This window comes from Zingiber officinale, chromosome 6B, assembly GCF_018446385.1.
Source record: "Zingiber officinale cultivar Zhangliang chromosome 6B, Zo_v1.1, whole genome shotgun sequence".
NCBI lineage: Eukaryota > Viridiplantae > Streptophyta > Magnoliopsida > Zingiberales > Zingiberaceae > Zingiber > Zingiber officinale.
The window spans coordinates 41,394,012-41,466,100 of NC_055996.1; the positions used below are offsets into that span (position 1 = coordinate 41,394,012).

Below are 72,089 nucleotides of genomic sequence, written 5' to 3' on the forward strand. Positions count from 1 at the left end.
TAAAAGAAGACCTCCGGTCGGAGGGGAATGTTGTGAATCTTGAACAAAACGACAACGCCGCAGAGGAGACGGAAGGTGTTTGGTACTAAACTTCCGAGCGGCACGCCAAAATAATTGCAGACGTCTGCTATAAAAGGATGGACGGGGAACCGCAGACCGGCGGTAAATTGGTCGCGAAAGACACAGAAACCACCGCGCGGCGGTCCGGCGGGACCAGCTAGGCGAACTTCGATATCCTCGGGGATTTCGAAATTGTCAGCCAAAATATCAAAATCCCGTTGTTCGAAACGAGATCGCATGGTAGTATACCATGGGCCTAAGGATTGTTCTTCGGGATGAGAAGAACTGGCCATGATCGGGGCAGAAGAAATCAAAAAGGAAGTTCCAAAGACGAAGGAATGGAATTTCAAAGACTCGAGCTAGGGGAAGAAATACGGATTAGATACCGGAAAGGAAGGAGGAGAGATCTAAAACCTTACTGAGGGGAGATGAATCGAGGAAAGGCGCCGGAGAGCGTCAGAAGGCAGCAACAAGATCGCCGGAGCTCCACAGCGCAGAGAGCAACAGTAGAGGTAACGGAGGCGTGTGAAGGCGAGAAGGAAACGAAGAATTTATAGGGTGAGGGCCGGTCGGCCTCCACCGTCGGATCCAGGTCACGGGAATCAATGCATACATCTAGCCGTTTATTTCGAATTGCTTCGGTCACATCAAAATATCATGCAACCGCCTCCGTACTCTGATGGCATTGCTCCACGTGGTAGTCAATCATTCGGAGCATTTAATGAAGGTATGATCGACATTGATGTCGAAGATTGGCGCAGAACGCAAGGAGATCCGGCGAAAGCCATCATTGATTCATTCAAGGATACCTCTGCCGCTGACCGGGCGGAGAAGATTAGCATGGAAGAGCCGTTCGGCTAGACTCACAGTCCAGTCAGTCGGACTATGCGCCTCCTTCGACTAGACTTGAAGGGAAGGCAAGTGATCCGGTAGTAAGAGCGGGCCCCCCCTTTTCTTGCAAAGTCAACGCCAAGTGGAAGTCACCGGAACAGCCGCCCACCCAGAGGAGAGTGTGGTCCGACCGGACGGACGGCCATAGAGGGCCGGTCCGACTGGACTGCCGGCCGGCCGATGGAATCGAGTACCCGGAAAGGTCCGGCCGGTTTGCACTCATAGTTGGTAGGCACCCTGTCAAATCGGGGTTCCGACGCTCAGTTAAAAAGGTCATGGACCGAGCTGACCTTTTGACCGATCACAGTCATGAAGCACCCCTGTTTGTTAGTCTCCACAAAGCACAAGTAAACCACTGCGGATGTCCGGTCGGATGTTTAGGTATCTTTCCGCTCGGACTACAAGTTTGGAGCAAAGGAAATGGCCAGAGGATTTCTTTCTCTGACAACCTGTAGGTTTCACGTGTGTGTCACGCTCCAAATCTTGTGACAGAGGATTCTGCTGTCCCATCGAGGGCATGCTTTGACTGTAGCGATATGGGCCAGGTAAACTTTCTGACAGCCGCGTACCTAGGAAAGGACAGGTAAACTTTCTGACAGCCGCGTACCTAGGAAAGGACAGGTAAGCTTTCTGACAGCCGCATACCTAGGATAGGACAGGGGACACTTATGCACCCTGGTACGCGTGCCCAAACCTTTCACAGCTCTATATAAAGAACCTCAGGTTTCATCGCCAGGAAAAAGGGTATGTACTCTGAGACTTCTGGAGCCACCTTGTTCATCGTGATTTACCTGACTTGAGCGTCGGAGGGTCGTCGCTGGGAATCCCCTTCCCGGCTCGACTTCTGTGCAGGATAGCCGGAGCATCTCGACACTAGTTGGAGACCTACATCAGCGAGCCTTGGAGCGTCACGTGCCCAGCGTCTGCTGACTTCTGGTTCGGACAGGATCAAAACTTTTTAAAAAAAAATTGTTTACTGTTGAGTTATTTTTTCATACTTTTAAATTTAAATTTTTTTTATAAACTTAAATTTTAAATATCTTATTTTTTTGTTATAAAACATATTATTCTCTATCCTTACAAATATTTTTAATTTTTTTTAATAATGTCTAATTTATTACAAACTATTTTCTAAAAAGATAATTGTTAATATTAAAAATTCAAGAAAATAGATTGTTTAAAAATTATTTCTAAAAAATATTAGCCTACTAGTAATATTTGTAATGTACCCCTAGAAATTTTTTCAAAATTTTTTAATTGTTTATTGTATTTTTCTCCATTTTTTTTTTTTTTGATGTGATCAAAGGGGGAGGAATAGGTACAAGTTAAGGGGGAGTTAGGATATTTTTTTTAGATTTAGATTTTTTTTTTACTTATTTTTCAAGTAATTTGTTATCTACTTTAATTATGTTATTACATTTTTAACCCTAACTTGAACTTGGGTTGATGCACATCAAAAAGGGGGAGATTGTAAGTACCCCGGGGTAGTTTTGATGTGGTCAACCAAGTTCAGTTAGGTCTTATTGTGTTTAATCTTTATGTCTAAGTGTGCAAGAGCTTAAAAATACAAGAAGTAGAGCAGAAGACGCAGCTAACAAGAAAGGTGGCACGGGAAAGGAGCTGATGGGCTCCGTGCATCCAAGGGATGAGATGTTGCGGAAGAGTACACCGATAGATGAAAAGAGTGTTAGGACCGATGATCGCGGCTAGAGAGGGGGGGTGTGAATAGTCGACCCCAAATCTTCATTTCTTTCTACAAGTCGAGTTAGCGCAGCGGAAAATAAAACAAAGAAACAAAGACAAGAAGATCAAACCTCAACACGCAGCGATGTAACGAGGTTCGGAGATAAACTCCTACTCCTCGACGTGTCCGTAAGGTGGACGAAGCCTATCAATCCGTCGGTGGATGAGTCCCCGGAAAATCGGCTAATAAGAACTCCTTATGGGTGGAGAAACCTCGCCACAATAACTCTTGCAACAGCAAGATAGAAGTACACAAAATACAAAGAAGCTCACGCGAAGCTTCAGCAAAGAGGAGCTCAGCAAAAGCTCAAATCGCAGTAGTGAGGAAGAAGAAGTAGTTCATCGCACAACAGCACACTTCTTATATGAACCTGCGAAGAAGAAGACACAGAAAGAAATCTAGCCGTTGTGACTCAACGGCTAGGCCTGGACCGATCAGGCTATGGCCTGATCGGTCTAGGGAGGATCTGATCGGTCTGGGGACCGATCAGTCCTTAGGCTGATCGGTCCCCAGACCGATCAGCCAACTCTCACAGAGAGTTGGCCTCGTCTCTGATCGGTCTGTGGACCGATCAGGACTCTGGTGGATCGGTCCACAGACCGATCCTCCCTCTTTCTTCTCCCGATCTTCTTCGCTTCTGATCGTTTCCTGATCGGTCTGTAGACCGATCAGATAACACTCAGTAGGCTACTGTTTGGTTACTGATCGGTCACCAGACCGATCCAAATACCCAGTGTATCACTGGATCGATCCACTGATCGATCCAGAGCTTGGTTTTTGCCCAAACCAAGTCCCAAGCCTTCCAAACCAACATCCGGTCAACCTTAACCTGTTGGTACATCATGCTTAGCATCCGGTCACTCCCTTGACCTGCTAAGACTCCCCAACAAGTGTCTGGTCAATCCCTTTGACCCACTTGGTCTTTCCAACACCAGATGTCCGATCACCCTTGATCCATCTGGATTTTTCCCTGCCCGGCTTCACTCACCAGGACTTCCCAACTGCCTGGCTTCACTCACCAGGACTTTCCATTGCCTGGCTTCACTCACCAGGACTTTCACCAACTGCCTGGCTTTACTCACCAGGACTTTCACTTTCACCTAGCTTCACTCACTAGGGTTTTCACCTGGCTTCACTCACCAGGATTTCCAATCTGCCTGGCTTCACTCACCAGGACTTTTCCGTCTGCCTGGCTTCACTCACCAGGACTTTACATCTGCCTGGCTTCACTCACCAGGACTTTCACCTGGCTTCACTCACAAGGATTTTCCATCTGCCTTCCTGATCTAGAGAACGAGCTACCGAGCCCTCTCTGACCTAGTCCGAAGAACGAGCTACCGAGCCCTCTCCGTCTTTCACTTCCGGTCCAGAGAACGAGCTACCGAGCCCTCTCTGACCTAGTCCAGAGAACGAGCTACTGATCCCTCTCCGACTTCCACTTGCCAAGTTCCCATACTTGGACTTCTCCGTGTCAAGTCTCCATACTTGGACTTTCTCCCGTGCCAAGCTCCCTTCTTGGACTTTTCCCGTGCCAAGCTCCCTGCTTGGACTTTTCCTTGCCAAGTCAACTCACCTCGGGTCAACCAGGTCAACCTTGACCAAGGGTTGCACCCACAACCTCCCAAGTTTCTGTTCTTGTCAAACATCAAGATACAACTTGAGTCAGGTCAACTCGAGTCAGGTCAACCAGGTCAACCTTGACCTAAGGTTGCACCAACAATCTCCCATCAAAATACAACTCTTTTGTTCTCGTCAAACATCAAAATACAACTCGAGTCAGGTCAACTCGAGTCGGGTCAACCAGGTCAACCTTGACCTAAGGTTGCACCAACAATCTCCCCCTTTTTGATGTTTGACAAAACCATAACCTAACTTAGGTTTCCTAATGTTCTTCCTTGAACATTCTCCCCAAACCTACACTCTCTCCCTTTTTGACACACATCAAAAAGAGTGAATCAAGGTCAAGAGTTTCTTTCTAATGAAGGTCCCATACCTTTCATTGAAACCCTTAATTTCCCCCTTGATACTAAAGTCAACAATCAACTTAGTGATAATCCCATATCACTCAAGTCTTTAGAGTAAAAACTCCCCCTAAAAGTCAACTCCCCCTTGACTAATAGGTAAAACTCCCCCTAAAGGTCAACTCCCCCTTGACCATTGCACCAACAATGTCTTGGAGAGTTTCAAGCCTTTAGAAATCCAAAACACCAACTCCCAACTGAAATTTCAGACAAAACAGTCGAAAATCAGCAAGTTGGCATGCGCTGATCGGTCACCTGATCGATCAGAAACTCCCTGGATCGGTCCAGTGACCGATCCAGCATCCCCTGGACCGATCAGGCAACCTCCTGATCGGTCACACATGCTGATTTCTGAATTTCTTCCTCCCGAAATTTAGAAACCCCTACAAAATTACAGAAAATTCCAAAAATTATAAAATTTTATGGATACATTCCTCATAACATATACTATCATGGAAAAATAGTTTTCTATGAAAATAACTTCCATTTTCAAATCTTGATACAAAGTTCAAAAACTTTGAAATAGCTCAAGCTTAATTCAACTTTGTATCAAATTACTCAATGATGAATGCTATCACTAGAAAAGCTTCATCAAGGTTTTTCAAATCAATTTTGAAATGATTTTAAACCATTCAATTTAGGACCACAATCTTAGGGCTAAATGTACATGACTTGTACACAAGCTTTCCCTATGATCCTCAATTTTGAATTAGGCTCATTTAGGTACAAGAACCATGCACCTTGATCCTAACTCATCATCCTAATATCTCACACACATCTAAGGTGTATTAAACACATTCAAGTCAATTTTGATGTGAGATATGGGTTTAGGTTATCTTAAGCTAAGGTCTCATGCATTTTCTAAACATCAATTTGATCTCCATATCAAATTGTGTTTTTAACCTTAAATCAATTTCATTGATCCTAAATGCAAGAGAAGAGATGATGACATGGCATATAATGATATCATAAATGAAAACATGTGCCAATGTCATGATGTCATGGCATAAAGTATGAAACTTAAATAGAGCATGACATTTGACTAACCTAAGCATTATCATGACATTTCAAATGATCATAAAATAAATATGATGTCATGACATGGCATATGGCAAACAATATATGGCAAATATCACATAAAGGTATAGAAAATACCTAATTCTAGCCTTAGTTGCCATTTTTGATAATTTTGATCATTTTACCATAAATTCTATATTCCTAAGTGTAATAGACCTAAAATCATATCCTCAAGACTTTTAGATCATTATGTGCCAATTAGATTGACCTAAGAGAACTCCTCAAATGTAGTTGGCACATTCTAATCACCTTAGTAATAATTCTTAATTTCATTTTCAAGGCTTGATCACACCTTGAAAATTCCTAAAGTGCAACCTTTTGCCATGATTAGGTTAACTACCTATTCAAGTAAGGTTGGCACACCCTAACTCATCTAGCGTGATGAAATCACGCTCCTAGGAACCCAATACCTATTTGAGCTCATTGGGTTCACTAAGTATTCACTAGGGATGACTTCCCTAGCAACCCTTCTAATGACCCTCCTAGGCTTTGAAGACTTGGTCATTTGGGACTCATCAAGATCAACTCTAGGGGTGACTCCCCTTGTGACCTTGGTGATGGTCTTCCTAGCCCTAGATTTTGTTCCATAATCGAATGGAACATTGTGATAAGTGGGCTTGACCACTTGGGACTTAGGTTTGTGACCCAAACCTTTCTTGTCCTTGGACATTGGTTTTTGACCCTTAAACCCTAGAGATGACTTCTCCAAGTTCTTAAGAGCCTTTTCCAAAGTATCAAATCTTGACCTCAAGACTTGATTCTCCTTCTCTAATACCTCAATTTTTAATTTTTCATTTTTCTTTGAGGTATTCCTAGGCATGTGTCTAGTTGATTTGGGATTTCTACCTAGGTTCTCCTTATCCTTAGATGAGTTAGTCCTAGGGTTGGCTTTCCTAGTGTTATCCTTATCTAGGCTCACATGTTTGGCACCTAAGCATGTGTATTGATTTCTAATGTTATCATGCTTACCATTATTAACAATAGCAATAAGGCTACTAGCATGTGTTCTATTTGAATTGCAAAAATGAGCCTTAGAGATTACCTTAGGGTTTGCCTTAGCTCCCCCTATCGATGTGCTCGTCTTCTTGTCCTTGTGAGGTTGCCTCCCCCTCGGACATTGGCTCCGATAATGTCCCCTTTGCTTGCATTGGAAGCACACCACGTGCTCCTTGCTCTTGCGTATCGGGACTCCGGCTTCCTTGACCTTTGGCGCCGGTGGAGTCTTCCTAATCCTCTTTGGACATTTACTCTTGTAATGCCCAAATTCCCTACACTCAAAGCACATTATATGTAATTTATTTGAAATTAAATGGCTTGAGTTACCTAGGGTTGAGGATGGATGAAGACTTTCTTCTTCATCCCTTCCGGAGGTAGAAGCTTCTTCCTCTTGCTCCATTCTTGAAGAAGAACTCTCCTCCTCTTCTCCCTTAGATGTTGAGTAGCCCTCAACTTCTAATTCCTCTCCTCCATGATGTGAGCTACTTGGCTCACTTGACTCCTCTTCATGGCTTGAAGTGGAGTTCCCCTCATGGAACTTTGCCAAGTTGTTCCACAACTCCTTGGCATCGTTATATCCACCTATCCTACACAAAACATCATTAGGTAAAGAAAATTCAATGATTTTCATTACCTCATCATTGATGGTTGATTGGTGGATTTGTTCTTTCGTCCACTTCTTCTTCTCTAGGTTTTCTCCTTTCTTATCCATTGGAGGCTTGAAACCTAATTGAACACAACTCCAATTTTCAAGGTTAGTCATAAGAAAATACCTCATTCTTACCTTCCAATACGCAAAGTCGTCGCGGTCATAGAAAGGTGGAATGGTGATGTCTTCTCCGAGTTGATCCATCTCTAGCTTGTGCTCCCTCGGGTGTTAATCCGGCGAAGAGCGACCTCGCTCTGATACCACTTGTTAGGATCGATGGTCGCGGCTAGAGAGGGGGGGTGTGAATAGCCGACCCCAAATCTTAAGTTTCTTTCTACAAGTCGAGTTAGCGCAGCGGAAAATAAAACAAAGAAACAAAGACAAGAAGATCAAACCTCAACACGCAGCGATGTAACGAGGTTCGGAGATAAACTCCTACTCCTCGGCGTGTCCGTAAGGTGGACGAAGTCTATCAATCCGTCGGTGGATGAGTCCCCGGAAAACCGGCTAATAAGAACTCCTTATGGGTGGAGAAACCTCGCCACAATAACTCTTGCAACGGCAAGATAGAAGTACACAAAATACAAAGAAGCACAAGACAATATGAATGTAAAACAAACAAGCTTGCCTTCTCGTCTGGAGTCCGTTGATGAAGCAGCAGCTTCACGGATGCCAGCAGTTAGAAAACCAGCACGAAGCTCACGCGAAGCTTCAGCAAAGAGGAGCTCAGCAAAAGCTCAAATCGCAGTAGTGAGGAAGAAGAAGTAGTTCATCGCACAACAACACACTTCTTATATGAACCTGCGAAGAAGAAGACACAGAAAGAAATCTAGCCGTTGTGACTCAACGGCTAGGCCTGGACCGATCAGGCTATGGCCTGATCGATCCAGGGAGGATCTGATCGGTCTGGGGACCGATCAGTCCTTAGGTTGATCGGTCCCCAGACCGATCAGCCAACTCTCACAGAGAGTTGGCCTCGTCTCTGATCGGTCTGTGGACCGATCAGGACTCTGGTGGATCGGTCCACAGACCGATCCTCCCTCTTTCTTCTCCCGATCTTCTTCGCTTCTGATCGTTTCCTGATCGGTCTGCAGACCGATCAGATAACACTCAGTAGGCTACTGTTTGGTTACTGATCGGTCACCAGACCGATCCAGATACCCAGTGTATCACTGGATCGATCCACTGATCGATCCAGAGCTTGGTTTTTGCCCAAACCAAGTCCCAAGTCTTCCAAACCAACATCCGGTCAACCTTGACCTGTTGGTACATCATGCTTAGCATTCGGCCACTCCCTTGACCTGCTAAGACTCCCCAACAAGTGTCCAGTCAATCCCTTTGACCCACTTGGTCTTTCCAACACCAGATGTCCGATCACCCTTGATCCATCTGGATTTTTCCCTGCCCGGCTTCACTCACCAGGACTTCCCAACTGCCTGGCTTCACTCACCAGGACTTTCCCTTGCCTGGCTTCACTCACCAGGACTTTCACCAACTGCCTGGATTTACTCACCAGGACTTTCACTTTCACCTAGCTTCACTCACTAGGGTTTTCACCTGGCTTCACTCACCAGGATTTCCAATCTGCTTGGCTTCACTCACCAGGACTTTTCCGTCTGCCTGGCTTCACTCACCAGGACTTTCACCTGGCTTCACTCACCAGGATTTTCCATCTGCCTTCCTGATCTAGAGAACGAGCTACCGAGCCCTCTCTGACCTAGTCCGAAGAACGAGCTACCGAGCCCTCTCCGTCTTTCACTTCCGGTCCAGAGAACGAGCTACCGAGCCCTCTCTGACCTAGTCCGGAGAACGAGCTACCGAGCCCTCTCCGACTTCCACTTGCCAAGTTCCCATACTTGGACTTCTCCGTGCCAAGTCTCCATACTTGGACTTTCTCCCGTGCCAAGCTCCCTGCTTGGACTTTTCCCGTGCCAAGCTCCCTGCTTGGACTTTTCCGTGCCAAGTCAACTCACCTCGGGTCAACCAGGTCAACCTTGAACAAGGGTTGCACCCACAACCTCCCAAGTTTCTGTTCTTGTCAAACATCAAGATACAACTTGAGTCAGGTCAACTCGAGTCAGGTCAACCTTGACCTAAGGTTGCACCAACAATCTCCCATCAAAATACAACTCTTTTGTTCTCGTCAAACATCAAAATACAACTCGAGTCAGGTCAACTCGAGTCGGGTCAACCAGGTCAACATTGACCTAAGGTTGCACCAACAATCTCCCCCTTTTTGATGTTTGACAAAACCATAACCTAACTTAAGTTTTCTAATGTTCTTCCTTGAACATTCTCCCCAAACCTACACTCTCCCCCTTTTTGACACACATCAAAAAGAGTGAATCAAGGTCAAGAGTTTCTTTCTAATGAAGGTCTCATACCTTTCATTGAAACCCTTAATTTCCCCCTTGATACTAAAGTCAACAATCAACTTAGTGATAATTTCATATCACTCAAGTCTTTAGAGTAAAAACTCCCCCTTGACTAATAGGTAAAACTCCCCCTAAAGGTCAACTCCCCCTTGACCATTGCACCAACAATGTCTTGGAGAGTTTCAAGCCTTTAGAAATCCAAAACACCAACTCCCAGCTGAAATTTCAGACAAAACAGTCGAAAATCAGCAAGTTGGCACACGCTGATCGGTCACCTGACCGATCAGAAACTCCCTGGATCGGTCCAGTGACCGATCCAGCATCCCCTGGACCGATCAGGCAACCTCCTGATCGGTCACACATGCTTATTTCTGAATTTCTTCCCCTCGAAATTCAGAAACCCCTACAAAATTACAGAAAATTCCAAAAATTATAAAATTTTGAGGATACATTCCTCATAATATATACTATCATGGAAAAATAGTTTTCTATGAAAATAACTTCTATTTTCAAATCTTGATACAAAGTTTAAAAACTTTGAAATAGCTCAAGCTTAATTCAACTTTGTATCAAATTGCTCAATGATGAATGCTATCACTAGAAAAGCTTCATCAAGGTTTTTCAAATCAATTTTGAAATGATTTTAAACCATTCAATTTAGGACCACAATCTTAGGGCTAAATGTACATGACTTGTACACAAGCTTTCCCTATGATCCTCAATTTTGAATTAGGCTCATCTAGGTACAAGAACCATGCACCTTGATCCTAACTCATCATCCTAATATCTCACACACATCTAAGGTGTATCAAACACATTCAAGTCAATTTTGATGTGAGATATGGGTTTAGGTTATCTTAAATGAAGAGATCAGGTACTAAGGAGCTAATCTGCCACTTGGAAGTCGTCTTCCATGGTTGGAAGGCGCCTTCGATGAATAGTATAAAGGTGCCTTCCAGCCTTTGAAGGTGCCTTCCTATATCTGTTAGTGAAGATAAAGTTTTATCTTCGCACGGATAAAACTTAACTAATTGAAGACGCCTTGAACCCTCTTGAAGGCGTCTTCCACCCTCGGATAAGATTTTCCAAAAGCTATAAAAGAGCCCCTGGAGCTAGGAAATAAACAACAACTGTAACTACAACTCTTGTACTCTTTTCTAGTCTATTTCTTGAGCTATCAACGTTTGTAAGAGGCTTCTCCATCTGCAATGAAGGAGGTCTACTAATGTTTTTCACTGCCTTGGATTAACAACCATCTATGTTGTAACCAAGTTAATTTCTAACCTTCTTACATTTTTCTTTTAAGTTTTTTAGTTCAATTTTATTATTAGTATTGTGCTACTAATCAAAGGATCGAGAAAGGGGTTTATTTTTTTAGCAATTCACCCCCCTCTTGTCAGCCCCGCTATGCCAATAAACTTTACCTGGTTTAGGGTTTACCTCTTTTACCTTCTTGAGCGAAGAACATCTACTCTTGTAGTATCCTATTTTCCCACACTCGAAGCACTCAATGTGGTTCTTCCCGCTCTTCCCGACAGATGAGGTTAAGGGCTGAACTTTCAAGACTTCTTCTTCACCCATCTTGAACTCTTCTTCTTCACTTGAAGATATGGATGGTTCCACTTCTTCCTCCTCTTCGGATGTTTAGCTCGTCTCCACATTTGATTGATCCTTCTCCTACTTTTAGACTAATGAGCTCTTCTCCTTGGATTCCTCCATGTCTTGTGCTTGTATAGGATCTTTACGAAGAGCAATCACTTTGCTCCATAGCTCATGAGCACACTTGTACTCACCTACAAACGACACAATATTAGAAGGTAATAAATTCAATATAATTCTAGTTGCCTCTTTATCTATCTCAGATTGTTTCCTTTGCTCTTTGATCCAATACCGAGGTCAGAGACACTTCCCTTTCTTCTCCATTGAAGCTTCAAAAGGAACTTCCAGCGTAGTCCAATGGTCCCAATCTATTTGGAACCAAGTCTCCAAATGCTTCCTCCAATACTTGAAGTCTTCTCGATTGTATGGAGGTGGGGATCCAAATATCCCATCCTAACGGTCATTCTGACTCCATCTTCTTCCTCTAGCACTTGCTCCTCTCAGCGATTAGTCTAATGGAGAGTGACCCCACTCTAATATCAATTGTTGGGACCTTGATGCTCAGCTAGTGGGGCTTTCCTATACTCATTAGTGCAACGGAAATACAAACAACAAGTATATATGAAAGCCAACCTATAAATACGAAAGACAATAAAGAAAAAACAAGCAAACCCTAACACGTTCGTTTAACAAGGTTCAAAGATTAGGGCTCCTACTCCATGGCTATCTATAAAGTGGATGATCTCAATCCATCAGTGGATGATTCCCTGGAAAGCTCCGGCTAGCTCAAGCTCCTTGTCGGTGGAGAAACCTCATTACAAAGTACTTGAACACACACTCTTGATCACCAAGAGAGCTTTGGAGACTCTAATAGGGGTTAACCACTCCTATTGTCGTTACCCAAGTTAGTCACCTTAAGCTTCATTATATAGAGCTTGGGGAAATAGCCAAGCTATTGTTGCCATTACCAATCGACTGGTCGCACTACCAATTAACTGGTCCTCTATGGAATTTGATTTTACAACCCCCAACGACTCGATACTAGTCGACTAGTGTCAGGACCAGTCGACTGGTCCACTTCAGTTGAGAAAACAGAAACATTTTGTTCTCTTCCCAGTCGACTGGTGCATACACCAGTTGATAGGTAAACCCTAGGTTTAGGGTTTACCCCTAGTACATTCTCTCAGCACTCGTCCTCGCTCACACAACCTTGACCTTGCCTTCTATCCTCCTCCATCAGTCTTGCGTCCCTCAGATTATTCTCCATCCTTCACACTTTGCCTTCAAGAGCTTCATTCGACCTTATCCTTGTTATCAGGTCTTCCATTGCCAAGACCTCCTTGCTCTAGGACTTGAACGTTGCAAAGTCACACTTGGACTAAAGAGTCATTTCGCAAGTGCTCGAATCAAGGCCCTAGGAAACTCCACTAGCTGCTTAAGTTTGGATCATCCTCTAATAGTTAGTGGTTCTATGGATGACGTGGCAGTTGCAGTGGGTGCTTTTGAAGGAAAAGGATTTGTTGCTTGCTGCTCTTGCACCAATGCTTGTGTTGGCGCATAAGCAAGTAGAGGTTTTCTTGCAACAAAGTGATGGTTATTTTTCCAGTATCATTCATCTTCATTTCTAGATTAGGCTGAAGGGTTCCCACAGACGGTGTCAAGTTTGATCTCATCTGAAAGTGGTGGAGAGAGGACTATCAGTGATGTGACATGAAAGTTGACATGGCTGAAGAATTTCGGGAATCACCTTGCTATAACTTGATGTTTAAATCCAAGTAGAAGATTTAAATTTTAAATGTATTATCACGTTGAGCCACAAAATTTTGTTGGTCTAAAAATTATCATTCTTAGTCTTAGAGATGATAATTTATTCTGAACCTAATAGAGTATCTGATATTCGACCCGAATGGAGGAAGGTATATATGAAGGGATTTTCTGGGCCTAATTAAATAATCAAATAATCGAGTATGGATATTCGGGTAGTAGGGTATAGAGGTGGATCTAGTAGAATCCTACATATACCTAATCAATAAAAATAGATTAATAGATTATATATATATATATATATATATATATATATATATATATATATATAGTATAATCTATTTTTATTGAATATGTTTAAATTAAGAGTAGGATATAAATGTTTAATTTGTTTTTTAAGTATATTTTGAACAACTCCAGGAGAATACCTAGTTAATTAGACAGGAACCGTTTATAACAACTCGAAGGGAATATTGTTGAAACTTTATGCATGTTAAAAGGTTTTTTTTCACCTACTTTTTTTACCATTTCAGTTCATTTGACAATTCATTTAGCCAAAGAAGTTCGCTTGTGTGGACCAGTCCAATTTCATTGGATGTGTCCATTTAAAAGATAATAAAACGAATTAGATTTTGCTATCAGCACTTCTTTCATCTTAATTTTATTTTTTTTATTTATATTTATGAAAATACTTAAAGGTTATTTGAAGAATCAAGCAAGGTAGGGGTTGCATAGCAGAGTGTTTATCTTGCAAAATAACGAATGTGATTTTGTAGTGCTTATAAAAAAATTGCTAGTATTGGTGTGTCTGTTTTAATCAGAATGAGGATTTGGAGAATGTAATAGTAGAAAGTCACCCAATTTCTCAAGGAAAAGAACTGATTTTAGAAGATCATGTGTTGCAAACTGCATATCGATGTGTTGTTCAATATTGCAGAAGTTGATCCTTACTTATAATGAGTATAGTTAATTGCAAACCCTATTAGATATTCTTTGTCTATTACATAATTCGTATATTCTAACAATTACCCTTCAATGATTTTAAATATGATGCACATTGAGGAGCTTAAACAAGCATATCGTCGTTTCATAAGGAATGAAACGTTGTTATAAAAGAGATATATGGAAACATTTGCTCAATGGTTATTAAAGCATGTTCTTGATAACTCTTCAAGCCGAATTTAATTGCTAGCACATGGTCCAAGAAAGCATGTTATATCTTATATAGGCTATATTATAAATGGACATCGATTCGACACAATTGATGTTGGAAGGTCGACACAAGATAATGCATGTCTTTAGGTGTGATTGAGTCAATCATAGAACTAGTATTAAATTAAAAGATGATTTTACACTGATCAACTTACACCAAAGGCTAAGAACTTTTAAAAGTGATTCTTTCATTTTAACATTACAAGCAAAGCAAGTATTCTATTCTAGAAACAATGATTAATCAAATTGGTATGTATTGCTAAAAACGTCGTCTCAAGGGTTATTCATGATATGAATTTAATTGAAGAGGATGTTCATACGTCATCAACACCTCTTAATGTGTCCGGACTTGAGATTAATATTAATGAGTGTGAGGGCATTGATATGACTAATCCATAACTTAATTGAATGTTGAAGTATGTGAGCCATGCATGAGAGATTACAAGGGAATGTAATCTTTGGATTCTCACTTTTGGTATCTTTATTGAAGATGATGTATAATTCTTACCTAGTGTCTTATAAGAAGTCAAATTTGACTAAGGGGCAATAGGTCCTAGGTTGTAGTCAGCACCTCCAAGTAGATTCAATTGAACAGAATAGAATAAAATCTCATTTAAGTCAACTCTTGTGTCAATTAAACTTAAGGATTCAAGGAGAGAGTATTTATATTTAAGAAACACCAAACTAAAGGCTTCTATCTAGCTGATCAAAGGATGGGAAGTCGATTGGACAAGATTTATAGTTGGCTACCCAAAGAGTCATTAGTCTCTCAATGACTACATTTGCTCGAATAGTCAACTTGAGTCATTTTTAGTTTATTGGGGCGACCAAAATAGAATTTAGAGTCTTTCTAGCCAAACTTGAGATTTAGAGGATGTCAAAAGATGATGCTTGTTTGGTGGATAATGCTACTAAAGGAAAGGTACGTGGAAGTCCAAGAAAAAGATTTTAAAAAATCATTTTTTGACCTTCTAGCAACATTTGAAAAAGGTATAAATCAAAGACATAGAAACCAAGGAGAATGAAAGACGTGGAGTCATTAAAATGCAAATTGTAAATGGTTTCTTAGAGAGGCAAAAAGGGAAACTTCAAAAGCTTCAACTTTAGGTATTTATATGATCAGAGTAAATCTTTTGACCTTAAATCATCATCATGGATATGGTTATTGTTGGTTTTGTGTAGGGGATAGAGGTGACAACATGACCATAGAATTGGTTTTCATCAATGTGGCAATCAATTAGAGGTGGACTCTAGTTGATTGATGTTTGAGTTGTGGACTTAGGGTTTTAATCATAGAATAAAAGGGTTTTGTTCGTGGTCCAATTGACTGCTAGACATGGTTAGTTGATCGGTGAAACCTCGAATCCCAAATGAAGAGTTTGTGATTTGAAATAATTCCTGGTATAGTACAGTCGATTGGTTACCCGAAGTGATTAATTAATCATTGGTTGAGTCGACTAGTGAGTTAACTAATTAAGCATCAGTAGAATAATGAAAACTCTAGTCAACTAATACTACAGGACAATCGATTGATGAATGTCACCCGTTGAGATAAATGTTATGACAGCAACGACTCTCAGCAGAGTGACAATGGAAGAAAGTTTGTAAAAGGACTTGACGGAGGATTCAACAATTCTCAATTATATCGCAAGTATTCTATGCTCCATTGTAATCTTTCTTTGCTTTCTTGAGAGTTTCATTGTAATTCCTTAAAGCACTTAAGCACTTTGAAAGAAATTTCTACACCTTTACTTAACTAAATAGGAGAAAACTAATGACTAATTTTAGGGTGATCCGCCTAAAGGATTATAGTCATAGAGGAGAATCCAAGAGAGGGCAACCAAATCATATTATATGTTTGTCTCTTGGTATTTGCATTTTAACTCTTCGGGCTTATTTTGTATTAACCAAGAAACTGTTTAGCAAGAATTTATTTTGCAAAATCTTAGGAATGTTTGTTATTCGGCATTATACAAGATGAGTATAAAGTGTAAGGCCATATTACTAGAATCATCCCTAGTTATATAATTATCTTGAGACAAGGATATTGTCCTCACATTATACTAGTGAACATTATGTTTCCACAGAAGCACCAATCTTACACATATGGACATAAGCACACAAGAATATTGTTGAGAATTAAAGAACCTACATTGGACATGACTGGTAAAAAACTTATTTGATAGATATTACCTAGTTTCTATAGGATCTCTTATTGCCTCAAACGCTTAAATTTGGGATTATTAACATACATTGGTTTTATGGAAATAAAGAAATAATTGATAAAGAACTTAAGGATCCTGGTAAGTAGAAGGCTATATCAGAACCAATTGGATGAGCGACCATAAGTTAAATATATGCATAGTGGAATCATTTTAAAAGTAGTTCTCGAATTGAATCTTTTTAATAGGTCATGATGCGTACTCGAAAAAACATATTCTATCACAATAAGTCATCAAGGTTAATTTGAAACCACAATTTTAATAAACCCTGCACGGCTAAATATGTTAGTTTTCTCAACAATTACATGATGCTCTTGATTACATTATAGCAACATTCACCACTAAGGTGGTTAACTTAGTATAAACTACATATGCTCAAAGAATTACAACACATCAAGTGGTGTATATATCACCACATATGTGATCTCTCTCAACTTGTAAACAAAATACACTTGAAAATTGAGGTGCTTTTGTATAGAAGATTGTGTCATGAAACACAATTTGAAATTTAATTATTAATGTCTTAAATGGTAGGATTGTTTATCATTTCAAGCCTGTCACCATCCTAATCTCCCTTCTATCCAATACAAGTCCAGAATCTTAAATGAAAAAGTAAGATGAAATAAGCAAATAAGATATCAAAGTGTCACAATTATCATGTTGAAAGCAATCTATGCAAAATTTAATCATAACCACGCTCAAACACAGCGGCAGCTCCCATACCAGAACCTACAACATTATCAAGTAACAAATCAGATTGTTTGACACAAAACAGAAGAGAATGAACAATGTGTGAGTATGTCTGTCACCTATGCACATCGAAATGACTCCAAACCGGCTGCCACGTCGCTTCATTTCGTACAAGAGAGTACTTACACTACGGGCACCTTACAAAAGGGTAAAGGAATCAAACATTTTGGATTTCTCATATCCAAAATTTGATAAGGACAACATAAAAGAAAACTTTGAGATCCAATATATCTGAACGTTTAAACTACGCGGGTGGTTTAATCTAAATATACCAATTAATACTGCATACAACATAAACTTGATTTCATCTGAAATTACTCTCAAGACTCAAATAGTATAAGTAGCTCATTGCTGAAGCAACAGCGATCATGAGAAAACAATTGAAAGGGAACATAGGATTGTGTAAATACCTGTAGCACCTAAAGGATGTCCAAGAGCCATAGCTCCCCCATTGACGTTTACTTTCTCAGGGTCTAAGCCTAGTTTTTTGCAGCAATATACATACTGGGAAGCAAAAGCCTGAAGAAAAAAACTAAATTGTATGTGTTTGCATTCTCCTCATGGAGTTTATAACAGAAAGAGTGGGATTTATAGAACTACCTCATTGATTTCGAAGAGATCAATGTCATTGAGCTGAAGACCAGCAGCCTCCACTGCAGCAGGGATTGCAACAGCAGGACCAACTCCCATGACACTAGGGTCTACTCCAACAGCAACAAAACTCCTATTTGCACATTACAAGGAAAGCTCAGACCACGAGGATAACACTTTGTTATCTACAAATATTCACTCCGACTGCCATGTTAGATTTTGCAACAAATGTACTTAAGCATTGACTTTTCACATAATATACTATTTGTAAAATCTACAATCACCAAGCACTAAAAAAAGGACAGCCCGGTGCACGAAGCTCCCGTTATGCGGGGTTCCGGGGAAGGATCCATTGTACGCAACCTTACCTTGCTTTTTTGCAAGAGACTATTTCCAGGAGTCGAACCCGTGACCTTTTGATCACAAAACAACAACTTTATCATTGTGTCAAGGCTCCCCTTCTACAATCACCAAGCATAGTAAAAAAAAAAACAGTTTGATGCACGAAACCCCGTCAATACAGGTCCCCCGAAAGGGTCAGATCACATTGGGTCAATTGTACACAGTCTTACCTTACATTTTGCAAGAGATAATTTCAACGACTCGAACATGGGACCTCAAGATCATATGGCAGCAACTTTATTATTGCACCAAGGTTCCCCTTCTCACCAAACATAGTTAAATATTGAAGAAATAGTTCGATGATCTTTTAATAGCTTGATACTACAGATTTGTTCATATGCTTATTTTAAAAAGATGAAAAAGACCACTGCATCAATTAGAAAAAATCCACTTGACAACATTATGATGACTAAGGAGCCTTACTGTTGTTACCACTTATGTTTAATAATTGATTTCTATACTCATTATCACTGCATCGATCCATTTTACCAGTTCTTAGAATAGAAATGAAAGCATGCTTGGGTAAAATCTGTGTGCATATATAGACTCCTGCAAGGAGAGAAACCAGAAAGGCCATTGACCCGATCCTTCCGTGCATGGTGGTGGTTGTGATATAAAAATAAGCACCATCAATACTTCTTCATAAGTCAAGATAAAATGTTCAAAAATCAGGATTGACTTTACCTTTTATTCTGCTGCGAAATCAGATAATTTACAAAGCCAAACAAATCATACGATGATAAAAGTTGAAAATTTGAACAAAACACATAACAAACCTGAATACACCGACTATTGGGAGCTTCTTTTTCATTGCTATCTCTCTTCTCATGAGGAGGACTGCTCCAGCACCATCACTGATCTGACTAGAATTACCTGGGAAAGTGGAATTTATAAATAAGATTGATACACAAGAAGACAGTCTGTCAAATAAACAAAATCCAAAAGTAAATTCTTCTAATACCAGCTGTTGTGGTTCCATCCTTCGTAAAAGCCGGTTTAAGTTTTGTGAGAACTGACATGGATGTGTCTGGACGTATACCATCATCTGTAGTAATTATGACTTTCTTGGACTCTCCAGAATTTGGATCTACAATCTTTAATAGGTTGAAGCGGGATCAAAGTTTAGAATAGGTGAAAATCAATAATGTAGAGACAGAGTAAAGTTTAGAATAAGATCAAAGTTTACAATATGATCTTCCAGAGTTTGGAGAAAAGGAATTTTATCAGACTTGTCTCTTGGTTAGTTGGTTACAAGTAACATATTTTCTCAAGAATATTTCCAAAAAAGAATATGATAGTTGTCAAGGAATATCAATCTTGATAAAAAAAAATCAACAAATAGTCACTTCCGTTTGAATGTGAATTTCCCCTGATGATTTTCTTTACTCAATCATTATGGTCATTCTTTTAAGGAACAGGCAATTCAAAACTATTACAAATAAGATCATAAAGGACAGAAATTTTTTACTTCTTTTACCTTGGTAACAACAGGAACTATTTCTTCTTTAAATTTTCCAGCAGCATTTGCTGCAGCTGCTTTCCTATGAGATTCAACCTAAAATAGAAATGCATCAAGAATTGAAGAAAATAGCACATGAGGATTGTTGGAAGAACAATATAGACAAAAAAACCTACAGCAGCCTGATCTTGCTCCTCTCTTGTTATGCCATATTGATGAGCCACATTCTCTGATGTAATGCCCATTGGAAGTAGACAGTCTCGTGCTTGAGCAAACATCAATGCCTGTATTATTTAAATATATAATTCTTGTGTTCATAATATCAATTTTTGCTCATCTAATGTGACATACAAATAAAGAAAATTGAAATCAAATGATAGCACAGTGATACTTTGGGGTTGTGAGGCCAATCCCATTTGACTGGATCTGTAGACATTGACTCCAACCCAGCACCAATGCCTATACAATGCAGATCAGATAAAGGATCAAGATTATCCAGGAACATTTAGAACCAAGAAAAGCATAGTTAGACTAACCAATATCATAAAAACCAGCCTTTATATAAGCTGCAACATCAGCAACAGCCTGGAGACCAGAGGAACACTGTCTGTTGACTGTTCTTATAGGAACAGTATCTGTTTTTTCCCCCATTAAACAGAAATGTTAAAGGAAATATTAGGTATGCAAGACCAATAAAGATCTTAGGAAAGTCAAAACAACCTGGAAATCCAGCATAAAACGCTGCCATCCTGCACTCAATTGCCCTTTGAGATCCTGGTGCCAAGACTGTACCAACAACAATATCACGGACCTCATTTGGGTGCAATTGAGTCTTATCCAACAATGCCTGTATATGGCAAATGCCGAAATACCCATCAACATAACACATAACTAATGAAAGACAAAATCGAAGTGTCTAGTGAAATAAAAATGTAATTTGTCTGTATTTACAAAACATTGCATTCCGCAGTTAAAATGGCAATGACAAAAATGTTGAGAAAATATATAACCTTAAGAACAGGTGCTAGAAGATCATCAGGGTATGTATCCTTGAAGCCCCCTTTCCTGGACTTGCAAATGGGAGTTCGGCAAGCACTGTCTTGCATTAAAAAATTAACAAACTGATGAACAAAACAAAAATACCATAAATGAAGAAAAATGAGAACTTCCAAGTTCATTCTGCATCTTTTCTTAGTGAGTTCTATATACAAAGTTATATGGTTGGAAAAAATTTGGTACTCGTTTGCTAAATTAATCGGTCGAATACTTTTAGACATTAATTTCTCATTTAATCAAGAAATTGATTTACAATGTGAATGTCAAACTATAGCTGTGAGTCTTGTGACTATCGTTGCTTGGAGGCAAAGATACTATGGCATGGTGCACTGCAACAAGATACTATTGACGCAACATACAGTCACACAAGATAGGATGAAGATAGGGCCAACACAACACAGACAATGAGCTTTGAGCTATGTTGCATCACAAAAGAGAAACGATGCAAAATGAAAGGAGATGCAATGCCAACACTCCTGGGAAAGGGGATTTTAGTGAGGGAAAGAGAGGTTATAAACTAGAAGAAGAGGTTAAAATTGTGGCACTAACACCAAATTAGAGTTAAGGTAAAATAGTACACTCATAAGAAAGGGGATTTTAGTTAGGGAAAGAGGAATGATAAACAAGAAGAAGAGGTTAAAAGTGTGGCTCTAACACCAAGTTAGAGTTACAGTAAATTGGTTTTCATAAATGCTTTAGGTAGTCCTTTTCTACCTCTCTCTCTTTCTCTCTCTTTCTCTCCCTTCATATATATAATTGATTACCAACGATAGTTCACACATATAATTTTACATATCTATATATAGCACAACGGTAAAGTTGCTACCGTATAACCTGGAGGTCAGAAGTTCGAGTTGGAGAAATAGTTGTTTGCAATGCAGAGTACGGTTGCATACAATAGATCCAATGTATTATAATCCTTCTTCATGACCCACATTGGTTGGAGCTTCATGCATCAAGATGCCCTTTTATCTATATTGATCCATAAAATAGCCTTCTAAATGGCGGCCGAGACGGTTGCCTAGGCACCTCCTAGGCAAATGGCGGACATCAACCATACCGCCTTTGCCTAAGTCAGTGCTTTAGACAGTAACTCACCTCCTTCCGTCACTGCCACACTTGGAGCACCACAGCTGCTGTCATTTGGTCACCGCGACGCGTCCGGACACGTCGCCTATGCCCGATGACTTGTCCGAACCCATAAGCGTCGCTCGAGCCTGCAAGGAGCCAAGACACATCGCCCGGGCCTTGGGACACATCCAAACACATTGCGCGAGCCCAGACGCATCGCCCGAGCCCTGCAACAGGCCCGGACGCGTTGCCCGGGCCTGGCGATAAACCTGAACTCGTCGCGCAGTCCCGACAATGCATCGTACTCGATACGCACCTTATAAGTTAACTAAATAACTTTAAGTTAATAATTTTAATCAACTCATAGATATGATTGGGGTAATTTACATAGACTTAGTCAAAGCGTAATAAAATTATTTCATTAATTTAATATATATATATATATATATATATATATATATTTAAAAAATATTTTTTATTTTTTTATTTTTAAATATTTAGATTAAATTTTAAATTAATATATATTATTAAAAGTAATATTATAAAGAATAATAATTATTTACAATATTATTAAAAAAATAGTAAAAAATATTCAACCGCCTAGACACTGCCTAAGCACCGCTTAGGCGACCGAGGCTAGGGGTGCAAATGAATCGAGCCGGCTTGAAAAATATTCGATTTGTATTCGAATTTATCGAATTTGAGTCAAACTCGAACATGTTCAAACTTTTTTTCGAGCCGAACTCGAGCCCAAATTATATTGTTCGAGACGCTCGCGAGCCTTAATGTAAGTTAAATATATATTAAATAAATTTCGAACCTATTTTCGAGCAATAATTCAAATAGTTCACGAACATGTTCAAATATTTTGAGCCGAACTCGAACTCGAGCCCTAATTCGAACCGAACTCGAACCAAACATTTTGAATTTTTCGAGCTTCGAATCGAGCTCGAACTCGAATATACCTATTTCGAGTCGAATTCGAACCTTAAATTTTTCTGCATATTCGGCTCGATTCGATTCGTTTACACCCCTAGCCGAGGCAGTAAGCGATCACTGAGTGCCCCTGCCACCGCCATTTATAACACTAAAAATAGCCATGATTATTTAAAGGTTAAGAAAACATGAGCGAAAGAAATGCAAGTACAAGCATGAATTCTACACTTAGCAAGTGTTACGACAAAAATCTGCTTCCTCCATATACGTTAATGACGTGGACAAACCTACATAGATTAACACTCATCTGAGGGTATTGATTGTGTCTAGCAAAGCCCGTCCGATGCTTAAGTGAGATTCTGATGGTGGAGTTTTTAAAGGAGAATGAATGAGGGAATTAAAGAGAATGAGAACTTACCATGGTTTTACCTCTTTATATTGTAGTCACGATGTAAGGGTGACTGTATTATGCAGTACGGGCGTCAATGTGGGTATGTGCATGAATGGTCTAGGCGTCGTACTCCATGATGCCTACTACTGATAGGAGGCCTACTCAATTATGGATCATCCTGATAGGTTATATTGGGTAGGGCATAGAGTCATACTTGACAGAACCGACCCTATGATGGATGTGGTTGACAATGAGACAAAAAAAGGCACAAAGCATTCAAGATTAGTACAGAGTTCGATAAAAATCCTAGGGGTAGCATTTGGTGCTGGAGTCTTTGAGCATTCTATAAACTGTAGGAGGTGCTTATAAGGTCGAGCACTCTAGAGGTCTGAGGTTGTGCGAAGCACACCGAGTACTCCAACTAAAGTGCTCGGGGCACCAAGCAACCTAGAAGTTGGAGGAGCGCTCAGGGCATCAAGAACTCTAGAAGCTTGAGGTGGTGTTCGGACGTTGAGTAGTGTATGGTGCTTTGACACCATGTGTCCCGAGTTTACTAGCAGAGAGCCTATCCATGTGCACACCTTGATGAGCTAGAAAGAGGATCATCACTTGGAGGTAGCACGAGCCCCTTCCCCTTCAAATTAGGTTGAGGAGTGTAGTCACACTAAGCCCAAGTTAGGAAGAGCCATACTAGTAGATTTAAATAATTTTAAATTGCCACATTGCCACACATCCCTCTATTCTCATGGAACGATAGCCTTGATCACTACCAATAATGCAAGAATAATGGTCCCTCTCTCATACAAAAATTTGATGTTGTTTCTCTAAGTTTTTGCTTAATCTTCAAATAAGGAAGATAAGGCGCGGGTATCTCTAGATTAACTCATGACTCTAATCTACGATATTTGTCATTCCCGAGGGTCATCATTCGCACAAGTCTACTCTAGTCTGCCAAATCTGCTAGGTCATTTCACGCCCCTTGGATGGAGGACTAGTAGAGCCCAAAGTGACTAATCCTTATTAAATCTAGGATTTTGACCAATCCAAGGCACCGTCCCTTCCACTAGCATTAATGAGGGAAAAGTCTATAAGGCTTTGCACATGCTTCCCTTATTGTGCTATGTTTCTTCTTCAATCCTCCAACCTTCACAAACTTTACCTTCTCCGATCCTTCAACCTTTGTAATCCTTGCCTCCCGCAACTCTTGTAAGTCTTTGCCTTCCTTGCATGTTCCCTTTCACTTAGATGGTTCCAAGGGTAAGCATCCCCTTTTTGTTGACCCATTAGTGGTGGGAAGGTTGTTGATGCTAAAAGGATGCTAAATCCCAAGATTGTGGGTGGGAGAGCGTTGCCGAGTCGACCCCTTAGTAGTGGGTGGACCATTACTACTAAGGGGATACTCTATCCCGCGACCATGAGTGGGGGAGAGTGTTGTCAAGTCGGCCTTTAGGCATGGGAGGATCATTGCTGATAAGGGGATCCTCAATTCCGCGATTGTGGATTGGGGTGAGTGTTGCCGAGTCGACCCCATAGTAGTGGGAGAGAGGTTGCTTCTAAGGGGATGCTCAATTCCACGATTGTGAGTCTGATAAAACATGTCGAAGTCGGCCCCTTAGCAATGAGAGGGTCGCCATTGCTAAGGGGAGTGCTCAATCCCACGACCATGAATCAAGGAAAGCATTGCCAAGTTAGTAGTGGGAGAGTCCTTGCTCCTAAGGGTATATTCGGTCATGCGTGGGTTGAGGAGAGCTTTGTCAAATCAACCCTTTAGTAGTGGGATTGCTGTTGTTGTTAAGAGGGATACTTGATTCTATGACCATGGGTCAAGGAGAGTGTGTCTAAGTCGAACTCTTAGTAGTGGGAAGGTAACGTTGCTTAGGGGATGCTTGATCCCATAACTGAGTCAAGGAGAGAATTTCGAGCCAACTCCTTAGTAGTGGGAGAGCGTTGTCGAGTCGGTTAGGCCACTACTAAGGGGATACTCAATCTCGCAACTAGGTCAGGCATAGCGTTGTGAGTCAACCCTTTAGTAGTGGGAATGCTCAATCCCGTGACCATGAGTTAGGAAGAGCATTACCAAGTATCCAACTCTTTGCAATAAAGTTTGAACTATATATTAGATAATCAATACAATGTTGTCAATGGAACTAACCATTAGGTTACAAAGTTCCTGACTAGCTATAATAGGACCGCAAGTGGAAAGCATTCCAAGGTCATTTGAGAGTTTTTCCCTCTGCATCCTATAGATAATAGGCTCCCGAGCTCAACTTCCAAGACACCTTAAAAGATTCTTCCCATTTAGATCCAGTAGTTTATCAGCTTCCCCCGCAGGTTATGCAAGATTGAATCTCCCAACTAGAAGGAGCATGGGATCACTTTCCCATTATAAGCATAGCAAATTCGACTTCTATAGGCCTCCATGCAAGCAGAAGCCCTCCCCCTTCTTACCTTATCGAGTCAAAGTTTGCAACTCAATTTTTAGCATATCGCAACTACTCGTAAGCTTGGATTCGAGCAGTTTCCATTCCGACCCATACACTAAACTAAAGGGGGTCTCCCCTATAGCAACTCTAGGCATGGTGCAATAGGGCCACAATATACTCAGCAATTCATCTATCCAACTTCTACCCACATGATCCAACTTAGTCACGAGTCTTTGTACAATGTTCCAGTTGGTGACTTCTACTTACTTTAGGGTAAGTGACCAAAATGAAGACCTACTAGATCTTGAGTTCACAGCACCAAGCTTGGATCCTCATACTTTGGAATTGTTACATTTTATCAATTATCAACTTCCATAGGAGTCTAAACCAAGCAAATAATGTTCTTCCACAAGAACTTCATTATGGTCTCCTTGGTGATCCCGTCTAAGGGGTGACCTTGATCAATTTGGAGCAGTAATCAATGGTCACAATGAGAAGTTTCCTCTAAGAACTCGTCGGAAAAGGCCCTATAATGTCTACTCCCTATTGGTCGAAGGGGCAAGCCACCACAACCACCTCCATTAACTTAGTAGGTCATCTCTAAAGTCAATGATGTTTTTGGTAACTCAAGTAAGCTTTGATTAGATGGACAACATCCTCTATCATTGTGAGCCAAAAATACTTACCAAAAATACCTAGCCAACAAGGCCTTCCGAAAATGGCTATGTGATTACCACTGCAACCTTCATGAATTTCTTTGGGAACATAATTGTCCTCTTCCAAACCTAAGTATGTAAGGAGAGGTCGAGAAAATGACCTCTTGTAGAGGACCCTATTGATGATCAAGAAAAGGAGAGTTTTCCTCTTAGCAACTTGGGCTTTAAGCAAATCTTGGAAGCTCAGCCCATCGAAGGTGGGATAACACTACTCTCCAGCCAGGCTCCTCTTGCACAAATAAGCACCCAACCTACGAGATGAGCGCGATCTATGTGATAACCTACTGAATCGACCAACTAGCAAGAGAGTTCGTCGGCTTTATAATTTCCCTCCCTTGGGAATTGCCTAAAGATGACATCAGCAAATTCCTCGGTTCATTCATATGCTTTGGCATATTTCTTGGTTGACTACTAATTGGGTTAACTTCAAAAGATTGTTGACTTGGTTGGTTAACGACGAGGAGCCAAAGCATACCTCTAAGTAACTTGATTGGTTAACTTCGTACTCACCCTCATTATTAAAGGCCCTAATCCAAGTTGGATAGCTAGTTTCACTTCATTGGTGTGAGGTGGGATTAACACGATCCCAATTCAACTCCTCTCACTAGTAAAGGGTCCATCTACAAAGATCTTCCAAGGCTCTTCTTCTATGTGGCAAGTGGTTTTGGCCTAGAAGTCAGCCAAGGCTTGGGCTTTGATTATTGTCCGGAGTTATCCAAAATAAGGCCTAAGTCTCTGAGCAATGAAAGATAAAATCACGGAGAGCTTTTCTAAATTTATATATCGCAACTTAGCCCCCTTGAGGAGATGGTTGACGTAATAGATCAACTCTTGTATTGAGCCCTCATGTCAGAAGAGGATCCAGCACTCTAAATTTCTAGGTTTGTTGAACTTTCAAAGCATTAAGACTCTTTAGAGAAAGAGGGAGATAAAAAAACTCAAGAGAAATTAAAATTTAAAAATTGAGTCAATTGAGTATAGGAATGAAGGGCTTCTTCTCAGGAGAAAAAGACACAATATTTAGGAGTGCATCTTTTCAAGAAACATTTTCTTATTTTAATTAATTAACTTTTTTAATTTAATAAATCAAATGTATAGGTTTTAAATTGATTAATTTGATTAATTGAGTTTAATTAAATCCCATTCATACTAATCTCTTTTATAGCGTACTTTTTGCATTTGTCAATTTCATTTTATCCATCAATTTTACACCCCTTACTAATCCTATGAGAATAAACACTTATGCATACTCAAGTTAGTATTTATAAACTTCGCTCATCTACAAGCCAGTGTCTTTATCTGATTTAATGGGTCCAACCCTTCATAACTCAAATAATCTCATATATTAATTTCTCATTCATGTGAAAGAAAAATTAATTTATGACAGTCTACTCACAAAATTAGAGCTATCAATTTGGATTGTCTCGTTGGGTTAGCCCGCCCCACCAAACAATTTAAACAGGTTGAGTTGCAATGCTATCAACTCATTTAAAAGAGGGCCTAAACGAGCTAGCCCTTGCGGGTTGCAAATCCGAGTGGGCCAACCAGTGGCAAGCTTGGGTTGGCTCGCGGATTGAGAAGAAAAAAAAATCAAAGCTTATAATTAAAGTGGAAAATTCAATGGGGTCGTAGGCTGACCCGCCAAATCCGCAACCCAAACTTAAAAATTTCAACATTTTCTATATTTTTTTTTATTTTTTCCGTGGGCTCGTGGGTCGCCTAACCTACTCCCCACCTTGGGTTGGGTTGGGAATTTCCCAACCCGCCAGGCTGGCGGGTCGACACGCCCCAGCCTGCCATATGATGGGTTTTTGGCAGATTTGTCCACCCTACCACTAGCCAACCCATCTAACACCACTATGTAAAATAGATATTCAATGCCCTATTCAATCAATTGATTATAATAATAATTTCCAACAAGTTATTTCCCTCAAGCTAATATATCATGTAATTAAAATGTATAAGGATACATATTAGATGTAGTGGTTTGGAAATTAGGCAAAGGATTGAACAAGGTTTAATATTTCAAGTTGTGCTAAAGTTCGGACATCGAATTGAATTGTACTATTTGAGTACCATATTGATGTTTCGACATAGGTCCCCTCGAGGCGGTGCGATGGTTAAGGCATGGGATGTTGCCACATAAGGTCTTGGGATCGAAACTCGGCGCGTCTGAGCATGACCTCCCCCATGCCTTGACCACTTGCACTAATGGCTAGTAGTCACCCGTGATTTACCTTCTCCGTGTTGGCCTAGGGACGGGTTAGCCGGGGCGCTGGAGGTGAGCAAATCGCCTTTTGCCACATAATAGAGAATTGAATAGAGAAAAAAGGAGATAAAAAAAACACATAACAAACATTACTTCAACTTAACATAGTTTGTAGCATGTCAAAAGGTGTTGAATGTTGGTAGGACACTATACTCATAGTTTCTAGTAGTTTTGAATTTTAGTAATTTATTGAAACGATATGTTTCAACTATTCCAGGTGACATGGTACAAAATTTTAAATCATAGAGTTGAGATCAAAGGAAACTACAATGGCCTTTAATCAAATGCCTAGACATCAAAGTTGTATTCTTTTCTGAAATATTATAATTTTGTCAATTAGAATGGAGCGATTAGTGTCCTGAATAAAGATTTAGTCTTTTCTGGAAGATAAATATTTCATATTTTTATATCCCTATATTTCAATTCAATCACCAACTTTCCAACCTCTACTTTTGGATTTTTCCTGAAATCCTAAGCACGATCTAATGAACTAGACATGGTCCAACACTAAATTCATGACTGCACGGATGTGCGCAACACGTGAAATTTGGTTCGCTAATGCAAGGGATGGATTCAATAGTTCCCTCACTCGTCCTCCCACACTTGTTGTGCAAATTGGCTCTTTGATATTCTCAGTCCTAGGTGATGTTTCTAATTTATGTAATACAATAATTTTCTATGCTGCGTTGCTCGTTTGTGTTCTCTCTATGGCTTCAATTTGTCATTTTTATGTATTTCATCCAGTAAGCGAGCACCATTATTTGGAACAAATTAACCATTAAGTGCAGTTGGAAAAGAAATACTACTCAAGAAAACCAAACTCTAAAAAAAAGGTTCGACTTACGCCACGATAACCACGTCGTCCCCAGAGGAAGAACCCTGACACGTTGCAGCATTGGCATCGGCCGCACACACCTCAGTCTTATCAATAAAACAAAGACGAAGAACAACGTCAATACTACACAGTTAACTATATCAAAACAGGGGTGGCATTTGGAAGAATAGAACCCTAATCAAAACATGATCCAGGTCAGATAGAATGGTTACCGAGAGGATCGCAGGTTGGACGGCAGGAGAAGGTTGAAGATGACGGAGGAGAACCATTTGTCTGTCGATCGCCTTCTCCATTTCTAGTCTCTCTTTCTCTTTCTCTATCTCTATCTCCGGTCTCTGTCTGGTTTGAGTTGGTGAATCGGTCGGTGGGAGGCCAGACTTTTTAAATCCGACGAGAGGACGACGATTAATCGGAAAGGAGGCTGTGAAATCTAAAATGCGCTTTTCCATAACGAGCTACCGTTCTATTTTGGAAATTACAAATTTTGCATATAATCAATCACTTAACAAAATTAAATAAATAAAAAATAACTTTTTTTTTCCTTGAGGGGCGGAAGACGGTCGTTCAGGTTTAGTTTTACTCATGAAGATAGTTTTATTCAAATATAACGATTCTTTATTAAAAACAGATCTATTGGTCACGATGCAATATACTATATTATATGCTGAAATTAATAAATAATAATAATAATAATTTAAAATTAGAAAAAAAAAAAACAATCAAAAAAGGAAAATTTTAAAAAATAACTAAAAGTATAAGATTTTATTAATTAATATTTATTACATCACCGTTTTAATACTTATAAATAATTTGATATTATATACTAATTATTTAACGCATTACCAAATGTGATTGATTTTTTGCATTTATACTATAAAAGTAGATAGCAAGCATATATTGTTATGGGAAATTATTAATGTTTTTGAATTCAATAAATTCAATTAGACAACTCGTCAATAAATCAACGGCTAAAATCAGTGAAAATTAGTGTAATTCTCAACACATTCTTGTTTATCGAGACATCTCTTTGGTAATAAAAAATAATAATAAATCCAATTAACAATTGACTAATTCTTATGTGATCAATTCGATCGTATAGAATTTTTTCATCTGACATCAAGATAAATCGGAGAGCCCATGCGATGAACAATCAAAGAACCTAGCATTTGACATCTCTTTGGTAATAGATGTACTTCTTGGTATCATTTCCATCCATTTAGTTTATCAGCCATTGACATCATTTGTGGTCGAATTATTCCTGGGTTAGCTTATCCTGTTAGATAAGAATTTTAAAGTTCAGTCGAAGGCTATGCCTTTTTTCTTACTATTATATTATCTCGTCTAAGTGCTTATAATTTATTATCAAATCATCTACGACTATTTATAACTTGAAATAGAAGCACAATGATCTATGATAAATACTTAAAATTATCGGTTAAATTTTAAGCGTAATTATAATTTTTTACTAACCAAATGACATTTGGTTAATAATTTTTAATTTTTTAATTTAACAAATCATTTTTAATTTTGTAATAAATCAAAGTTAAATTTAATCATTTTAAATTTTTTACTAGTTAAAATTAAATTTGATTAATAATTTGAATTTTTTATTGTTAAAGATATATTCGGTTAGTAATTTTTTATTTTTTTATTAAAATGTAATTGGTAATTTTGAATTTTTTATTGATAAAAAATTAATTTAGATTAAGTTTGATTAATAAATTAAAAATATTTATGGGTTTCATTTATTAGTAATTGATATTTTGTTTTAAAAAGTCAAAAATACATTAATATTATATTATTATTTCCCTCTAATTTTTTTATTCTTTTCCTTCATTATCATTTTTATACTGTTATTATTATGTTCGTGCTCATTAAAGTTACTAGCTAAATATTTTTTATTAAATAAATTTGATTAATAATTTATCAAAATTAAAATCGATAAAAAATACCTTAGTGCATGAAATATCAGTCAATGCATGATCCGAAGAAAAATTTATTATACATAATATTATTTTTTTAAAAAAAACATTCCTTCAAAATTAGAATTGATCAATAAAAAAATTAAAAGAGCAATTAAACTAGTATTACATTAATTTATTACTAGTTTCCAAATATTTTATTGATGAATTTAAAAATATTCATTATACAAATATATTATTATAAAACAAATTAAAGTTTGACCTGAATTAATTTAAGATTGTGAGTCTCAGTATATTAAGACAGTGCTAAGGAAATTTAATGTATTTAATTTTTCCTCCGTGAAAATATTGATGGACTTAAGCTTGCATTTGGATAAGAACCATGATGAACTTGTATCCTAATTGGAATATTCAAGAATAATTGCCAGTTTGATATATATCACTAACTGCACACGTTTGGATATTGCATATGCGGTCAACAAATTAAGTAGATTTATAAGTAATCCAAATAATGACCATTGGAAGGCATTAGTAAGGGTTCTTAAATATTTAAGATATACCTTAGAGTATGGATTACATTATACGAGATATCTAGTGGTACTAGAAGGTTATTGTGATGTAAATTGGATATCTAATACAAAAGACTCTAAATCCACCAGTGGATATGTATTTACCATTGGTGGCGAAGCAGTGTCATGGAAATCCATGAAACAAACCTGCATAACTTGATCAACTATGGAATCTGAGTTTATAGCCTTAGATAAAGCCGCAGAGGAAGCTGAATGGCTTCGTAACCTCTTAGAAGATATCCCATGTTGGGAAAAATCAATGTCTGTCGTAATGATATATTGTGATAATCAATCGACAATTGCAAGGGCACAAAATAGCTTGTATAATGGTAAGTCACGACATATTCATCGATGACATAATACCATTAGACAATTGATCTCTAACGAAGTTATCTCTATCGATTATGTCAAATCAAAAGATAACTTAGCGGATCCATTTACAAAAGGTTTGAATAGAGATCAGCACATCAAGAGGAATGAGATTAAAAATCTACAAACAAGAACATTCATAGTGGTAACCCAACCTTATTGATTGAAAATCCCAAGATCTTGGTTCAATGGGGCAACGAAATTATGAAAGTTCACGTAAGCACTTGGACTAGTTCCCCTCTCATTCCTAGAATGGAAAACTGTTACCTACGATATGCAGTGGGGTTAAGTTATAAACTTTTAATGACTCCTATACTTGAAAAAGTAAAGTACGGTAGGATACACTTTATAGGAGGTCACCTATATAAGTATGAAGATAGGTCACTTCAATGAAATACTTATGAATCCAAGATGTTGTCCATGGCCAAAACGGAAAAAACAGTGAGAATTATAAAGAAGTGAGAAAAGTTATTGTGTAGGTATCATTGTCTTGGTTTACACAAACTGTTGAATAGTTCAAGACATCATGTTCACTAAGCAGCCTAGTAAATTCGATGGTATTCTACTACGGAAGGTTCAAAGTCATAAACTGTTAGGATGTATACTAAAAGTCTAGCTTTTGGTATAAACATTTATCTAGAAATAAGAATCACATTGGTCAAATGTCTATATTTACGATAAATATAGTTGCTCAATTAATTTATATTGTAGATAACATGGTGTGTGGTGTCACACACAGAAGATCATGTTATCGGTTCCTTATAAATTATAAACAGTAGCTCACGACCAAGATGAAAAGGAACAAACCATTGGAAGGTTGTAGTGTAATTAGGTAGTAGTTTATCTTAACTATATAATTACACTAGTACACTTAGAATGTATTGAGTAAGACCATTAGAGGTCGTTTCTTTTATACTGACTTTATAAAGAAACAAAGACCTCAGTTATTATGGAAGTGTGTGCTCTTAATCCCAATATAATAACAAACACATATATTTGATATTTATTTCTTTAATTTATCAATGGGTGAGATTTAGTTCGATAAATCAATAAGCCCGGTAAGTTGGGAAATGATATCACTTATAGTGTGTGTTGTTGATTATAGAAGGAAACTGTGTCCTAGTAATCTAGGTTGAGAATGTCCCCAAGAGGAGCTCATAAGGATTGTCATGTTAAACCCTGCAGGTGGACTTAGTCCGACATGACGATGAGGTTGAGTGATACTACTCTTGGACTAAGATATTAATTAAATGAGTTGTCAGTAACTCACTTAATTAGTTGACATTCGACATCTTAAACACAGGGAGACTAACACACTCATAATAAGAAGGAGCCCAAAAATGTAATTTGGGATTGGTGCGGTAGTTCAATAATAGTTCTTTAGTGGAATGAATTATTATTGATGAAATTAAGTTGTGTGTTCGGGGCGAACACGGGATGCTTAATTTCATCGGGAGACCAAAATCAATTCCTCCTCTCGGTCCCTATCGTAGCCTCTTGTATATAGAGATTTATACCCACCACATACCCACCTTCTTACCCATCCAATGGGACCGGCCAAGCTAGCTTGGAACCCAAGCTAGGGTCGGCCAAGACCAAATGGATGAGCCAAGTTGGTGGCCGGCCAAAGCTTGGGTCCCAAGCTTAGGTGGCCGGCCACTAGAATATTAAAAGGATTTTTTATTAAAATTATTTCTTATGTGGATATCATGATTTAAAATAGAGTTTTAAAATTAAAATTTCCTTTTATAGCTTCTACAAAAGATTAAGAGAAGAGATTAATCTCTTTCCTTATTTGTAGATTAAAAGGATAGTTTTAATTTTTAGTAAAAACTTTCCTTATTTGTAAATCATCCACATGTTTAAAAGAAAGTTTAAAAATTTGAAATCTTTCCTTATTTGTTGATTAAAAGGTGAATTTTAAATTTTAAGAAAACTTTCCTTTTTAAACATGTTCATGATTTAAAAGAGAGTTTAAAAATTAAATATTCTCTTTTATAAGTTTCTACAAAAGATTAAGAAAAGATTTGATATCTTTCCTTATTTGTAGATTGAAAGAGATTTTAATTTTTAGAGATAACTTTCTTTCCACATGTTTAAAAGAAAGATTTTAATTTATAAAATTTCCTTTTTATTAACCACCATGAAGGGAAAAATTATTTGAGAAATTTTTATAAATTTCCGGAAGCAAATTAGGAAGTTTTAATTCTTGTGTGAATTAAAATTTCCTTGATTAGGAGTAAAGGTGGCGCCATTATCATGATGAAAAGAAAATTATTTTTAATTAAATAAATTTTCCTTTTCAATGGCAAAAGAATTAAGGAAGTTTTTATTAAATTTTCCTTATTTGCCAAGACCAAGGATTATAAAAGAGGGGGTAGAGGAGGCTTCATGGTAAACAACTCTATTATTTTTCTCCTTCTTTTCTTCCTTGGTGTGGCCGGCCCTTCCCTTTCTCTTCTCTCCATCTTTGTGGCTGAAACCTTCTTTTCTCTTGGAGATCAAGTGGTGGCCGGATCTTAGCTTAGAGAAGAATGAGAGAAAGCTTGCATCCCTTGGAGCTTGGTTGGTGGAAAAGGATCTTCTTCCTTTGAAAGTCTTGCTTGGCCGAAACTTGAAGGAAAGAAGAAGAAGGTGGTTTGGTGGTTCTCGTCTCGGAAGATCGTTGTCCACACAACGTCCGGGATTAGAAGAGGAATACGGTAGAAGATCAAGAGGTCTTTCTAAAAGGTATAACTAGTATTTTTCCTTTCCGCATCATACTAGTTATTTTTGGAAATAATACCAAATACAAGAGGCATGCGATTCTAGTATTTCGAATTTATTTTCGATGTTGTGTTTTTTTTTTCCTTGTGATTTGATTGTTCCTTTCGTTTAACCTAAAGTTATTTTAGGAAATTAAATATTAGCTTTCCTTAAAAGGTTTTGTCTAGTCGGTGGTGGTTGCTCCCATATCCAAGAAGGTCATGTGTCTCGCCACGTCAGTACTAGGAACCAATTATGGAAATTAATATTTAATGGAATTAATAACTTAGGTGATTTGGATCGAACGTGTTAAGTTCCGCAGGAGATCCAAGTCAAAACCTAAAAGAACAAATAGATTAAACTTTGGATCAAATGTGTTAAGTTCCGCAGGCGATCCAAGTTTAATTTAAAAGAACACATGGTAGCTAGGAAAAGGTTCAGACCTTTGTACAAAATTTTTGTACAGTGGAACCATTAGGTTTTCCGAGTAGCAACCAACATAAACTACCTCTCTTGATGTAATAATTTTTTTATTGAACTATCCTTAGGTGATAACATGCATGCATTAATTTTCATTTATGTGGAGGATTGTTGGAAATTTAAATTGAATGAGAAATTAAATCTAGATCGTTGGATCAAGATTGACAAATCTTGTTCATCCAACTTGAAAGGTTTAAGTGCCCTTTGGATGGCTTAATCTCATTCATTGATTCTGAAAGGGGGCATCTAATAAAGAGATATCCTATCTCTTAGGAAAGAATACGATTTACATCATCAAATTAAAATAGATGGATGAGATCTAATTGAACCAAGAGGTTCTTATACCCCTTCATTTAGTATAAATAAGATCCCTCATATCTTCATTTCACTCATTCAATTCCTTCTAAGAAAAGTAAGAATGCATTCCATACTTCCATTGGAGAGTTCAAGAAGCTTCTTTGGTTCGGAGGTCTTGCGATTTGCAGTGCTGTTATCGCTAGAAAAAGTCGTTGTATCTTGGGAGACAATTACCATGTTCCGTGAGCACCGTGTGCGGGGTAAATTCATCTTAAAAAGATAGAGTCTAACTCTAGCATCTACTTCACCAAAACCGTCATTATGCCCGTGCGAGATTGCACCACCACTACAAGATCCCAATAGTAGCTGCTCTACAATCTCAATAGTTAATGATGCATGTAAGGATGATATTATTAAGCTATGCCACTCTTTTATGTGGATCATTATTCTCAGTGACTCTTCTAGTCATTATATTTCGAAAAAAAATTCTTTAAAAAATTTATCTTTGGTAAGATTAACTATTGGAATAAAAAAGAAGAAGTGTTTATAAAAATACTTCTTTTCTTTCATTTGGAAATTATTATAAATATCAATTAACTCAACATTTGAATTATTTGAGTTAATCCACCTTCTTATTTTTACCTCTAAGATCTGAACTCTATTATAAATAATAATAGGAACAGAACATTATAGAAAGGATAGATGTATAGAATCTTTCAATGAGATAGTGCTCTTTTCAATCTCTCAAAATAGAATCTCTTCCAAACATATATGTCATGATTCCTTACTTCGACAGGGTGGAAATATCTAAATTTCACTACTCTTTTAGAGATTTTTCTAGAACCATTGCCAATAATAAGGATACTAAGTAGACGACACAAATTTGTATCCATTTTGAGAGATATTATGCATGTATCAAATATATCATGACCAATGCCTCAGAAGATTCTTCCACAATGAGTTTGAAAAGTAAGATTTCGAGTAAGTATTTCTAGAATCTTCTTCTGTCAAAATATTGAGTAACTTGTTCCATTACTATAGACACATCTGAGATTAACAAATGCTCGGGTGTTCCTTTATTCAATCATTTTCCTTCTTCTTGTTGCTAGATATCTCATTCGCATACATCGTCTTTTTGTTCCTTGAGCCTCTAGTGAGTTACAAACAGAGTTAGAAAAGATTAAATCTTTGATGATTCCATCATACATGATGAAGTTGTAAAAAATTTTGTATAGGTATCGTACATCTGAATCTGAATTGAATTCTTTCTAGTTAAAAAATCTCTTTCTAGTTGCTCTAGAATAATTAGGAGATTTTCTTGAAAAAAATACGGGTTTATGCTTCTGGTGGAAACATGCTATTGGTTAGTGGTTCCGCTTATGGGGTCAAATCAATACATTCTAAGAAGAAATATTTGAATATCAATCTCACCAATCTTAGAAGTATCATACAAAATCCCAACAATTGAATTGTTTTTTTGAGAAATACGAGACATCTAAACCGTACAAGTAAAGAGATATATTCATTGACAAGAAAAAGAAAAGGGGTGAACGATAATTAAATTGATGAGAAAATAGAATCTTTGGCACAAACAATGATTTGGTTGATGATGAAGAAAGAGAATTCTTGTTTTAGTTCTCCACCTTAACGATCGAAAAAGAAAAAAAGATTAATCAAATTCTATTAAGTTTGACTCATAGTGATCATTTATCAAAGAATGACTCTGGTTATCAAATGATTGAATAACCAAGATCAATTTACTTACGATACTTAGTTGACATTCATAAAAAGTACTAATGAATTAAGAGTTAATAATCCTATTTAGCAGAAAGATAAATATTCCTTGCTCATTATCAGATAATCACTTATTTACAAACCCCAGTGAGGCTAATAGTTTTCATTTCTCATATCATGGAAAACCCTTCTCGCTCCATTTAGCCCTATCCACTTCTAGGGGTATTTTAGTGATAGGTTCTATAGGAACTAGACGATCCTATTTGGTTAAATACTTAGCGACAAACTCCCATGTTCCTTTCATTACAATATTTCTGAATAACTTTCCGTATTCGTATTACAAGCCTGAAGGTTTTTTTATTGATGATAGTGATAGTGACGATAGTGATTATCGTGATGATATCGATATCGATATCGATGATGACCTTGATCTTGATACGAAGCTCCTAGATATGATGAATGTGTTAACTATGGATATGCCACCGAGTATATACAGATTTTATATCAATATCACCTTTCAATTCTCATTAGCAAGAGCAACGTCTTCTTGCATAATATGGATTCTAAACATTCATGATTTGTATGTGAATTACAAATTCTTCGATCTATTTCAGAACTATCTCTCTCCAGAGATTGTGAAAGATATTCTACTAGAAAAATTCTTGTTATTGGTTCGACTCATATTTTCCAAAAAATGGATCCCACTCTAATAAATCCGAATAAATTAAATACATGCATTAAGATACGAAGGCTTCTTATTCAACAACAACAAAAGCATTCTTTTCCATTCTTTCATATATTAAAGGGTTTCACTTGGAAAAGAAAATGTTCCATACTAATGGATTTGGGTCCATAACCATAGGTTGCAATGCACGAGATCTTGCAGCACTTATTAATGAGGCCCTATCCATTAGTATTACATAGAAGAAATCAATTATAAAAACTAATACAATTAGATCCGCTCTTCATAGACAGACTTGGGATTTGTGATCCGAGGTAATATCAGTTCAGGATCATGGGATCCTTTTCTATTAGATAGGAAGGGTTGTTTCACAAAATGTACTTCTAAATAATTGCCTCATAGATCCTATATCTATCTATATGAAGAAGAAATCATGTAACGAAGGGAATTCTTATTTGTACAAATGGTACTTTGAACTTGGAACGAGCATGAAGAAATTAACCATACTTCTTTATCTTTTGAATTGTTCTGCCAGATTGGTCACTCAAGATCTTTGGTCTTCACCCGAACCTAATGAAAATAATTGGATCGCTTCTTATAGATTCGCTGAGAATGATTCTGATCTTGTTCATGACCTATTAGAACTAGAAGGTGCTCTGTTGGGATTCTCACGGATAGAAAATGATTGCAATCAGTTTGATAATAATCAAGTGACATTTCTTCTTTAGTCCGAACCAAGTAATCAGTTAGATATGATTCAAAACTATGAAAAATACAAATTGGAGTTAGAAGAATAGGAAGAGGACATTGACCCACAACAAATGGAAGAGAATGTATTTGATCGCATAGTTTGGGCTCGTAGAATATGGCGTCCTTAGACAAATCTATTTGATTGTATTGAAAGACCAATTATATTGGGATTTTCCTATCGGGTCAGATCATTTCGGGGCAAGCGGAGCATTTATCATGAAGAGCATGAGATTCAAGAGCATGAGGAGTTCTTATAGAGGGGAACCATGCAGTACCAGACACCAGATAGAATTTCCAAAGAACAAGACTTTCGTCAAATAAGCCAATTCATTTGGGACCCTGTAAATCTTTTTTTTTCCTATTCAAAGATCAGTTCTTTATCTCTGTGTTTTCACGTCGAGAATTCTTTGCATATGAAGAGATGTATCTATGTATACACACTAGTTCATCGGGAATAAGCAGAAAAATACTACGAATTGTTGAATCATCGCCAGAAATGGCTTAGAAGTAAGAGTTCATTATCTAATGGATCTTTCCGTTCTAATATTATATTCAACAATTATCAGTATTTATCAAATCTCTTCCTATCTAAGGGAATGTTATTGTATCAAATGACAGAGACAGTGTTGAGAAGGGGATGACTTTTCCCGGATGAAATAAAACATTTGATTCATGTAACAGGATAAAGATTTCTCATTCCTTAGCCATAAAGATATGTGGCCATGAAAAAGGGATTAAGTGAAACAGGATTGGCCGGGTGGTAGAGTCGTGGAAATACTTTTTATTTCATATTTTGAACCTTAGCTTCATGGAACAATATGTTACTGCTGAAACATAGAAGAATTGAAATCTTAGATCAAAATACTATGTATGGATGATATAAAATACCTAAACTATAAGACAAGTAAGCCTCTCCAAATCATACCAAGGGCCAGGTATCATATATGTCCCCAAAATAAAGAATCTTAAGTACTAGAAGAAAAGCACCTAAACCTAACAAAATTAAGTGAATACCAAAATGCTACGTAGTCATTTTATTTTGATCTTTCCATACATAACCGAAGAATGAAAAAGATTCTTCAAGAGTCTCGAGTCCAAGAAACGCATGATAAATATCACAAAATCCTAAGACTACAAAGGAAATTAAGTGAAGTACTCCAGATACGAAGTAGGGAAATCAATCCTTGTTCATACATGGATTTCTCTAGTACGAAATGAAAATTTTCAAATAGGTTCATTGCTTCGACCCAAAATACGATTAATCTGGCATGTGCTATGTTAGGGCTGCAAACGAATCGAGCCGGCTCGCGAGCTGTTAGAGTCAGCTCGAAAAATATTTGATTCATATTCGAATTTATCGAATTCGAGCCGAACTTGAACATGTTCGAACTTTTTTCGAGCCGAACTCGAGCCCAAATTATATTGTTCGAGCTGCTTGCAAGCCTTAATATTTATCAATATAAGTTAAATATATATTAAATAAATAAATTTTGAGCCTTTCGAACTTATTTTCCAGTAATAATTCGAATAGTTCGCAAACATATTCGAATATTTGGAGCCGAACTCGAACCCGAGCCCTAATTCGAACCGAACTCGAACTAAACATTTTGAATTTTTCGAGCTTCGAATCGAGTTCGAACTCGAATATACTTATTTCTTGCCGAATTCGAGCCTTAAATTTTTCTGCATATTCAGCTCGATTCGATTCGTTTACACCCCTAGGCTATGTGAGCTCCAAGTAGTTTATTGGACAAATTAACCTGGCCCACCAAGCAAAACCTGTGGTTTCTTGGTCACGACCAGTTAATGTTAAAGTTTCCATTAAAGAGCATTTCCACATGGTAGAACCTCCTAAGGGAATATAAGGGTTTTCATGAGGCTGATCCTGAGCCGCCATCCAAGTATGAATACCTTCGTTTAAGAGATTATTTTTGGTGTAGAAATTTCAAAATTCGAGATCTTCCACTACACGTATTTCTTGGGAAACGAAATCATAGGCACGTAGATTCAGAGCCAGACCAACTACCCCAATAGCACTCATCCATAAACCAGTTACGGGTACAAATAGCATAAAGAAATGTAACCAACGTTTATTAGAAAAAGCAACCCCGAAGATTTGGGACCAAAAACGATTAGCAGTAACCATTGAATAAGTCTCTTCGGCTTGAGTTGGGTTAAAAGCACGAAATGTATTTGCACCGTCACCATCTTCGAATAAAGTATTTTTTACAATAGCACCATGAATAATACATACGCTTAATACTTCGGCACTCCCATCATATGAAATGAGTTTAACGTCTATATATGAAACCCTTGGAAAAAGAGGATAAATCTAAATATCGTTATTACGCCAAAACTTGGTGCAAAGAACCAACCAGATTGACCCAATGGATAAACGATATGGAAACAAAAACAACAATTGAACTAGAAAATACGATTGCATTATAAAGCCGCAATTGAACAGATCGAGCAAGTTCGAATTAACGTAACATGAAACCTATTAGTCCGAAAATACCATGATGAGTAAAATTTCCTTGTGCTTCAGAACCCCATAGTAGCAACAAAGAATGTGCTAAATTATTCAAAGGAGTAGAAACTACAATGGTTAAAAAATTACAACCTTCCAAATAGGAAATGAAATTACAAAAGTTGTACTTGTAAACCAACCTCCTAAAGCAAAATAAGCATAAGGAAAGAGCAATAGGCGAGATCAACCTACAAAAATGAAATAGTCTATGTAACTAATCATCCATAATATCAAATAGATCATTTTCTTCTTTGGTAAATTTATCAATGGCTATAGTCATAGTGATCCTTCTATTTAACTACTTCAACTATTTCCGAACACCTCATAGCATTTCCAAGGCATGGGTTAGTTCTCATTTTTTAGTTTCATGATGACAAAAGACAAATACGCTCGTCCTCAGCGCCCCCCGCCAACCTATCTTAGGTCAACATGAAAAAAAGTAAATTATGAGCGACTATTAATCTTTAGAATAATGACTAGCACATAAGAAAGACATTTACCTCGACTTTGCCGAGATTCGAACCCCAGACATCATGATAACAACATCTCATGTGCTAACCACTAGACCGTCCGAAGAGGACAACTTTTTTTAGTTTCATTGTGGCAAAAGGCGAATACTCTCGTCCCCAGCGCCCCCGCCAACCCGTCCCAAGGCCAACACAGAGGAGGTAAATCACGGACGACTACTAACCTTTGGAATAATGACTAACACATAAGGGAAGTATTTACCTCGACTTTGTTGAGATTCGAACCTTAGATCTCATTGTGACAACACCTCATGCACTAGCCACTAGACCCATCCGAGGGGACTCTTTTTTTAATTTCATGTGGCAAAAGGAGAAATCGCTCGCCCCCAGCGCCTCCGCCGCACCCGACCCAAGGCTATCACGAGGGAGGTAAATCACAGCATCCTAAGTAAGCATGTGGCAGGTAGGGTGAGTTGCACAGGGACCGAGAATTTACGCCCCGACTACCCTGAGTTTCGACCCCGTGACCTAATGTGGGTATCCTACCATTTTTTTAATCGATACAAACCCGGATCTCGCAGATATTTCGATTCCATCCAACGATGATGCTATAGCTTCAATCCGATTGGTTCTTAACAAATTAGTATCCGCAATTTGTGAGGGCCGCTCTAGCTATATAAGAAATCCTTGATTATGATTAAGGGGGGATTTTTGGATTCGGTTACTATTCTTGAATTAAATAAAAAAAGCAAAAAGGTAAGTGCGGGCATATTGATAATATGTTATTATATTACGTGATTTCTTGGTATCCTATGTAAATTCTTGATATCTTAAATATACAATTAATGAATACGATTTTTGATTCATATTGGTGAGTTGAAAAAGAGATAGAGATGATTGAATCAAAATAATTTCTTTTATAATTTATCTTAATACTTACTTTTATAATTTTATTTATATACATTTCTATACTAAAAACTATAGCAAAATTACTATAATCAAATAAAACTTTAATAAAAACAAATAAGTATTTAAACATTGAATTGCCCCATGACTTGTATTCTAGAATATATCCTTCGAATGGGTCAAATAAAAAATAAAATTTACTATCTCTAAAATTATAATGATAGACGGGAAATAAAAAATTCTCTCTTATATTTGGTCTATATTGTATTGTTTGGAAGAACCAAACAAAAAGTACACATTTTTATAATTAGTCCATTTTATTTTTAGTTATTTTGAACCATATAATTTCTTTAGTTTGTAAAATCATTTTTCTCTTACCTAAAGGATATGAAAAAAATTATAGAATAAATTATTAATTATGTAAATTTTATTGATAAGACGTATATAAGAATAAAATATAACTTTTTAAAAACTCAGACAGAATCTTAATAGACCTCACAATCTGAATTTCTTAAAATTTAAAAATGGAAGGATTTTCATTTTTGATCTGAGAAAAAAATAAATTTCAATTTGAGATATAAGAAAAGTAAGAATAGTTATAAAAAGACTAATCGAATCAATAATGATATAACAGAAAATATAATATTTTTATTAACTTAACCAATTGTCAAAAGAAATAAATAGAAAGTACACTAATTAGTAAAACCGATAAAGTCACAATTAACTAATTGAAAAGAATAGTCATGTTTGTAATCTTTAAGTTACCAACAAAATAAACTATACCATTTAATCCCCACTTAATCAAATATATATATATATATATATATATATATATATATATATATATATATATATATAAAATAAATAATACATGATGTAGAACTTAAAATTTATTACTACATAATATTTTTTCTATGCTCTTTTCTCAAAATTTCATGATTTATTAGTTTAATGTCCCTACCATATGTAGACATTGCTTATCTCAAAATTTCATGATTTACTAGTTTAATGTCCCTTTCTCATTTTATAAAAAAAAAAAAAAAAAAAAAAAAAAAGACAAATTGCTTATCTTCAACTGATCAAATTTCTCATCTTTGTTTTCAATATTAGATTAAATAAGGTTAATCATTCAATCCTCAAGATCTTTAGATTCCATGATAACATCTAATCGCCCCTCTCATTTTGTATATCATTTAACATGTGTTTAACTTCTAAGCATATCCCTAGTCGTAAACCTCTTAAAACAATTTATGTTATGCCACATTATTATCACATCAAAAGTTAAAAATATTACTTCATTTAAAAATCACTCTATTATCATAAAACCTCTCTTTTAAAAAAACTCTAATTCTTTTAAAATTCTCTCTCTATCATCTCTCTATTATTTTTTTTTTATAAACTTGATCCCAAAATTTTGCTACAAATTTATAAAAAAATCTATAAATCCCACCTATGTAATTGGAGAAAGAATTTATATTGAGAGATTTATAGCATAAATTTCATGTTATAAACCTCCCACTGCATATGCCCTAAAGTCTATATTCACAAATAAAAATTAAATTTTTTATATTTCATTACACTTAATCAAATGAAAATAATTTTTTCATTACTTCCTCATCATCTTACTAAGTTTGATCAGATGTAAAACCGTATGTTAGAGGTCATCTCAAGTCTTATGCTTCTCTAGATGATACCGTTGTTCTAAAGCTGGTAAGTTAAAATAAAATTTCGCTGAAAGCTCTTCAAAAAAATTCTCTGTATTTGTATCGTTGTCTACTTCAAAATCCTTCCAAGATACAATGTCTTTGGAATATTTGTTCATTTTAATGCCCTTTAGATACAATTTGGTATCTTTTCAAATCATATAACATATAATCGATGTAGATTAAATAGTTCTAACAATTTTTTTCAAAAAAATAACATAAAATCGATCTAAAGTTTCAGGTCGAAATAGAACTATAAAACAATAGACGAAATAAAGAGACAAATTCAATTGGATAACTACGCAAAGACGCCTGCCTGGCTCAGAATAAATGAAATATCTTCTCATTGATACGACCTATCTCTGAAGTCTGACATGCGAAAACTATGTTTCATCATTGATTAAGGCAGGAATTAGGGCAAACGAGAGGGAAAACCGCAATTGAACTAATTTAAAAAGTCCAAATCAATATAAAAAGGGCATCACAGAAAACTCTTTTAATTTGCTTACTTTGGGATCAGAATTGGTATAACAGATTCAGTCACAATACATTCAGAAACACGGACCATAATTTGCATCATATCCCAACTCGCGAAAATCACTAGATACTGAACGATCGAAAAAAGAAAAAAAAAATGTATAATAAATTACACGGTATTCGTTATAAAATATAAGATGGATCATCAGAGGTTTGTGATGAATCATGGGAGTGCAACCCCATCATATTGTTGCAGTTTTTAATTCTCTTCTTGCTCATCAACTGATCCACCCACAATAGTTTTACTGAAACCCCAAAGCAAAGAAGAGAAAGTAGTAGGCGACGAAGAATAGGGAAAAGAATGCAAACCAGCAAAAGAAGCTATGGCCGGCAGGAGGTCTGCTCTGTCTTGTTGAGCTATCGCCGCCCAGATGTGGGAGATTGATATCAGGAGAGGTATTTATAGTGATCAGAAGAAACCCTAAATCTAACTGGTTTGGATCAATACAACTAGACCGGCTCTGTTCGGTTTGTCTCCCCAACTGGCCAACTCGAACCGGCTAACTTATCCACTATTGCGAAGTTTAGTTATTAACACCATCACATCAAGACGTTCGTTTCGATGACAACACTAGATAACTAGATCATGAGATTCTGCGAGTTTGCGTAGATAGACACTTATTATTAAAAATTAATAGTATAATTTATCTTCTTTATATGATACTATGGATAAATTGATGAGACAAACAATTAAATTATCTTTTATCACGTAAATTAAATTATAATAAAAATGAATTAAAATTAATTTGATAAATTTTGAATTTAAAATGTAATTTCTAATAATTTAATAATGAATATTGAAAATGTTATCTCAACTAAATGGTTAGGGATCAACTAGTCTTATTTAGTTGCGAAATGATTTGAGTTATTGGGGAATTATACCTAATCTAATGCAAAGAATGAGATTAGAGATATCTAAACATCTATTCGAGGTGTAAGCGAATATCATGATACAATTAGAGTCACTCTAATTAGTTTAGGGGATTGGATTTAGCTATTTGATGCATATGAAGATAGTCAAATTGTATATGTTGATGCAGAACTTTGATTGAGATGAGTGACACGACGTGAGAGTTATCTGACACATGTTACACATATAGAGGTGGGTACTTCTTGACTTGTTTTTATAGTACTTTGACCTTAGTGCATAAGTTATGTTTAGATAGGTTGTTGTGTTTACCTCAACTCCATTCATATTATTTCATAAGCTTGATACTTGGTTACTTGATCTTTGATATGATCAATTCCATATTTATACACTCTCGTTTGTCATCTATAATATCTAATAGCTACTGAATATCTTGTTTATTTACATTTATTATTCTATATACATGTACTTGACATGCTGGTTATACTGTGGCATAGTTGTTTGCTATATCTATTGTGATGATTATGTTGGTGCAATTTATATTAATGATCTAACTCATATTTTGATGAATGACAAATATATTAAAGTTAGAGTGTTTGTGGTCTAATTGTTTTACCAAGTGTGTAGAAGTTGACGGACCTAAATGACCTGGCACCAGCCTGAAATCTAGCTAGGTCTACGGGATCCGATAGCTGGTGCGAAGTCCAGATATATATGTCTGCGAGACATGATATCTGGCAGGAAATTCAGTTGGATCCGCGGGACCTAACAACTAGCAAGAATACCTAGTGGGTCAAAGATAAGTCAAGCGACTGTAGTTGGTAAGTGGAGGTAAGCAACTGGAGGAGAAATCTAGTGAGAACGTGTTTTCGGTTGAGGGAACTGTATATGTCGGTCTAACTTAGGTCCACTTGAGAAATCTAAGTTGAGACTTTGACTAAATTCTGATCTCGAGAAGGCAAAATCTAATTACAACTATTATTCTACTGTATTGTGCTAACTTTATTTTACAGGATAAACTTATTTTTTTTGCCTGAACTAACCCTTTTTTAGGGAAGAAGTTGATGAAAAAAAAGTGTTCGGGGGCCCGGATCAGCTTTGCCCGAGCGGCCTACCAGGCACCCGGGCGGTCCCGGCGCTCAGGGTTGGTCTAGGCATCCGGACCATAAAAATCATCCATAAGCTGAGTTAGAGCGCGCCAACTGGTTGAACCCACGTCAACAGTCCAGCCACCCAGAGGGGGTCCGGGGGCTTGGAGGTGGATAAACTTGATGGATCAAGTTTCGACGAGAGATTGCCATGTCAGCGACGGTCCAGACGTCTGGAGGGGTTCCAGGAGCTCAAAATTGTCCTATATAAAGTCCTTCAACCAGCAGCTTCACAACAACATCTGCTATAACTTTCGTTCTTGCGCGTTGCTCCAAGAAAGTTTCGACGATCCTGAAAAGCCGCTCCGACATCCGACGATTAAGGAACTTGATTTATTCTTTCTTCTTGTCGATAATTTTTCAGTTTATAATTTGTGTACTAAAGCTTTGTAATTCAAATATTCGAATTGACAGTGACAACCCAACGAAAGTGATCGATGATTCCGGTCTTGAAGTAAGAATCATCATAGGCTCTGAATCAAGTAAAATTTGGCCTTGTTAATATTGTTTTTGTTTTCTTTATTCTGCTGCTTACTCTCGATTTTCTGAAAAAAGCAACGATCTCTATCCCCCCCCCCCCTCCCCACCTCTCTAGCGTCTTTACGATCCAACAAGTAGTATCAAAGTAAGGGCACTCTGAATTGGTAAAATCATCAATCAAGTAGGAGGTACCTTTTTTTTAAATATGTATATATACACACACACATCGTTTTTTCACTATTAGTCAGAATTAGTAAAATATCTCATTTGACAAAATTTATTATAATATTTTTTGTTATGTTTTTATTATTTTTTTCTCAAAATTAGTGTAACACCATTCGAACCGGTCTTTATTCATATTTCCTTCCACACTACTTACCCCAAGACTTAGTCTTGGAATTTCTCTGTAAATTTGTGTTGTGTATGTGAAATGGAGTACAAAGAGACACTCGGGCAGAATGTCAACCAACCACCTCCATACGAGATATACAATAAGGATGAATTCAATTTATGGATATAAATGGAAAGCCTCGTCCTGATGAATGACTTCAATGGTGGTATGACGCTGAAGCAATCTTCTCAAAACTCCGAAGCAAACCAAAAGATAATAAAGTTAATTTCATATTTATTACCTAACAATATTACATGCATGATAGGAAAGATCAAAGATGCCCGTGAGTTTTGGACTCGCCTGACCAAGTTTCATTAGGAGCCATTGAAGCTAGAGAAACAAGACAAATGAATCTAAGCTCGAGCTCAATCCAATGGAGAAGCCTATAGAATCAGAGGTCGAGCTTAAGGTTAGTAATATTTATCAAAATATCTCTATCAATAGTAATTTAAATATTATACATGATAGTTTAGAAAATTCTTTTATAAATTTGCATGATGATTTAGAGATTCATAAAAACACTCCTATAAGCAATTTAAATTTAGTTAAATCAGAAAATTTAAAATTAAATAAATTAATCAATAAAACATTGGTTGCAATTAATTTAGAAAATTTGAATTTAAATATATCTAAAAATTTAAATAATAATTCAAATTTAAATAGGTATAAAAATTTAAGTGATAACAATGATGAATTCAATATAGATAATATTAATAAATTTCTTAATAAAATATTTGATAATCTACATAATGTCAATCTAAAAATTTATATCCAAAACAAAAATAATTTAATAAATTAAAATCTTAAGAATAAATTTATAGATAAAACTAATATAATAAATTCAACTATAAACATGCGGATAACATTAAATACTTTAATAAAATCAAAACCAAATCTAGTAAATTCAAAATTAACCATTAATAAAAAGTTAAACATTAAGGATAAATCTTTAAAAAATGATAATTTAAACAATTTAACTCATTCAAAATTAAAAATTAATAAAAACCTAAATATTAAATATAATCTTTTAAACCAAGATAATTCAAACAATTTAATAAATTAAAAATTAAAAGAAAATTTAAATCAATGACCATTTAACTAACTTAATTAATTCAAAATTAAAAATTTAAATTAAACGTAAATTACAATTAATTAGACCTTGACTAAAACTTAATTAAACTCAAATTCAATAATTCAAGGGACTCCAAATTAGTTGATACCTTCAAAATAATAATTTACCCGGCTGAGTAATTTGGACTAAGTTAAAAAGGAGCTAAAAGTTTAACCTGATTAACAGTATTGAAGAAATTTTGGATGATAGTAGGTTAGAGAAACTATATCTATGCATGTCAAAGAACTTCGATTTGGTGCATTTGGCTTAGTGGAACTAACTAAAGCTACCCCCTACTAATCCTAGCTGATCATTAGACCAAAGTTTTGTACTAAGTTCAATGGGCGGGACTATTTGAAAAATTTTAAAGACATGGTTACTCTAATGATATCCAGGTGACTTGCCACAACTTAGAAGTTTATCCAAAGAATACATGTTTGTTAAACCTAAAGCTAAATTTGAATCTAACATAAGTTAAATCAAATTCTAAAATTTAACTTAACTCATCTTACAAAATCATAGAATTCTCTAATTGAAAATATAGATCGAGTGATGAATAAGGATTGAAATAAAAATAAATTAACATAAATTAAATAAAAATAAATTAACATAAATTAAATTAACATAAAATAAATTAACATAATTAAATTAAATTAAATTAATTAAAATAAATAAATTGATTAAATTAAATTAAATTATAATTATAATTAAAATCAAATTCACACTTAGCTAAAAGTTTGTTTCTCCTAATTTTCTTTAGGAATCTAAATGGATATTAGACAGTGGTTGCTCTCGACATATGACCAGAGATTAAACAATATTCATGAAATTAACATTCAAAAGACTAGGAACAGTTGCCTTTGAAAATAATGATAAACTAAAGGTAATTGGAATATATAACATTGAACTAAAATTAATTTCATTATTAATGAAGTACTCCTTATTGAAAATTTTAAATTTAACTTACTCAGTGTTAGTCAATTATGTGATTCAGAATATAAGATTAGGTTTACATTCACTGAATGCTTAATTAAACATATGAAAGGCCTTACAATAAAATTAAAAGGACTTAGGAATAATAGCATTTATACAATTAACCTATCCAGCTCCCCACTTAAGTGTTACTCGACACAAAAAGAGGAAACCTGACCGTGGTATAGGAGAATGTCCTACACTAACTTTAGAAACTTCATCAAACTAAATGGCCTAGTTAGAGGACTACAAAAACTACTTAACTTAGACTCAACAATTTGTAATGCTTGTCAACAAGGAAAATAGACCAAATCAACCCACAAACCAATTAATCAAATTCAAACCAATTCAACACTTGAATTATTACACTTAGATTTATTTGACTCACATGAGATTAAATCTATTAATAGAAACTTATACTGTCATTAATAACTAATGATTACTCAATATTCACTTGGATAAAATTCTTAAAAAATAAAGACAAAATATTTGAAATATTTAGTAATTTTTGTAAATAAATTAAAAATGAAAAGACTCAAAAATCAAAAGGATTAGAGTGATAATGGTGAGGAATTGAAAAATCATAGATTTACTAAATTTTACTTAGAAATGGGTACCATCAAGAATTCTCATGTCATAATACACCTCAACAAAATAGAGTAGTGGAAAGAAAAAAATAGAACTCTCTAAGAAGCCACTAGAACAATGCTTAATGAATACCAATTATCAAAATATTTTTGGACAAAAGCTGTTAGTACAACTTATACAAAATATAACAATAATAAATAAGAAACGTAATAAAACTCCAATTGAAATTTACTATATATAATAAATTACTTAGTATTAAATACTTTAAGGTATTTGGATGTCATGTTTACATATTAAACACAAGAGAATATCTAGAAAATTTTACCTCAAAAGTAGAAAATAGAATCTTTGTAGGGTACTCCCTAAATAGTAGAGGATATATAGTTTACAATACAACTACTCTAAGAATTGAGGAATCAACCAATGTAAAATTTGATGAAATTACTAACTCTAAAGAATTCAACTCAACACAACCTCAATACCAGCCAATTGATTTCGCTAGAACTAGCATTGATCTAGGGGGAGCAAGTGAAAATCCAATAGACGAAAATGAAGTTGAACAAAATCAACCACAAGAAAATAAACAAACACAAACTGAGCTTAGAATAATAAGAATTAGCTCAACCACCTAATTGAATAAATTATAAGTGACCTAGACTTAAGAGTTCAGACTAGATCATCTTTCAGAAATCTATGTTAAATATCTTTAATTTTTAAAATCAAACCCAAAACAGTAGAAGAATCCCTACTCGACTCAGTCTAGATCATTATCATGCAGGAAGAATTAATCCAGTTTGAAAGAAATGAAGTCTGGGATTTAGTACCATTACCTAATAATAAAAAGTTAATAGAAACAAAATGGGTATTTAGAAATAAATTAAATAAAGATGAAAAATTATTAGAAACAAGGCTAGACTAGTAGCTAAAGGATTTAGTCAAGTAGAGGGACTTGACTATGATGAACATACGCTCCAGTAGCTAGACTTGAGTTTATTAGAATGCTACTTAGCTATGCAACCTATAAAGGATTTAAGCTTTATCAAATGGATATTAAATCTGCCTTCTTATATGGGTTAATAAAAGAAGAAGTTTATGTAGGTCAACCACCTCGGTTTGAAAGTATAGATCATTCTGACCATGTGTTTAAACTAAAGAAAGCCTTATATAGTCTTAAACAAGTACCTAGGACCTAGTATGAAAGGTTGACATCCTATCTAATTTTCAAAGGGTTCAACTAAGGTCAAATTATTCTAACTCTATTTGTAAAATCAGTCAAACAAGATATCTTCATAGCCCAAGTATATGTAGATGACATAATTTTAGGTTCAGCCAACTCAGAATTTTTACAAGAATTTATAACATTAATAGAATAAGAATTTGAAATGAGTCTAGTAGGTAAATTAATTTATTTCTTAGGATTATAAATTAAATAAATAAATAAAATAAATTCTATTTACTAACAAAAATATATCAAAGAATTACTTTAAAAAATTTGAAATTGAAAATACCAAATAAATAAAAACACTAATGGCAACTAACACAACCTTAGATAGCGATTCAAATGGAAAACCCATAGATCTAAAATATTATAGGAGTGTCATAGGCAGCCTTTTATACTTAACTGTAAGTTGACCTGATATTTTATTTGTAGTTAATATGTGTACTAGATACCAAATCTATGCTAAGGAATCTCACTTAACTAATGTAAAAAGAATTTTTAGATATTTGAAAGGCACACTAAATATAGGAATTTGGTACCCTCTAACACTTAGTTTTGAACTAATAGGTTACTGACTCAGATTATGTCAGCTGTAAATTATATCGTAAAAGTATAAGTGGTAGATGTCAATTATTTAGACCATCACTTGTCAGCTGGTTTAGTAGAAAATAACACTGTATTGCATTATCTACTACTGAAGTCGAGTACATAGCAATGGGCAAGTATGTATCACAACTATTATGGATGATGCACACATTAAAAGATTTTAACTTAGAACATAAAAATGTAAAAATTCATATTGATAATATCAATTTAATTAACTTAACCAAAAATCCAATGCATCATTCATGAACCAAGTATATTGAAATCAAACATCACTTTATTAGAGATCACATCGCCAAAGGAGACATTGAACTCTACTATGTTGAGTTCAAGTCAAATTAGGCTGACATTTTCACTAAACTATTACCAAAATTTAAATTCAATAATTTAAGAAGACGACTGGGAATGTGCATAATAGACTAGGACTCTTATTATCAAAAAAATTTTCAAGTGATTTGATCTAACCTTGTTACTGAGTGCGCAGGTTTGGCTAACCCTAGTTAGGATGTTTGATTCCTGATTGGTTGAAGACTGGATGTGTGATTCTGGTAAATTGGGATGTTTGATTCCTGATAGGTTGAAATCTAAATATGGGATTCTAACAAGGGGCAGGATGTGTGATTCCCGATTGAGAAAACTGGATGTACGATTCTGGTAGGTTGGGATGTGTGATTCCCGATTAGAGAAGACCGGATGTGTGATTCCAGTAGACCAGGATGTTTGATTCCTAAAGTTTAAATGTTTGATTCTAGAAGGTAACTCTACACCTGGTAAGTAGAGGTAAGTCACTAGAAGAGAGTGACTAAGTGTGAACGCGTCCCTGTTCAAAGGGACATTAGGCGTCGGTCCAATATAGGTCAATTTTAGAAACCTAAATTGAGACCCTGACTAGATCATGGTCTCGGAGAGACATGGTCTAATTACTATTTATTATTATTGTTAGGATCTTCGGATGGCTAGAGAGGGGGGGAGTGAATAGCCTCCTATAAAACTTAACTAAATTCTTCAATCAAATCGTTAGCGCAGCGGAAATATGCACATGAAAATCTAATACAAGGAAAAGAAAGACACACACCACTAACACCAGTATGTACGAGGTTCGGGGATAACATACCCCTACTCCTCGGCGTGTCCGTAAGGTGGACAATCCCTTGATCTTTCGGTAGATCACACCTCGGATATATACCGGCTAAAGATTTCTCCTTCTCGGTGGAGTAACCTCTCCACAAAGTCTCAGAAGATATGTAAATAAAGCACAAGACTTACAGATCAGTGGCTAAAGAGAATGAAGAAAAACGCTCACAGCCACGTGAAGATAACAGTTAAACAGAGCACAAGAAAGAAGCACAGCCAAGAACTCAAAGCTCAGCACCCTTGCTTGATCGACCGAAAGTTCTCTTTTTTTTCGAACCTATCTTCATCCTTCTTCTTATGCCTCTACTTCCACTGCGTTCAGCCTGTCCCGAATTGCTGTCAACCTGCACCGAATCCCTATTGCAAGCTACGACAACGCCAATCACTCTTCCTCCTCCTCTGGTTCTCTGAACTCACACCAATAGAACCCATGGTCTTCACTGGGGTCTCTGAGCTCGAACCAATGAGCAAGAGTCAAGCTGATTCCCAACTGATCGTAGCCAGATCACAGCCTGATCGCAACCAGTAACCGTTGATGCTCCAATTGCACCATTTGCAGCGAAACACAGTAGAAAGAACCCTTTGTCTTATTCTTCTGATGGAGCTTAATTTGAATTTAAGCATTGGCATGATACCTGCAACCTGCAACTTAAAAATCTAACAACAGATGGTTAAATCAGATGGATCAGAAGTTGCAGAGAAATAGCAGAAACTTCAGACAGTATTTGGATCGGTCAACAGATCGATCCACAGCTTGTTGGACCGATCAGGCTATGGCTTGATCGGTCCAGGAGAGCTCTGATCGGTCTGTGGACCGATCAGGCTATAGGTGGATCAGTCCACAGACCGATCCCCTATACTCTCTCCCGAACTTCATTGCCTCCTGATCGGTCTCCAGACGGATCAGTAAATCTCACAGAGTGTTACTGATTGGTTACTGATCGGTCTACAGACCGATCAGTAATTCTCACAATGAGTTACTGATTGGTTACTGATCGGTCTGGTGACCGATCAGATAACCATAGTATCACTGGATCGGTCAACAGACCGATCAGTGCCTATGTAGGTAGGTTTAGAGCTTCCCAGCCCTAAACCCTAAAGTCTTCCTGGTCTAGAGAACGAGCTACCGAGCCCTCTCTGACCTAGTCCGGAGAACGAGCTACCGAGCCCTCTCCGACTTAGTCCGGAGAACGAGCTACCGAGCCCTCTCTGACCTAGTCCGGAGAACGAGCTACCGAGCCCTCTCCGACCTAGTCCGGAGAACGAGCTACCGAGCCCTCTCTGACCTAGTCCGGAGAACGAGCTACCGAGCCCTCTCCGACTTCGTCCGCTACCGGGCCCTCTCTGACTTCGCGTGCCAAGTTTCCATACTTGGACTTTTCCCTTCCACCTGATCAACATTGATCAGTAATCAATCTGAGTTTAATTAATATCTGATACAAACTTAAATCAGTGTCAACATCAAAACAATAGCCAGGTCAGACCGTATCAACAATCTCCCCCTTTTTGTTGTTTGACAACACGATTTAAGTTTAGATCAGAAATGCTCATATTTCCTTAATTTTAGGGGAATCAAGATCCTCCCCCTAAGACGAATACAACACTAAGGAAGTCAATAATCCTCAAGGTTATCCTCTCCCCTAAAATCAAAACTTCATTCATCTCTAAACTTAGTCATCTTCTCCCCCTTTGTCAAACACCGAAAAGGTGCGAATTAGATAATAAGACTCAAAGGACTCCCCCTTAACCCATACTGTCTCCTTCTTAATCCACACAGAATTCCCTCTAAGTGTAATATCGGACAGTAAATAAGAGACAATCAAGATATGGCATATGAAAAGCATATAAATAGTCAATAAGAACTGGAAAATAAAGAGATGCAAGTAATAGAAAAACGAGTAGCATAAACAGCTAATATGCAGGTCAGACACAGTATCTATCAAACAGTATCTGAAACGTAGGCAGTCAAAATGACCAACATAAAACAAAGTGTATCAATCAACATCCTCAATATGAGGAGCATCATCATCATCTGCTGGAGGAATGAATCCCTGAGGCGGCATGCTCGAGGGTGGATAGCCCGAGTAATACTGCGGAGGTGGGTAGCTGGCCATCCATCCCAGAAGCACCTGCTGCGTCGCTAACTACTGACTGCGTAGACCATCGTAACGCTGGTCAATCCGAACGCGCAGCCCATGGAGCTTAGCAGCCAGTAGCTCATCGTGCTGATCAATGCGGCTCTCTAGCTCAGCAATATGCCAGCGCAGATCAGGATCTGCCTCTCCATACTCAGCAGCAGCAGGAGGAGGAGCAGCAATGGGAGCAGCATCAACCTGTTGTGGAGGTGCCCGTGGTAACTCACCCAGTGCTCTCCCGTCCTTCCAATGAACCGCCCCATTCTGTCCTATGATGCCAGACTTGGAAAATGCACGTTTTCCAAGTCTGCAGTCCTGCCTCACCATCTTAACTATCCTTCCCTTGGAGACATCAATCTGTAGGGTCTCGAGCCAATTCGTAATTATATGCCCATAAGGCATATAAACTGTGAAGCTGTTAGGCTCACTATAGGAGACGATAGAAGAGTAAATGCTCGACATGATGTCAAAATCGAGATGCCGACGCAATCCATAAAGCATCAGGCAGTGATATGGTCGGATCTCTGACAAGGGCTTGGATGTGATTGGCAGAAGGCAATTTGTGACAATCTTAAAAAGAATGTAATCTGGGGCAGATAGTCTCAGGGCTGCAAAGGTAGGAAAATCAACATCTAACTCATCCTGTCCACCCGGTCTAGGATGTCCGAAGAAATACTCATAAATGGAGTCAGATGAGACATCAAATGGAGAAGGTAAAGGGTCTGGTAAATTAGGATATATGGAAAAGATATTTCCTGAACACCTCCGGCAGGCTAGTTAGTCAAAGAAGGCCGAGAAAGAGAAATCAACAGTTTGCTTAGCAACTCTAGTTCTATAATTAACATCATTAGTTTGATGAAGATTATTATAAAACTCGGATACTAAGTCGTAATTGATGTCCCGTTCTAAGTAGACTAGAGAATCAAGTTTGTAATAGGCAATTATTTCTGACACAGATGGACAGAATTCATCCATGAATTTTCGATCCACAGACCTACAAGGAAGCAGTTTGAAGGTTCTTTGTTTAAAGGCTTCTTCAAAGTGATGGTTTGGAAATCGTCCAGAAACGGATGGTTAAGGTCGGGAGGGAGCCTTAGATTTGGATTTCTCAGTTGACGACTTAGAGGTTCCCTCACCAGCTTGTTTCTTCCTAAAGGTTTAAAAAAAAAAGATGTGACATGGACGGGGCAAATAGGTGAGCACGGAAAGCACCAACAGCCGAGAACCAAGCCAATAACACAGATACGATGAGAAATGAAAAATGAAGTGCCAAAATGAGTAGAGCTCAGGGAGAATGGAGTTACCTTGGTGCCATATCTCTCGGAGAACGAAGAGAAGAGTTGAGGCGTAGGAGGGTGTCGGCTAGGGCTTCGGCGTGCAATGGGAAGAGAAAGGATCGGGAAGAGTTAAGAGGGATGGGATCGATCTAGGTGTTGATTGATCGGACGGCTGTCCGATCTGGATCTCACTTGGTCTCCTGAATACCCTGATCGGTCGGTGGACCGATCAGGGAATCTCCTGATCGATCCCTAGACCGATCAGGATCCTCGCGTGCCAGAGTAATCCGATCGGTCCCTGGACCGATCAGGGAGAGTATCAGCAAGCAAACAGAGTTCTGGATCGGTCGATAGGCCGATCCAGCCTCTTCTGATCGGGCTGTAGACTGATCAGTGTCTGACAAATTGAAAATTCAGGAATTTCAGTAATCTGAGATTCGAAGAAGTTTTAGGGTTTCTAAAAACTGAAGATTCAGAACTCAATAAGTTCAGAAACTTCCAAATTCAGAACCTAGTACCTGAAGAATCTACAAACATGAATATTTTCGAAAGATAAGCTTTTACAATCTGAAATTGCTCAGAACCCGAAAGTTCCAAACCTTTAAAAACTTGGATCAACTCCAAACGCATAGAGTTCAGACGTTTTTGAATCTAAAAGTTTCAAAACTAGAAAAACTTCTGAAACTATGATCTATAGTGGACCAAGGTATCAATCAAGACTTAGGCTCTCTATTACCTGGTTCAAAACACATCCTTGCTATGATCAGTTTCGAGTTTGTCAAAATATATCCAAATTGCTATCATTACTTCAACAACTTGTCCTATTTTCAATCAAAATCATGAAAGGTATCGATCAAAGGTATCAATCAACACATCATCCATAGTTAGATAATTTCTAGGTAAAGGTCTAACCAAGTTTCCTTGGTTGGAATATATAAGTAAGATCTAGAAACCAAATACACACGAATTATGTAATGGTCTTCCCCATACTCAATTTATGTCTCTTCAACCTAATTATTCAAGAGATGCATGATACATTTTGAATAATTTGGCTGATCCTAGCATCTCACCCCATTTCTAGCAAACAAAAATAATTTGTTAAACCTTATAGTTTGTGTGAGATGTCCCCAAGTTGCCCAAATTAATTTCCCAATTTCTCTTGTCGTTTTAATTGTCCTTATTGATCATGATGAAGTCCTAATGGCCTATTGAGTCAAACACATTCCCAATTCTCTCCTTAAATGACTAAATTCATTTTCCGGAAGGGGTTTGGTGAAAATATCGGCTAGGTTTGATTTTGACTCAACATATGTGAGCGCAATGTCTCCCCTAGCTACGTGATCTCTAATGAAGTGATGACGCACTTCAATGTGTTTGGTCCTTGAATGATGGACTGAATTTTTTGTTAGGTTTATTGTCCTGATGTTGTCACACAACACTTGCACTCCCTTATACGAAAGCCCATAATCTTCTAGGGTGTGGATCATTCACAACAATTGTGATACACTCTCTCCCATGGCAATGTATTCAGCCTCGGTCATGGAGAGGGCAACGCAATGTTGCTTCTGACTTGACCAACTAACCAATGATGAACCTAAAAATTGGCAACCCCCACTAGTGCTTTTCTGATCCAATTTGCACCCAATATAATCGGAGTCGATATAACCTATCAAGTCAAAAGACTCCGTAGGAGGGTACCGTAGACCTACTCTAATTATGCCCTTAAGGTATCTCAGGATTCTCTTAACTGCAATTAAATGAGATTCCTTGACACAGACTTGATATCTAGCGCACATGCCCACAGCAAAAAGTATGTCCGGTCGACTAGTTGTGAGATATAGAAGACTACCGATCATGCTTCTATATTGCGTTAGATCAATTGGTTTTCCATTCTCATTATTGTCAAGGCGAGTGTTTGTCGCCATTGGAGTGGATACTTCCTTAGAATCACTCATTTTGAATTTCTTGAGCATCTCTTGAGTGTATTTCGTCTGATGGACATAAATGTCATCTCAAGTTTGTTTGATTTCAAGTCCAAGGAAGAATGTCAATTCTCCCACCAGACTCATCTCAAACTCACTTTCCATGTGAGTGATAAATTCATTTAAATAGCCCTTGTTAATTGAGCCACAAATTATGTCATCGACATACACCTGGGCTACAAATATGTTTTCACCATCTCTACGCAGAAATAGTGTTGGATCTATTTGACCTCTTACAATACCCTTTTCTAGTAAGTAAGTTGACAACCTTTCGTACCAAGCTCGAGGTGCTTGTTTAAGCCCATAAAGAGCTTTCTTGAGCTTGTACACGTGGTTTGAAGCTTTAGTATTCACAAACCCCGGTGGTTGTTCAACATAGACCTCTTCTTTAATGAAACCGTTTAAGAAGGCCGATTTAACGTCCATTTGATAGAGCTTGAAGCCTCTATGTGCAGCAAAAGCTAGCATCAAACGAATGGACTCTAATCGGGCCACGGGAGCATAAGTCTCATCATAATCGAGGCCTTCGACTCGACTATAGCCCTTGGCTACAAGTCTTGCCTTGTTTCTTATGACTTCTCCCTTTTGGTTTAACTTATTTTTGAAGACTCATTTGGTTCCAATAATGGTGGTCTTCTTAGGTCTAGGAACTAAGTCCCACACTTGGCTCCTTTCAAATTGACCTAACTCATCTTGCATAGCTATGATCCAGTCAGGATCGTGCAATGCCACATCAACTATTTTTGGTTCGATTTCTGAGATCAAGGCGACCTCATTAGACTCATTTCTAAAGAATGATATAGTCCTAACCCTATGTTGGATGTTTCCAACAATCTGGTCTTGGGGATGACTAAAGGCTATCCTGGATTGCCTTGGCGTCGGCGGTGCCTCATGAGTGGTCTCACTAGGCACAGGCAAAGCCTTAGTATCAGGCAAAGGATCAGCCTGAGCCCTTTGTTGCCTTTGCTCATCGTCATCGGAGTCAACTTCGACTCTTTCTATGTTTTGATCATTCAAACTTAGACTTCTAAATTCAAATTGAATTTCTCCTACATCCCTCGATTGATCATTTGATTTAGGGATTTCTTCAAATGCTACATCCGAGGACTCTTCAATCAATTTAGTCCTATTGTTGTAGACTCGATAGCCTTTACTGATGAGAGAGTATCCGACCAGTATCCCTTCATCAGCCTTAGCCATGAACTTTCCAAGATGATCCTTGGTGTTCAAGATAAACACCTTACAACCAAACACCCTAAGATGTTTAATTGTAGGGGGTTTTCCAAACCAAAGTTCATGGGGAGTCTTTCCTAAAAACCTATGTATCAAGACTCGGTTTTGCACATAGCAAGCTGTATTTACAGCTTCAGCCCATAAGTAGCTCGGTAGTGAGTACTCATTGAGCATGCTTCATGCAGCCTCTTGCAAGACTCGATTCTTTCTCTCCACAACCCCATTTTGCTGTGGGGACCTTGGAGTAGAGAACTCATGCCTATATCATTTTTCTTGACAAAATTCTAAAAATATATGATTTTGAAATTCTCCACCATGATCACTTCTAATTGTTTTAATTGTTGTTGATTTTTCATTTTAAGTTCTTCTACAAAAGGAAACAAAAATATCTATGGTTTGATCCTTATTTTTCAAAAAGAAAGTCCATGTATATCTAGTAAAGTCATCAATGATCACTAAGCAATATCTACTTCCATTCAATGAAATGACATCACTACATTCAAATAAGTCCATATGCAATAAATCTAAAGCAGTAGAGGTACTTACAGCGCTTTTACCTTTATGAAACGCTTTTGTTTGCTTACCCTTTTGACATGCATCACATAATTTTATCTTTTGGTACTTGATGCTTGGTAGGCCTCGCACTAATCCTTTGTTGGCCAGCTTTCGAATATTCTTCATGTTTACGTGGGCCAACCTCCTATGCCAAAGCCATGATTCTTCTTCTTTTGACATGAAGCACTTAGCAGAGGCATTAGTAGCACTTTTAAAAGATACTTGATAAATGTTATCTACCCTTGTGCCTACTAGTACCGTGTCAAGTGTGCCAATGTGTTTGACCAGATATTGACTTGAATGAAACTCAATTGTGTAACCCGTATCACACAATTGGCTGACACTTAGGAGATTAAAGGTCATCCCCTTGACTAGAAGGACATTCTTGATTTGGAGACATTCGGATATATGAATGTCTCCAACTCCTATAACCTTAAGGCTACCAATATTACCAAATGACACATTACCTCTATTTTTATTTTGAAGAGTGGTAAAGAGTGACTTGTCCCCGGTCATGTGCTTGGAGCATCCACTATCAACAAACCAAGTTGATAGATGCTCCCCCTTGACCAATGCCTACAAGACACGAAAAATAGATGTTTTAGGTACCCAAATCTTGGGACCTAATGCATCTACAATGAAAGACCTAGGAACCCATGCCTTGGTCACAACCTTCCTAGTCTCATGAACCCTAGAAGCATGTGATCTATGAAATTGGGTTCTAGACACTAGTGAAATGAAACTAGACTCCTTAGGTTGATATCCTAACCCAGCCTTGTTGTAGACCGCCCTTTGGGCATTTAGAATCATATCTAAGGTCTTAGAGCTAGTTGAGAATTTTTCAAGCATTTTCTTGAGTTTCTCAACTTCACCCTTTAAGGCTTTGTTTTCATCCTCAAGGACCTCTAGATGTAGGTCATCAACCTCATCTTCCCTAAGGGCCCTCAAGTGCTCTACTTCATCTTTTAATGACTTAATTTGAGTTTTTGATTTCTTAAGCAAAGTAGATAAATGTGCAATGGTTTTATAACATTTCTCTAAATGAGGAGAGGTTACCTCTTCATCATCCGAAGATGATGAAGCCGCGGTTGAGGTGTCACTTGTGTCACCATCACTCCCGGAATCCGGTTCCTCCCTTGCCATGAACGCTAATTGACGTGTGCTTTTCTCCTTCTTCTCTTCCTCCGATGAGCTTGAGGAGGATTCATCCCAAGTAGCCTTGAGAGCTTTCTTCTTCTTGGCCCTTTCCTCCTTCTTCTTGAGTTTTGGACACTCGCTCCGATAGTGTCCTTTCTTGCTACACTCATAACAAGTAACATTAGTTTTATCAACATTTTGATCGATAGGTTTACCTTTCACTTTGTATCTCCGGCTTCTTCTCATGATTCTCCTTACAAAGTTGGCCATCTCGCTTGATGATGATCCACCTTCATCATCGGACTCGGAGGAGGATGAGGATGAAGGAATCTCTTTTTCCTTCTTCTTTTCTTTCTTCCTTCTTCCATCTTTGCTCTTTTCTCCTGCAACTAAGGCAATACCTTTCTCTTTTTGACCCTTGTTAGCAAACTCATGGAGTTCCATTTCACAAAAAAATTCATCTACTTTAACAATTGAAAGATCCTTGGAGACCTTGTAGGTATCTATCATAGATGACCACAGGGCATTCCTAGGAAAGGCTTTGAGAGCATACCTTACGAGATCACGATTCTCTACGCGTTCATCTACGGAATGAAGACCATTGATAATTTCTTTGAACCTTCCATGTAGTTCACTTACCGTCTCGTTCTCCTTCATGGTGAGGTTTTGTAGTTGGTTTAAGAATAAATCTCTCTTGGCGATCCGAGAGTCTCGAGTTCCTTCTTGGAGCTCGATGAGCTTGTTCCACAAGTATTTTGCACTCGTGAATGGACCTACCTTGACGAGTTGATCCTTGGCTATTCCACATTGTAGAGTGACCACTGCCTTGGCATCAGCTTGTCCTTTGCGAGTTTGCTCGGTGGACCTTGATGAGTCAAGTTCCTTACCTTCTTCGTCCTTCGGAGGTGTAAACCCTTCCTTGACGGAGAACCACATTGAGATATCGGACTTGAGATAATATTCCATGCGGCTCTTCTAGTATTGAAAGTCTGCTCCGTCGAAGTAGGGTGGACGATTGGTGCTAAACCCTTCCTTCATAGCCATCTTCTTGCTCTTCAGGGTGTTAATCCGGATGAAGAGCACCTTGCTCTGATACCACTTGTTAGGATCTTCGGATGGCTAGAGAGGGGGGGGGGGAGTGAATAGCCTCCTCTAAAACTTAACTAAATTCTTCAATCAAATCATTAGCGCAGCGAAAATATGCACATGAAAATCTAATACAAGGAAAAGAAAGACACACACCACTAACACCAGTATGTACGAGGTTCGGGGATAACTTGCCCCTACTCCTTGGCGTGTCTGTAAGGTGGACGATCCCTTGATCTTTCGATAGATCACACCCCGGATAGATACCGGCTAAAGATTTCTCCTTCTCGGTGGAGTAACTTCTCCACAAAGTCTCAGAAGATATGTAAATAAAGCACAAGACTTACAGATTAGTGGGTAAAGAGAATGAAGAAAAATGCTCACAGCCACGCGAAGACAACAGTTAAACAGAGCACAAGAAGGAAGCACAGCCATGAACTCAAAGCTCAGCACCCTTGCTTGATCGACCGAGAGTTCTCTTTTTTTTTTAAACCTCTCTTCATCCTTCTTCTTATGCCTCTGCTTCCACTGCGTTCAGCCTGTCCCGAATTGCTGTCAACCTGCACCGAATCCCTGCTGCAAGCTACGACGTCGCCAATCACTCTTCCTCCTCCTCTGGTTCTCTGAACTCACACCAATAGAACCCATGGTCTTCACTGGGGTCTCTGAGCTCGAACCAATGAGCAAGAGTCAAGATGATTCCCAACTGATCGCAGCCAGATCATAGCCTGATCGCAGCCAGTAACCGTTGATGCTCCAATTGCACCATTTGCAGCGAAACACAGTAGAAAGAACCCTTTGTCTTATTCTTCTGATGGAGCTTAATTTGAATTTAAGCTTTGGCATGATACCTGCAACCTGCAACTTAAAAAGCTAACAGCAGATGGTTAAATCAGATGGATCAGAAGTTGCAGAGAAATAGCAGAAACTTCAGACAGTATTTGGATCGGTCAACAGATCGATCCACAGCTTGTTGGACCGATCAGGCTATGGCTTGATCGGTCCAGGAGAGCTCTGATCGGTCTGTGGACCGATCAGGCTATAGGTGGATTGGTCCACAGACCGATCCCCTATACTCTCTCCCGAACTTCATTGCCTCCTGATCGGTCTCCAGACTGATCAGTAAATATCACAGAGTGTTACTGATTGGTTACTGATCGGTCTACAGACCGATCAGTAATTCTCACAGTGAGTTACTGATTGGTTACTGATCGGTCTGGTGACCGATCAGATAACCATAGTATCACTGGATCGGTCAACAGACCGATCAGTGCCTATGTAGGTAGGTTTAGAGCTTCCCAGCCCTAAACCCTAAAGCCTTCCTGGTCTAGAAAACGAGCTACCGAGCCCTCTCTGACCTAGTCCGGAGAACGAGCTACCGAGCCCTCTCTGACTTCGTCCGGTCCAGAGAACGAGCTACCGAGCCCTCTCCGACTTCGTCCGGTCCAGAGAACGAGCTACCGAGCCCTCTCTGACTTAGTCCGGAGAACGAGCTACCGAGCCCTCTCTGACTTCGTCTGGTCCAGAGAACGAGCTACCGAGCCCTCTCTGACCTAGTCCGGAGAACGAGCTACCAAGCCCTCTCCGACTTCGTCCGGTCCAGAGAACGAGCTACCGGGCCCTCTCTGACTTCGCGTGTCAAGTTTCCATACTTGGACTTTTCCCTTCCACCTGATCAACATTGATCAGTAATCAATCTGAGTTTAATTAATATCTGATACAAACTTAAATCAGTGTTAACATCAAAACAATAGCCAGGTCAGACCGTATCAACAATTGTTACTATGCTAACATTTGTCTCACAGGTTATTGGACTAATACTTTTTGTAGAGCAAAAGGAGCACAAAAAGCCTTGGGTGAACAGTGCCTGAGGCACCTTCAAGCATTGGACGGCGTCTTCGCACTGTTCATGGAAGGCGCCTTCGGTGTTGTAGAAGGCATCTTCCACAAGATAAAATTTAGACCTCATCGTAGATAAGGAGCGGGTAGTTTAAGATCAAATTTCTCACATTGGAGGCACCTTCAAGGTTATGGAAGGCGCCTTCAATGCTCAATAAAATGATGTTTCGCCCAAGGCTTCATCATCAATTTCTATACGAGTTTCTATGTGTCCGAACAAGTTTCTGACTACTTTGGCTTGCTGCTGCTACTTTGGTATGACTCTACTATGCCTTATTGCTACTGAGAAGCTGCCCAAACATCGACCTGAAGTTGATCGACTACAAATAAGTGTTTGGTAACAAGTTAATTACTGCACTTACTTTCTACAAACGAGAAGTGTAGCGTGTTACACTTCTCTAACTTTCCTTGTACTCGATTACCCTTCCGACGATTTCGAAAGAGTTATTTAGTGGATTACCCATCGATAGGTTCACGGGACCTAAGTCTTGGAATAGAAGTCGCCGAAGGCTCTGAACCCTGTAAAACCGACCGTGTGTTTTGTTGCTTGTTCTTTTATTTCGCTTGAGTACTTAATTTTCCGCTGCACACTTGATTTTATAAAATGAAAAAGAATAAGTTTTTCAAAACCACATGATTCATGTCCCCTCTCACGTGCGTCTCGATCCAACAAATCCTTTTTAATAAATAATAAGCTGGATCAAATTTTACTTAACTTGACTAATCAAGTGAACGCTGCTATCTTCTGGTAGATAGTTAGCAACTAATGTTTAGACATATAGTAAGAATATTGGTAATTAATGATTATTTTTCAATAAAGATATCAGGTTAAGGGAGGAGGATTTGCTTAGATAACTTAAAATTTGTTTTCAAAAATACATAATTTTGAAAGTTTTTGAAAAATCAGATTTTTTTTTAGAAAAAAATTTAGAAAATTTATTTATTTATTTTTGAAAAAGTATACTTAGGAATTTTTGAACAAGTTTACTCAAAAAAATTTTGAAAAAGTTTATTTAAATTTTTTGAAAAAGTATACTTAGTAATTTTTGAATAAGTTTACTTAGAATAATTTTTTTTGAAAAAAAATTACTCAGGAAATTTTGAAAAACTCTACTTAGAAATTTTGAAAACAAATTACTTAGAAATTTTTTAAAAAGTTTACTTAAAAAGTTTTTTAAGGCATTACTTGGAACACAATTTTGACTTTGATAATGCTCTTAAAAATATTTATATATATTTTTTTAAAAAAACTAACTTTTGTTCAATCCTCTCCTTAAGTTTGATACACACAAAGTGTATACTTTCAGTTATATTTCAACATTAATGTTTGTCATTACTTATCATATTATGCTTGTGCTTATTTTACCTTAGTTTTTTTATGAATATCAAAGAGGAGGGTAAGAGTTAACGTAGAACAAACAAATTTGATTAAGTAAATCAAATTCCAAACTAACTTAGATCATTTGTTTACATTTTGCATATCATCTTTCAATATTACTTTTTTTTTTTTTTAACTTTGACTCATATTATCATTGCATCAAAAAGAGGGAGATTATTGGTACAATTTATACTAATGATCTAACTCAGGTTTTAAGGAATGATAAGTAGATTAAAGTTAGAGTGTTTATAGTCTAATTACTTTACCAAGTGTGTAGGAGTTGACAGGTTTGAAGGATCTAGCACTAGGCTAAAATCCAGCTAGTTTCGTAGGACCCGATAGCTGGTGTGAAGTCTAGATAGGTCCACCGGATCCCATATCTAGTGAGAAGTTCGGTTGGATCCGCAGGACCTGACAACCAACCGAAGTCTAGTTGGGTCCGCCGGACCTGACAACTAGTGGGAAGACCTGGTGGGCCAAAGATAAGTCAAGCGGCTGTAGTTGGTAAGTGGAGGTAAGCAACTGGAGGAGATCCAGTGACGACGCGTTCCCGGTTAAGGAAACTATAGGTGTTGGTCCAACTTGTATCCACTTGGGAAACCTAACCTAAGTAGAGACCTTGACTAGATCCTGGTCTCGAGGAGATAAAATATAATTACTACTATTATCCTGCAGTATTGTGATAACTTTGTTTTGCAGGATAAACTTATTTTTGTCGCCTGGACTAACCCTTTTTTATAGGGAAGAAGTTGGTAAAAAAAATAAATCTGGGCGCTTGAAAGGGATCCGGGCGCCCGGACTACGGGCACCCGGAGTTGGTCCGGGCGCTCGGACTCCGGGCGCTCGGACTCCGGGCACCCGGAGTTGGTCCGGGCACTCGGACTCCAAGCATCTGGAGTTGGTCCGGGCGCTCGGACTCCGGGCACTCAGAGTTGGTCCGGGCGCTCGGACTCCGGGCATCGGGAGTTGGTCCGGGCGCTCGGACTCCGGGCATCCGGAGTTGGTCCGGGCGCTCGGACTCCGTGCACCCGGAGTTGGTCCGAGCGCCCGGACTCCGGGCACCCGGAGTTGGTCCAGGCGTCGGATCATTCTCCCAGGAGGCCTACCAAGCACCCGGGCAGTCCAAGTGCCCGGGGTTGGTCTAGACACCCAGACCATAAAAATAATTCAGAAGTTGAGTTGGAGTGCGACGACTAGCTGAACCCATGTCAACGGTCCAGGCGTCTGGAGGTGGATAAACATAACAGATCAAGTTTTAACGAGAGATCGCCACGACAGCGACAGTCCAGGTGCCTAGAGGGGTTCCAGGCACCCGGAATGGGCCTGTATAAAGGTCTTCAACTAGCAGCTTCACAACAACATTTGCTACAACTTTCATTCTTGTGCGCTACTCCGAGAAGGCTCCAACGATCCTGAAAAGCTGCTCCGACATTCGACGATTAAGGAACTCGATTCATTCTTTCTTCTTATCGATAACTTTTTAGTTTATAATTCATGTACTAAACCTTTGTAATTCAAACATTCTAATTGATAGTGATTGCTCAACAAAAGTAATCGACGATCACGAGCCTTGGAGTAAGAGTCGTCACATGCTCCGAACTAAGTAAAATTTGGCCTTATTAGCATTATTTTTGTCTTTATTCCATTGCTTACTCTTGATTTTTCTAAAAAAGAGACAATCACTATTTACCCCCCCCCCCCCAGAGCATCTTTGCGATCCAACAGATTATTCGCATCTTACTTATTGATAGCATTGCATACATGCCAATGACTATGTCTCCCTTGTGGTTGAGAGAGTCGCCAATCACTGCTGCTCACTCAGCCGCTTGGGGTAGTTTGCTTGGAGTGAGTGCAGCTTGTCCTGATGTACCCAACTCGCTTCACTCAAGGGTAGTGTTAGTTGAAGTTGCGAGCAACAGGGACCCCATTACTATGTAGCTAGATAGCTATTTAGCAAACTGTCCACTCGTACCACTCAGGAGTAATGATTATTGGTAGCGTGAAAAGTTGTCATTGTCCCTGCCTCTTAACCATACATGGGTCATGGTAGCTGAGGGGTGGATGGGAGTGACCATGCCATGCATATGCATATGATATGTGATTGCATATGCTTGTGATTGATTATATCCATATGTCTGTGATATCTGAGACATGTTTACATATGGTTGAGATATGTCTGTTGCATGTACTTAATATTGACATACTTATTAGTAGCTAGATAGACCTTATATGATGCTTTAATTGATACTAGTAGTTCTGTTGTAGATTCACTCATGCACTTACAGACTTTAGGTGCTTGGCACATCATTCAGGTATGGACACTTATTATGGATTACTATTATACTTGTTGATTATTCCCTATAAGATTGTATACTTTTGAATCTCTGTACGTATTATGTTCATGCATTGTCTATGTCTATTACCCGCTGAGTCACTCGCATTCACCATCTCGTTACTGATTTTCTTTCTCTACGGAGCTGGTAGAGGATTTATGGAGTCGCTTGGAGATTCTATCTGTTAGTCCCATGTCGCATCAAGCATCTTCTTCCGCTATTATTTTTACTCGCATTATTGTTTTTCAGACTTGTTTAACTTATGTGTGGATTTTTGGACTTGTGGTGTCCTTTTATTTGGTTATGTACTTGTCAAGGTAAGTTGTACCGATACGCAGTCTAGTTAGTTATCTTTTGTGGTTATGTTTATACCAGTTGTATAGCCGTGTATTTGTTATTTTCTTCGGCTATGTGTATGTTTTCAGCTGTGTGAGATGTGTCATTATATTTATACAGTCATGTGGTTATGTATCCAAGTTTAATTTGTCACCGTTACAGGGGAGATGTTGTCCATTTTTCGGGCAGGGACTCCTCTGAGGCGTGATAACCTTTGGAAGATCAAAATATGCACTTAGAGGAATTTTTGAAAATCTATGCTACTTTGAAATATAATAGTGCTACTGCAGATGCTATCAGACTACTCTTTTTCCCCTTCTCATTGAGATATAAAGTGAAGGCTTGGCTCCATTTGCTTCCATCAGATATCATCTCTACATGGAACCAATGTGAACAACGGTTCCTCGACAAGTTCTTTCCTCCAAGCAAGACTGACCACTTGAGGCATCTCATCACGAGTTTCACGCAGAAAGATGGAGAGTCTTTGTTTGAAGTGTGGGACCGATTCAAAAGGCTACTGCATCAATACCTCCACCATGGATTGGAGAAGTGGCTCATCATTCATACTTTATACAATGGGATCTCTTATGTGATGAAGGTATCCCTAGACTTCGCAAGTAGTGTAGCATGTTGGGATTATGCCGATGTGGGTGCGTACTAGAACACAATTCGTAAACATGCACAGCGAAAAATAAAATAATAATAATTTTTTATTATTATATCACACACATCACACGCATACAAGGATATAACATGTCAAACATGATCACATAATTAAAATGTTATGGAAAGTAAATTTACGCTAGTTATACCTTACAGATCACCTGTAATGAGAAGGGCATCAATCGTAGCGATGTTGTCGAACTTCGTCTCTATTCGTATCCACGTCGAGTTCCTCAAGACAACTCCTTGAGTACAAGCCTCTCTTTCAAAAGTTACTAGCCACGAGTGAAGAAGAGAGATCAAGAGGAAGAAGAGAAGCACACAAGGGAGAGTTTTTCTCCCTTGTGGTGGTCACGGCAACAAGAGGGAGCAACCTCTTCTTGGCAGCGGGAGAGAGAGGAGAGGGAGAGGAGGATTGGATATTCAAAAGTTAATCAACCAAAAAATGAAACTTATGTCTAATTCTCTTCTAATTACATCTATATATAATCATCTTTAATGAGTTGGATCAGAAAGCCCAATTCCAACCCATTATCCCTTAACCAAAAATTAGGCCATTAATCTCTTGGTTTGGTTCACAACTAAACCAAGTTGGTTCATAACTAATTCATAATTAAACCAAATATGGTTCAACTTTACCATAAGAGATGTAGCTCATTCGTGCTTCTATCATGATAAATATTTCGATATTTGTCTTATCTATGGTCCAACCAAACATTTATCTCTTGATCTAAGAATCTTATTCTTAAACTTATTTTACGTCTTTTAGAGACTCGTTAGTGCGCGTGACCGAATAGATTCTCAATTTATCTTGGCCGTCCATAATTAACTACTTAATTATAGAACAATCATTAGTGGCACCTAATTATAGTAGCATATTTTTTACGTGGTGTTTTTTAGTTTTTCGGAGTCAATCGGAATCGGTATTCTTGCCATCTTCCGATCCAGTTTTTTTCATAATCGATTTTTTCTTGAAGTTGGTGCAACACCACTCGAGATCACGTATTAGTTTTCTTATTTCCCGCACTACTAATCCAGGATCAAGTCCTGGGACAAGTTCTTTTTATTTTTCTTTGTGCGCAAGATTTTATGGCACTTCAAGAAGGCTATAGCACTGCCCGCCCACCGCTCTTCACCGGAGATGAATTCGGTTACTGGAAGGGCCGGATGGAGTCGTACCTTCAAACTAATTTCGAGGTCTGGATGATCATCAAAAACAGTCTTGAACTTCCACTCGACGGCTCTGGAGAACCGATATCATGCGTGAACTGGGATGCAAGCATAATCAATAAAGTAGAAGCAAACGCTAAAGCAACCTGTACACTTCAGTGTGACCTAACCAAGGAGGAGCTGAACCACGTTGGCCCATTCTCGAGTGCCAAAGAACTGTGGCAAAAACTGATCGAGTTGCACGAGGGCATGTCTGATACAAAGGTACGTAAGCGTGACTTACTACTTAATAAATTGTATAATATTAAAATGCAAGAAGGTGAGACGGCTAACCAGCTCCATTCTCGAATACAAGATCTGCTCAACGGACTCCATGCAATAGGACAGAAAGTGGAGAATCACGACATCCTAAGGTACGCCTTAAATGTCTTTCCAAGGAATACCTTGCGGGCATCCATGGTAGATGCTTACAAGGTATCTAAGGATTTATATATAATTAAACTAGATGAACTATTTTCTGAATTTGACTTGCATGAACAAGCTAACGCTTGATCGACCGAGAAGGGTATAACTTTGATTGCAGGTACAAGCAAACCAAAAGCAAGACATAAAACTGAACCGGAGTCAGAAGAAGAACCGGATTCAGAAGATGACGATGATGAACTCACGGCCGAAATCGTCAACTTGGTGAGAAGACTCTACAAAAAGACAATGAGAAAGATATCAAGAAGGTGATTCAGTCCAAGGAGGCCCAACCAAGCTCAAAGATGAAATTTGACGTAACCTGTTATGGCTGCAACCAAACGGGACATATCAAAGAAAATTGCCCGAATCAGAAGGATGTGAAGAAGCAGAGAAAGAAGAAAGCTCTGAAGGCAACTTGGAATGAGTCTTCTTCAGAAGAGTCCGACGATGAAGAACTCGAACAGACGAATTTCCTTGTAATGATGGCCCGGGACCAAATCAACGAATCCAGAAACAAGGACGAATCAGAAGCTGAGTCCGAGAGAAGCCACAGATTCGTATCTATTTTCAAAGGGCCTAACCCCTCTGTAAGTACTTTTCGGTTATATAATTTAATTAATTATCTGATGCATAAATTATCTAAATCTAATATTCAGATCAAATCACTTCTAAAGGAGGTAACATCCCTTAAAGAAGTGAATATCTTCGAATCCCTGACTGACCCGATTC

At 37.8% G+C, this 72,089-nt stretch overlaps 1 protein-coding gene, 1 long non-coding RNA gene, 3 other non-coding genes and 1 pseudogene across 5 annotated transcripts; all 6 read right to left on the minus strand.

Moving 5' to 3' along the window:
- Window positions 1-17,078: 17,078 nt before the first annotated feature.
- LOC121990097 (3-ketoacyl-CoA thiolase 1, peroxisomal-like) lies at window positions 17,079-29,965 on the minus strand. Its single transcript, XM_042544328.1, has 14 exons — window positions 29,722-29,965; window positions 29,519-29,595; window positions 20,823-20,907; window positions 20,533-20,659; window positions 20,349-20,447; window positions 20,204-20,271; window positions 19,989-20,096; window positions 19,831-19,908; window positions 19,315-19,447; window positions 19,130-19,226; window positions 17,961-18,084; window positions 17,771-17,879; window positions 17,420-17,497; window positions 17,079-17,339 (listed from the first exon to the last, which is right to left on the minus strand). Exons 1-14 carry the CDS (start codon window positions 29,956-29,958, stop codon window positions 17,293-17,295), a joined length of 1,467 nt encoding a protein of 488 aa, XP_042400262.1. The 5' UTR covers window positions 29,959-29,965; the 3' UTR covers window positions 17,079-17,292.
- A 10,913-nt stretch (window positions 29,966-40,878) lies between these two features.
- LOC121990098 lies at window positions 40,879-41,876 on the minus strand (annotated as a pseudogene).
- Window positions 41,877-44,973: 3,097 nt separating this feature from the next.
- On the minus strand, window positions 44,974-45,072 carry LOC121993451. Its single transcript, XR_006115294.1, has one exon. It is a non-coding gene; the product is annotated as a small nucleolar RNA R64/Z200 family (small nucleolar RNA).
- A 58-nt stretch (window positions 45,073-45,130) lies between these two features.
- On the minus strand, window positions 45,131-45,572 carry LOC121990100. The gene is made up of 2 exons (XR_006114453.1): window positions 45,507-45,572; window positions 45,131-45,419 (listed from the first exon to the last, which is right to left on the minus strand). It is a non-coding gene; the product is annotated as an uncharacterized LOC121990100 (long non-coding RNA).
- Window positions 45,338-45,426, minus strand: LOC121993442. The gene has a single exon (XR_006115286.1). It is a non-coding gene; the product is annotated as a small nucleolar RNA Z199 (small nucleolar RNA).
- A 23,927-nt stretch (window positions 45,573-69,499) lies between the features above and the next one.
- Window positions 69,500-69,605, minus strand: LOC121993428. The gene has a single exon (XR_006115273.1). It is a non-coding gene; the product is annotated as a small nucleolar RNA R71 (small nucleolar RNA).
- Between the last annotated feature and the right edge of the window lie 2,484 nt (window positions 69,606-72,089).

What these genes read in the sequence shown, in the direction of transcription:
- LOC121990097 (XM_042544328.1), bottom strand. Translation starts at nt 29,958, where the DNA reads ATGGAAAAGCGCATTTTAGATTTCACAGCCTCCTTTCCGATTAATCGT. An exon ending in GACGACGTGGTTATCGTGGC is followed by an intron (nt 20,908 to 29,518) that starts GTAAGTCGAACC and finishes AATGCAAGACAG; the next exon opens with TGCTTGCCGAACTCCCATTT. An exon ending in AGTCATTTCGATGTGCATAG is followed by an intron (nt 17,340 to 17,419) that starts GTGACAGACATA and finishes ATAATGTTGTAG; the next exon opens with GTTCTGGTATGGGAGCTGCC.